Raw genomic sequence first — 70244 nt, forward strand, 5'->3', positions numbered from 1 at the left:
AACCCACTACACCACTTGCCCCTCTTCATGTATTTTAATATGCTCAGGGAGCTCACAAGTGGGCATGCCAGTAATAACGGTGGGACAATGCTACGCTCTTGCCTTCTAGCACCCACACCTGGATCTTAACAAGGGGCTGTCTTTTGGGTCTGTTCTGTTCTATAGGGTGCTAACTGCCTCTATTATTCTGCATACTTAAGGATCAAGTAATTTGGTTTGCTTTCATAGTTTGGGTTGGCATCCTACTTTCAATAAAGTGAGCTGACACCATTGATCTACACTTGCTTACTTGCTAGAGGCATAAATCACATCTAACACGGGGATATACTGTGTGTCAGACACCTGTAGGCTCTTTAGGATAATCTTATCAATCTTAAAATACCCACATGGTAGACCATTCATGTTTTACAATTGAAAACATAGATGAGGCTCAAGAAGTGAAGCTGCCCAAGAACAAAAACAAAAACTTCCAACATTGATTAAAAACACTGGTCATCAAGAAGCCATTTCAGAAACAAAGAATTTATAAAAATATTTTATTTTTGCCTTAACCAGTAGTTAACATAAAAGTATCCTGACCTTAAATTATTTCTTTATTCTACTTATTTAAGAGACAGAGACACCTCCCATCAGCTGGATAACCCACTGTGCCATGACACTCACCCACCCAACCTCAACTTTTAAAGCCAAATTTGTTCTGTCCTTGATTTAATCCTTACATCACAAATCCATGTATGGCCAGCAAGTGTCTGAAAGAAAAGCCTTCAAATTATACAAATAAGCTGGCTTATTTTCCCTCAGAAAAACCAACTCTAGAATGTTTCGCTACAACCCAGCCTGAGGTTGAGTGACTCCACTGAGGAGGCTCAGGAGAACCCTCCTTCCCGTCCCACCCGCCATGATGGAACACTTGTTGCTAAGGATCAAGCCAGAGGCATGGACTGGACACCTGAAGTTGACTTCCCAGTCTTCAGAACTCCAAGTCTGGCCTATGATAGAAGCATCTTATTTGTATGACAGAGACAAAATGAACCACTTACTCCAAATCCCCTCTGCAAGATAGCTCAAGACAGGCTAAGGAGCTGTGTCCCTCAAGGCTCAGGGCCCCATAACGCTGAGCACAGGTGCCCCAGGTCTCACTGCTTCTCATCTCCTGGGTTAGGCACAAGGACGCCAATACTCTCACAGCCATGAACACCTGTCTGGTTTCATTCTTCCTTTCACATCTAGGTAAGACCATTTTCTCCCTACATAAGTTTCCTATGTCCTCGTCCCAGTCTACTAAAAACTATCAACACATTCAAATTAAAATATGAAACATTAGCAGTAAAAATAATTACATGGGAACCCAAAACCATAGCATGAGGCAGTCAACAGCTTATACCTCACCCCTACCCTCTTCCTGGCTCAGAAAGCCAGGTGCCCTAGAAAGTCACACCAAGACTATGTGCTCATCCTGGTCTAACAGTCACATTTCAACAGCAACCTGAACCAATCCTGGGCTGTGCTCTCCAGAGAAAATGTAGTAGCATTTCTGTGCAAGACACCCCAGACCCAGGGGAGGCGGTGCTATGCTGGGCACGTGGTTCCCTCCAGCAGCAGAGAAGTCTGGAGATTAATACTGAAAGCTGCGCTTTGTCTGAATATCATCAAGAATTTGTTGCAGCTCCTCGTCTTCAAATCGCCCCTCCAGGCTACAATGAAAGAAAAAAAAAAAAAAAACAAAAAACAAAGAAATGAAAATGAAATGACTGGCAATTTCCCCACAGGCTTCACTGAAATGTGACTGCCCATACCTCCAACAGCTTTACCTTTTTTTTTTTTTTAATAGGCAGAGTTAGAGAAAGAGACAGAGAGAAAGATCTTCCTTTTCCATTGGTTCACCCCCCAAATGGCTGCTACGGCCGGCAGGCTGTGCCAATCTGAAGCCAGGAGCCAAGTGCTTCCTCCTGGTCTCCCATGCAGGTACAGGGCCCAAGCACTTGGGCCATCCTCCACTGCCTTCCAGGGCCACAGCAGAGAGCTGGACTGGAAGAGGAGCAACCGGGACAGAATCTGGCACCCCGACCGGGACTAGAACCTGGGGTGCCAGCACCGCAGGCAGAGGATTAACCTAGTGAGCCACGGCGCCAGCCAGCTTTACCTTTTAACTCTATTTCTTTTCTGCCTGTCCTTATGAAAATATTACAAAGTGGGGACAACACTGCCGCTTGCAACACCAACTGCATCCCGCATCAGTGTGAAAGTACACATCCCGGCACCTCCTTTTATGATTCAGCTCCCTGCACCTAGGAAAGTAGCAGATGACCCAAGGACTTGTGCCCCTGCCACCCACATGAGAGACCAGGATGCAGTTACTGGCTCCTGGCTTAGGCCTGATGCAGACCTGGCTGTTTGGGGAGTGAACTAGTAGATAGAAGAGCTCATTCTCTCTTTCTCTGTTGCTCTACCATTCAAATAAATGTTAAAAAAAAAAAAAATTAGAAAGTATTTCAAACACATAAAAGGCACAAAAGTCTTTTAACAGTCATCTCTATTTGATTTACATATCTTTAGTAAGCATAATAGGAACAACTGATGGCCCTGCATGTGCTCCCTCAGCCCAATCCCCTCCCCTTTCCCCAGAAGTCAACAATATCCTACATTTGGCATAAATTTTTCCTACACACATATTTATACTTATTCATTTTTTGTTTTTATAAAAGATTTATTTATTTATTTGAAAGGCAGAGTTACACACAGAGAGATTTTTCATCTGCTGGTTCACTCCCCAAATGGCCCCAATGGACAGGGCTGGGCCAAGCCAAAGCCAGGAGCCAGAGGCTTCCTCCAAGTCTCTCATGTGGGTGCGGGGGCCCAAGACTTTGCCATCCTCTGCCGCCTTCACAGGCATACCACCAGGGAGCTGGGTTGGAAGTGGAGCAACCAGGACTTGAACCAGCACCCATATGGGATGCCGGGCACTGCAGACAGCAGCTTAACCCACTGTGCCACAGTGCCGGCCCCACTTATTCTATTCTATATGTATTCATAAGCAACATGCAATATTGTCTAAGAAACGCAGCTGCACTGTACACATTCTGCAATTTTCTCTCAGAATTTAGTTCGGCGTATGTTGCTCTTATTCCATGCTGTGCTAGTTCATTAATTCTTTCACAGATGTACTTACTCATTTTCTTATTGTCAAATACCTGGGATCATCAACAATGGAGCAGTGAACACAGGTCTCCTTATAAACTGTGTATTGCCTTTAGGAATGAATGCTTGGGTCACTGGGGATGTTCATCTCTGACTTTATTAGACACAGCCAGACTGCTCTCTAGCATGACTGTACTAACATGCAGCACTAACATCAGTGTAGGAGAGCTGCAGCTGTTGCCCGTTCTTGGTATCACTTGGCACAGAGAAACGCCATCATCTTTCTTTTTTTTTTTGGTCATCATTTCTTATACATTGTTTTAAAGAGACTTCCTTCCTTCCTTTTTTTTTTTTTTTTTAAAGATTTTATTTATTTATTTGAGAGGTAGAGTTATAGACAGAGAGAGGGAGAGACAGAGAGAGAGAGAGGTCTTCCCTCTGCTGGTTCACTCCAAATGACCACAAAGGCCAGAGCTAGGCCGATCCGAAGCCAGGAACCAGGAGTTTCTTCCGGTCTTTCACATGGGTGCAGGGGCCCAAGGACTTGGGCCATCTTCTACTGCTTTCCCAGGCAACAGCAGAGAGCTGAACTGGAAGAGGGGCAGCCAGACTAGAACCGGTGTCCATATGGGATGCCGGCGCCGCAGGCGAAGGATTAACCTACTGAACCACAGCGTCAGCTCCAGAGACTTTTTTTCTAATATTTATTTTTATCGACTTGAAAGGCACAGCAAGAGAGACAGAAAGAGAAGGAGAGAGATTTTCCATCCACTGTTTCACTCCTGAAATGCCTGCAAAAGCCAAGGTTGGGCCATGCTGAAGTTGGGAGTCCAAAACTCCAACCAGGTCTTCCATGTGCGTGGCAAGGACCCAAGTACTTGAACCACCATCTGCTGCCTCCCAACATGCATTAGAAGGAAGCGACAATAGAAGTGGAGCAGCTGGGCCTTGAACCAGGCACTCCAAAACGGGATGCAGGTGCCGCAAATGGCACCCCATAACACATCATTAACAAGGCTTTTTCGGTGTTGGTAATACCTCTCCAAAGTTTAAATGCATACACCATTTAGACACAGCAATTCTGTTTGCAGGAATTTATCCAATACACATAGAACTTCTCACAAGCTGTACTAACCTTGGGATCAGGGCCTTTGACTCCTCGGCAGTCTCTGGACAAAGGTTGGCTAAACAGGCCAATTCAAACTTATGAAGCTTCTTCTGGAGCAGCAAGCTGGTCATAGGGAAGAAAATCCAAACAAAACAACCCAATCAAAGAATGATCAACAAGAAAATATGTGGGGAGCAAAGAGAAAACGTGAAGCATCTGCAATCTTCTCTTTACGGTTATGTGGGCTGCAGAATTCTATTTTCAAATTACTTCCTGTTTCTGCCTCTAAAGAACAGGAATCTGCAGCGAACTTAGGCAGAGATGAAAGAGAGAAGACACACCAGGTAGAGGAGCACCTGCCACAACCTGTGCAAAACCACTTCATACCTCAGACGATACCACTTTTTGCCCAGAAATTTATTTTCTTATTACTATTCTTTCTACTATACCTCTTTGACTCTTATATTACTAATTTTTAAAAAATTATTTATCGGGAGGGGCCAGCACTGTGACACAGTGGGTTAAGCCACCACTTGTGACACAGGCATCCCATATGGAGTACTGGGTTAAGTCCTAGATGCTCTGTTTCTGATCTAGCTTCCTGCTAACATGCCTGGGAAGGCAGTGGAAGATGGTACAAATACTCAGATCCCTGTAACTCAGGTAGGAGACCAGGGTTCCTGGCTCCTGGCTTTAAGCCTGGCCCAGACTTGTCTATTGTTGGCATTTGAGGGGTGAACCAGTGAATGGAAGATTTCTGTCTCTTCCTCTCTGCCCTTTTAATAAATCAATCTCAAAAAATTGTTTTTGAAGAAATTAATTTATTTGAGAGCCAGACAAACAGAGGCATTGAACTCCTGTCCAGTGGTTCACTCCTCACATGCAACAGCCAGAAGGAAGGTGGGAGCTGGGAACTCAATGGTGACATGGTAACAGAAATCAACTACTAGGGCCATGACCTGCTGCTCTCCAGAGGGCACACTAGCAGGAAGATGGAATTAAAAGTGGGACTAGGGGCTGGTGCTGTGGCATAGAGGGTGAGGCTGCTGTCTGCAGAGTGCCGGTACCCCATATGGATGCCAGTTGGAGTCCCAGCTGCTCCACTTTGGATCTAGCTCCCTGCTATGGCCTGAGAATGTGGTGGAAAACGGGCCAGTCCTTGGGCCCCTGCACCTGCATGGGAGACCTGGAGGAGGTTCCTGGCTCCTGATCAACCCAGCTCTGGCCATTACGGCCATTTGAGGAGTGAACCAGCAGATGGAAGACCTCTCTCTCTGCCTCTATGTAACTCTGCCTTTCAAATAAATGAATAAATCTTAAAAAAAAAAAAAAAAAAAAAAGTGGGACTGAATTCCAATATGGAACACAAGTGTCTCAACTAACGTCTTAACTGATAGGTCAGATGCCCACCCCTCTTAATTTTACATCAAGCACATAATGTTAGCTGTTCCCTATTTAATAGGTATTTTGACAGGGAGGTAATTCTCTTTAAAATTTATCTAAATATGAATACAGACTACCCTATTTTGTGCATACTGGTATATGAAACATAATCAAACATACAGAGGCCAGTGCTGTGGTATAGCAGGTAAAGCCACCACCCGCAGTGCCAGCATCCCATATGGGCACCGATTCTAGTTCCAGCTGCTCCACTTCTGATTCAGCTCTCTGCTATGGCCTGGGAAAGCAGTGGAAGATGGCCCAAGTCCTTGGGCCCCTGCACCCCCATGGGAGACCCAGGAAGAGACTCCTGGCTCCTGGCTTCAGGTTGGACCAACTCTGGCCATTGCAGCCATCTGGGGAGTGAACCAGTGGATGGAAGACCTCTCTCTCTCTCTCCTTCCCTCCCTCCCTCCCTCTCTCTGCCTCTGTCTCTCTGTAACTCTGCCTTTCAAATAAGTAAATAAATAAATCAGTAAATAAATAAATCAGTAAACATACAAGTCCTGTTTGGAACACTGTCAGCACAAATACTATCTTGAATGTTCATACCTCTACCTCTTTTCTCTTTTAAAAACTTATTTATTTGAAAGGCAGAGTTAGAGAGAGACAGATCTTCCATCTGCTGGTTCACTCCCCAAATGGTCATAACAGCTGGAGCTGGGCAGATCCAAACCCAGGAGCCAGGAACTTCTTACAGGTCTCCCACGTGGGTGCAAGGACCCAAGAACTAAGGCCATCCTCCACTGCATTCTCAAGAGCATTAGCAGAGAGCAGCATCAAAGTGGAGCACCTAGGACTCCAATTGGTGCCCATATGGGATGCAGATGTCCCAGGCAGCAGCTTTTACCCACTGTGCCACAGCAGTTGCCCCACCTCTGCCTCTTAAAATAGAGCTCAACTGTGGTAAATTTGGTTTCAGAAATGATCTTCAGCTTTCTAATAAGAAAAAAAGCAGGGGGGAGGAGGCATTTGGCCTAGCTGTTTTTCCTGTAGCCTCCTATAAGCCCAAGCACCACACTGTGTCTCCCAGAAAGTTCTGGATCTACATTTAATACCACACAAAGATCTCTATGATGTTTTAGGCACAAAATAAGAAATCTGATTAAAAATTTTTAAATTCTATCCAACTAGGATTTAGGTATAAAAGATGATGGCTCAAGATAATTTTGGTCTTATAAGCAATCAAAAATTTTTGACAATGATGTTACTTATATTAAACTCACACGGGGGTTGGAGTCGTGGCATAGCAGCATAAGCCACCACTTGCAATGCCCAGCATCCCATACAGATGCCAGTCTGAGTCCTGGATGCTCCATTTCCCATTCAGCTCTCTGCTTATGTGCCTGGGAAGGCAGTGGAAGATGGACCAAGTGTTTGGGCCCCAGTACCCATATGGGAGACCCAGATAAAGTTCCTAGCTCCTGGCTTCAATCTTGCCCATCCCTGGCTGTTGCAGGCATTTGGGGAGTAAACCAGCAGATGGAAGACCCCCCTCTCTCTCTCTCCCTCTCTCTGCCTCTCCCTCTCTGTAACTCCACCTTTCTAGTTACAAAATAAATCTTATTTGAAAGATAGAGTTACAGAAAGGGAGAGGCAAAGGCAGAGAGAAAGAGAGAGAGAATCTTCCATCCTCTGGTCCACTCCCCAAATGGCTGAAACATCCAGAACTGGGCCAATTGGAAGCCAGGAGCCAGCAGCTTCTTCTGGGTCTCCCACATGGGTGCATGAGCCCAAGCATTTGGGCCATCTTCCACTGCCTTCCCAGGCACATTAGCAGAGAGCTGGATGGGAAGTGAAGCAGCTGGAACTGGAACCGGCACCAGTATGCGATGTTAGCACTGCAGGTAGAGGCTTTACCTGCTACACCACAGCACCGGTCCCTAAATAAATCAATCTTAAAAAAAAAAAAACAAAAAACAAAAAAACAAAAAAAAAACCTTCACAGATGATGTTGGGAAAAGCAAGAGTGAACAATGTTACATGTGCAGATGTCCAATAGGTTGGACTAACAGACTTTCTTTTAGCACTCACCTACGGACACTGGCAATGGTCTCTCTGTTTTTGAAACGACTGAAACGGGCTGTGTAGGTCAAAGTCTTCATGAAGACCTCCGAGAGTTCCTGTTCATCCTCTGCACTCTCGTTCTGCTGCTTGCGATGCTCCAGAAGCATATGCACCTCGGAATTTAGAAGTGTCTCAGCTGTTTCAAACTCTGTCAGAGGCACAAATGTAAGCAGAGAAGAATCCTTCAGGGGCAAGCATTTGGCACAGCACTGAGGATGCCACTTGGGACACCCACATCCCTTATCTGAGTGCTTATGTTCAAACCCAGGCTCCGCTCCTAATTCCAGCTTCCTACTAATGCACACCCTGGGAGGCAGTAGATGATGGATCAAGAATTTGGGTCCCAGCCACCTACATAGAAGACCCAGAGTGAGTTTCAGGCTCCTGGCTTCAGCCAGGTCTAGCCCTGATTGTTGCAGGCTTCTGGGAAATGAACCAGCAGATGGAAGCTCTCTTCCTCTCTCTGCCTTTTGGTAGGGAAGTTAAGCCACCACTCGAGATGCCAGAAGCTCATCTCAGATTGCCTGGGAGCAAGTGCCACCTCTGTTTCCCATCCAGCTTCCTACTAATGCACCTACTGGAGAGGCAGGAGATGGCCCAGGTTCTTGGGTTTCTGCCACCCATGTGGGCGACATGGATGGACATCCTAGCTTCAGCCAGGTCCACCTCTGGCTACTGCAGGAATTTGGGGAGTGAACCAGTAGATGGAAGATCTCTGTGTCTTCCTCTGCCTTTCAAATGACTAAATCTTTTTTTTTTTAAACTTTTTGTTTTAAACATTTAATTTATTTATTTTGACAGGCAGAGTGAATAGTGACAGAGAGACAGAGAGACAGGTCTTCCTTTTTGCCATTGGTTCACCCTCCAATGGCCGCTGCGGCCGGCGCATCTTGCTGATCTGAAGCCAGGAGCCAGGTGCTTCTCCTGGTCTCCCATGCGGGTGCAGGGCCCAAGCACTTGGGCCATCCTCCACTGCCTTCCCGGGCCATAGCAGAGAGCTGGCCTGGAAGAGGGGCAACCAGGATAGAATCTGGCGCCCCAACCGGGACTAGAACCCGGTGTGCCGGTGCCGCAAGGCGGAGGATTAGCCTGTTAAGCCACGGCGCCGGCCTCTTTTTTTTTTTGACAGGCAGAGTGGACAGTGAGAAAGAGAGAGACAGAGAGAAAGGTCTTCCTTTGCCGTTGGTTCACCCTCCAATGGCTGCCGCGGCCAGTGTGCTGCGGCCGGCGCACCGCGCTGATCCGAAGGCAGGAGCCAGGTGCTTCTCTTGGTCTCCCATGGGGTGCAGGGCCCAAGCACTTGGGCCATCCTCCACTGCACTCCCTGGGCACAGCAGACAGCTGGCCTGGAAGAGGGGCAACCGGGACAGAATCCGGCACCCCGACCGGGACTAGAACCCGGTGTGCCGGCGCCGCTAGGGGGAGGATTAGCCTGTTGAGCCACAGCGCCGGCCCATCAAATGACTAAATCTTAAAGCCAGGTTGTGGTACAGCAGGTTAAGCCAAGCATAAGTTCAAGTCCTGGCTGCACTGCTTCCATTCCAGCTCCCTGCTAATTTGCCTTGGGAAAGCAAGGGAAGATGGCCCAAGTGGTTGGGACCCTGCCACTCACATGGAAACTAAGATGGAGTTCCAGGCTCCTGACTTCAGCCAAGCCCAGCCCAGCCCAGCCATTGTGGCCATCTAGAGAGTAATATAGCATAAAAGATCTCTTTCTTTCTGTGTGGCTCTGCCTTTCAAATACATAAATCTTTTTAAAAAATTAATTATTTTCTAAAAGAGAAAATATTCGTTCAAAGGTATGCTTCTAAATGTTTGTCTTTTTGTTTGTTTGTTTGTTTAAGATTTATTTATTTTGGGCCAGTGCTGTGATGTAGTGGGTAAAGCCACTACCTGCAGTGCCGGCATCCCATATGGGTGCTGGTTCAAGTCCCGGCTGCTCCACTTCCAATCCAGTTCTCAGCTATGGCCTGGGAAAGCAGTAGAAGATGGCCCAAGTCCTTCTCTCTCTATGTAACTCTGACTTTCAGATAAATAAACAAACAAACCTTAAAAAAAGAGAGAGAGAGATTTATTTGAAACACAGAGTTAGAGAGAGAGGCGGAGACAGAGAGAGCGGTCTTCCATCCACTAGTTCGCTCCCCAAACAGCCGCAACAGCCGGAGCTGAGCCAATTTGAAGCCAGAGCCAGGAGCTTCTTCTGGGTCTCCCACGTGGGTGCAGGAGCCCAAGGACTTGGGCCATTCTCCACTGCTTTCCCAGGTGCATTAATAGGGAAGTGGAGCAGCTGGGCCTTGAACCAGCACCTATATGGGATGCTGGAGCTGCAGGCAGGCACTTTATCCAGTTGCACCACAGTGCTACCCCCCTAAATGTTCACTTTACATTTGAGTATTTCTTTACCCCTGCAGAAATCTGGGGGCTTCTCACTTCACATCTTTACTTTCCTCCACACTCATGTACCACAAGGCAGAATGGAGTTCATGACATAGTATAACTTGGCTAGATAGTTTTTTTAATGTTTGTTTTATTTTTCATCTATTTCCAAGGCATAGCGAGGGAGAAAGAGAGGGAGAGAGAATTTCCACCTGCAGGTTTATTCATCCCCCAAAGGCTTGCAACAGCCAGGGTTGGGACAAACCAAAGACAGGAACACAGAACTCCATCCAGGTCTCCCACACAGGTAGCAGGGGCACAAGAAATTCAGCCATCATCCACTGCCTCCCAGGATGCATTAGCAGGAAGTTGGATGGAAAGAGGAGCAGATGGGACCTGAACTAGCACTCCGATATGGGAGGAAGGCATTCCAAGCACAGGCTTAACCTAGTGCACCATAATGCCAGCCAGCCCTCTATACCGTTTCTGACAGTATAGAACTTGGCCTGGACATGCTATTAAGTAACAACACGTTATTACCCTCATGAGGCTTCTTACTGATTTTTTGCTTAAAGATTTATTTAGTTATTTGAAAGGCAGAGTTACCAAAAAAAGAAAAAGAAAAAAAAAAAAAAAGGCAGAGTTACAAAGAGAGAAAGTGATCTTCTACCTGCTAGCTCACTCCCCAAATGGCCATAATGGCCAGGCTGAAGCCAAAGAGCTAGATCTAGATCTCCCACATGGATGGCCAGGGCCCAAGCACTTGGGATATCTTCTGCTCCCAGATGCATTACCAGGGAGCTAGATTGGAAGTGGAGCAGTCGGGACTCAAACATGCACTCACATGGGATGCTGGTGTTGTAAGCTACAGCGTGTCAGAACACCAGAGCCCGTTGTAGCATAGTTGGTTAAGCTTCTGCTTGCAGCGCCGGCATCACGTATAGGCACCAGTTCTCCCACATGGGTGGCAAGGACCCAATCAGGCCTTCAGCACTGCCTCCTAGGGTCTGTACCAGCAGGGATCTAGAGTCAGGAGTTAAATCAGGCACCAAACTCAGGTACTCTGATGTGGGACAAGAGTGTTGTAACCACAAGGCTAAAATGACAAGCCCAACCTACTGATACGTTTAAGTTTTAAATATATGTTTTTATTTGAAAGAGTTACAGAGCAGTATCTTTCATCTGCTGGTTCACTCCCCAGATGGCTACAATGGCCCATATGAAGCCAGGAGGCAAGAGCCTCTTCCAGATCTCCCACATGGGTGGCAGGGGCCCAAGCACTTGCGCCATCTTCTGCTGCTTTTTCCAGGCCACTAGCAGAGAGCTAGATCAGAAGTGGAGAAACTGGGACTCAAACCAGTGCTTATATGGGATGCTGGCACTGCAGGCAGCAGCTTTACCCACCATGCCACAACAATGGCCCCCAAGCTACTGATTTCAAAATGGACCACACCAGCCAGCGCCGTGGCTCAATAGGCTAAACCTCCGCCTGCGGCGCTGGCACACTGGGTTCTAGTCCCAGTCGGGGTGCCGGATTCTGTCCCAGTTGCTCCTCTTCCAGTCCAGCTCCCTGCTGTGCAGTGGAGGATGGCCCAAGTGCTTGGGCCCTGCACCTGCATGGGAGACCAGGAGAAGCACCTGGCTCCTGGCTTCGGATCGGCACAGTGCACCAGCCGCAGAAGCCATTTGGGGGGTGAACCAACGGAAAAGGAAGACCTTTCTCTCTCTCTCTCTCTCTCTCACTGTTCACAGTGGATCACACCAACAATTATTTTAATCTGCCCCATATGAGTTCATAATCTTTATATTTCCATAATGCTAATACACTCCCAATTTTAAGAATTGATGGTATGGGCAGGTGTTTGAGCTAAAATTCTGGCTAGAATACCTATGTCCCAAATCAGAGTGCCTGGGCTTGATACCCAGCTCTATGTCTTGCTATAGCTTCCTGCCAATGAGGATCCTTGGAGGCAGCAGTGTTGGCAGTAACTGAGTCTCTGCTACCCTACACAGGAGACCTAGGTTACATTCCCAGTTCCTAGCTTGGGGTGTCAACCGAGGGCCCTTGTAAGCATTTGGGGAAGTGAACAGAGGAAATATATCACCTTCTGTGCCTCTCAAAATAAAAGTAAAATTTAAAAACAATTGTTGGGGCCCGGTGCTGTGGCGCAGTGCATTAACGCCCTGGCCTGAAGTGCTGGCATCCCATATGGGCGCCGGTTCAAGACCTGGCTGCTCCTCTTCCAGTCCAGCTCTCTGCTGTGGCCCGGGAAGGCAGTGGAGGATGGCCCAAGTGCTTGGGCCCTGCACCCACATGGGAGACCAGGAAGAAGTACCTGGCTCCAGGCTTCAGATCGGCGCGCCAGCTGTGGCGGTCATTTGGGGGGTGAACCAACGGAAGGAAGACCTTTCTCTCTGTCTCTCTCTAACTCTGCCTGTCAAAAGAAAGAGAATGGGAATTAAGAGGCTAAGAAAGAGTTACTAGTAAGACTCAACACCATGTCCATCATAGCTGTTCAGAGTTCATGAAGGAGCTGGCTGGCACTGTGGTGTAGCAGGTAAAGCCACGGCCTACAATGCCAGCATCCCATATGGGGGCGGGTTTGAGTTCCAGCTGCTCCTGCTTCTGATCCAGCTCCCTGCTAATGGCCTGAGAAAAGCAGCAGAGGATGGCCAAAGTCCTTGGGTCCCTTAACCCACATGGGAGACCTGGAAGAAGCTCCTGGCTCCTGGCTTCAGACTGGCCCAGCTCCAACCATTGCAGCCATCTAGGAAGTAAACCAGTGGATGGATTATCTCACAGTCTAACTCTGCCTTTCAAATAAATAAATAAATCTTCACTAAAAAATAAATGGAAATCAAACAAGGTTAGAGAAGCCTCTGTTTCAGCACTAAGCCACATTTATTTGTGAATGCAATGGGATAGGGTGGGCACTTGCAGCAAAGCAGACTAAGCCACTGCTTGGAGCCAGCATCCTGAATCAGATTGCCAGCTTGATTCCCAGCTACTCCACTTCCAAGCCAGCTCCCTGCTAATGCACCTGGGTGATGGCTCAAATATTTGAATTTGTGCCACCCGCATGGGAGACATGGAGGGAGTTCTTGGTTCCTGGCTTCAGCCTAGCCCAGCTCTGGCTGTTGCAGCCATCTGGGGGAGGGACAGGGAACACAAGATGTCTCTGTCACTCTGCTTTTCAAATAAATTACTTTAAAAACAGAAGTATTGGGATTGGAATGTCAGGACAGCAGAGACTAGTCATTCATTCCCATTCCTCACTAAGGCAATGCCCAAGTACTACTTACACACTACCCTCACTTTCTAAGTCAAGGAAAGGGCATGTGCTTGCCCTAGCAGGGAAGATGCCTTCATCCCACATGAGAACACCTGGACCTGGGTTCAGATTCCAGCTGCAGATTTATAACTTCCTGCTAATGCAGACCCTGGGAGGCAGAACTGATGGTTCAAGTAGTTGGGTCCCTCCCACCCATGTGGGAGACCTTTATTGCAGTCCCAGCTCTTGGTGACCCAGCCCAGCTCTGCTACTGTGGGCATCTGGGGAACCAACCAGTGGATGGCAGCTGTCTCTCTGCCTTTGTACAACATACACCCCACCCCACCCCCCAAACAAAAGAAAAGAGAGAAAGCCAAACTGGCTGATTGGAATGGCTTAGACAAAGAGTGTGTGATACCACCAAGCCCCTGAGAAACATTTCCAGGATTCTACTTCAACAGACTGACCCCCTGCCATCCACATGGGAGACCAGATAAGGTTCCTGGTTCCTGGCTTCAACCTGACCCAGACCCAGCCCCAGCCATGATGGCCTTCTGGGGAGTGAACCAGTGGATGGAAGAGCGATTCTGATCTCTCTCTTCCTCTTGCTATCGTTCTCATTCTGTCAAGTAAACAAATAAATCTAAAAAAAGAAAACACTATGGAGAGGAAGGCTTCAATATTTCTCCCTAAGGCTAAACTCATTATTTTCTAGATGAAATCTTGTTACTCTAGTGCAGATATTTTAAAAATAATGGTCACAATTTATTAGCCCCTGTTCCTAAATAAGTTAAAATGATTCTTTGGTCATTAAGTCACCTGGAAATTCTCTTGAGGTTCCTGCACTACAGTCATTAATGGTTTATGAGTGGCTTGAGTGGTTTTTTTTGTTTTTGTTTTTTTAAATTTATTTGACAGATAAGAGTGAGACAGTGAGAGAGAGAGACAGAAAGGTCTTCCTTCCGTTGGTTCACCCCCTAAATGGCCGCCAAGGGCGGAGCTACGCCGACCCGAAGCTAGGAGCCAGGTACTTCCTCCTGGTCTCCGACGGGGTCCAGGCGCCCAAGCAGTTGGACCATCCTCCACTGCCCTCCGGGGCCACAGCAGAGAGCTGGACTGGAAGAAGAGCAACCGGGACTAGAACCCGGCACCCATATGGGATGCTGGCGCCGCACGCAGAGGATTAACCAAGTGAGCCACGGTGCAGCCCCGTGAGTGGTCTTCTTACACCGTACATTTTTGTCCCTAGTACAAAACGAGGGTACCGTCGTTCAGATGCTACTTTGGGAAACCCAAGTCCCGTGCAGCATCCAGCACTGGGTTTGGTTCTGGCTCCACTGCTGATTCCAGCTTCCTGCTGGTATGCACCCTGGGAGGCAGCAGATGGCAGTCTGTTCCCGGGTGAAAGACACTAGTGCACCTAACACAGGTAGCCGGAGGCCCGGCAGGGGCAGAATGCAAGTGGGCGCCGAGCATTCCAGGGATGGGAGCGAGGAAGCCGCGACGCCAGGGTCCGCCGGTGCCCGACCAGGATCCTCCCAGGGCCAGGGTCCCCCTTCCCCCAGCTCCACGCCGCGCCGGGATGGACCCCGGCCGCCTGCTGAGGCCAGGAATTCAGCGAGAAGCGACCGTTTGATCAGAGATAGCCCCGCATCACCTCACCTCACCTTTGGGAAAGATGAGCTGTGAAGCGTCCTCCTCGACGTCGCCAGCCCGCGGATCAACGCCACCGGCCGCCATTGCTGTCTCGCGCGCCGCCACAGACAGCGCCGGAAGCGGAAGCGCCGAGCCGCGAGCCGCGGACACGATGGGGCGGGGCTTGGGGCGGGGCTAGGAGATGGGGCGGGGCGGGGCCCGGAAAGAAGCGGCCCTGGCTCCGCTCTGGTTCTCCGCGGGGTTACTGGGTCCTTCTGGACCGAGGAAAGGATTAGGTGGAAAGCACTGGCACGCTAAGGGACTACTCATGCAGGGATTGGCGGGTCATGGAAAGCTGGGCAGATGACCCCGAAAGCCTACGTTAGGATTTCTTCCAATGACGTTAGCAGCGAAACATTTGACTGCCTTGTAGTGATTATCTACTCCTTTTGAGTGTGTGGACAGTGATGTCCAGAGGCCTTTAACACACCTCTGGAGATATTCGGATGATTCCTGGAAAATTATGCCAATGAGAGGCCATGCTTTTGTGTTTTGTTTTTTGACAGGCAGAGTGGTTAGTGAGAGAGAGACAGAGAGAAAGGTCTTCCTTTTTGCCGCTGGTTCAGTCTCCAATGGCCACTGCGGCCAGCGCATCTCGCTGATCTGAAGCCAGGAGCCAGGTGCTTCTCCTGGTCTCCCATGAGGGTGCAGGGCCCAAGCACTTGGGCCATCCTCCACTGCACTCCCGGGCCATAGCAGAGAGCTGGCCTGGAAGAGGGGCAACCGGGATAGAATCCGGCGCCCCAACCGGGACTAGAACCCGGTGTGCCAGCGCCGCAAGGCGGAGGATTAGCCTGTTAAGCCACGGTGCTGGCCCGTACTCAGCATTTTCATTCAGGAAGTCATTGTAAATACTCTCATGCAAGATGGGACAGGCATAGATGTGTTCCCGCAAAGGACTTCTCCAGAGTGATTGCTGCAGGATGTGTGCCAAGGGTGGAGGTAAACAAGACCACCGCTGGTCGAGTTAGGTGGGAGAAACTGCACCAGAGCTGCCCCTAAGGAGTCAGACGGGAAGAAAGCATCAGGTACAGAGAGGGATTACCACGAAAGCTAGGGAAAGGTCTTCCATGTGCCAGTTCACTTTCCAAATGGCTACACTGGCCAGGGTTGGACTGGGCCAGCCAGGAGGCTGGAACTCCATCTAGGTCTCCCTCATGGGTGACAGGGGCCCAGGCACTTGGGCCATTTTCTATTGTTTCCCTGGGTGTATTCAGCAGGGAGCTGAATCGGACAGAGCAGCCAGGACTCTAACTGGTAATCATACCGGCTGCTGGCATCACAGGCCATGGCTTAACCCACTGTGCCACAATGTCAGCCCCAGGATTACTGTTGTTGAAAGGTAAATGCCTATTTCACCATCCTTATTTGTCTTTTTCAGTATATCATGCTTAGGAAATGAAGGAAAATAATTATACAGACCTGATACAATAATGAAGCAGGGTCTCCTGTATTCTTCACTAATATCACTGTACTATTTTTTCAATCAAAAGAAAAATTTCGACCTTTTATAACTTTTTAGAGTGCTTCTCAAAGAACTCCTGGTGGGTGAACCACTCATGTTTTGTACTTGACACTGAAATTAAATGTTGATATGCTTTCCAGTCCTCCAAATGCTCAAGTTTAACACAGACTCTCTCAAGTTCAAGTGTTCTCCCAGAAACTCACAAACTTTGGCACCTATTGGTAGAAATCTGCTGATAAATGCTACAAAAGAGAGGCCATCACTGTGGTATAGCAGGTAAAGCTGCTGCCTGCAGTGTCAGCATCCCATATGGGCACCGGTTTGAGTCTCAACTGCTCCGCTTCTGATCCAGCCCTCTGCTATGGCCTGGGAAGCCAGGATTAGGGTTAGGGTTGGGGTTAGGGTTAGGGTTAGGGTTAGAGTTAGGGAGGAAGATGGTCCAAGTGCTTGGGCCCCTGCACTCATATGGGAGACCTGGGGGAAGCTCCTGGCTCCCGGCTTCAGATCAGCACAGCACTGACCATTGTGGCCATTTGAGGAATGAACCAGCGGATGGAAGACCTCTCTCTCTCTGTTTGCCTGCCTCTGCCCCTCTGTAACTCTGCCTTTCAAACAAATAAATAAATCCTGGAAGTCATGCCCTGCTTACTTCACACCGACCTCCTTAAGGAAGTCTGGGCCTCATCGCCTTCACATGCCCAGAGCAGCTTATGGTTCTGGAAGGTTCCACACTTGCCCTGTTATGGCCAGCTGCACCCAGCCAACCCTGGATGATGATCCAGATAGCCACAGGCCACAGCCTTCCTGCCAACCTGCTGTTTGTGTGTATGTGTGTGGGGGAGGGTGCTGGGCAAAGCCCAGCAGATGACTGTGGGCTTTCACGGCCCCTGCCCAAGAGCAGGAAATTAAGCTCAGTATAGTCATACTTGTCTATCTCCTAAGTGGCAGGTCTGAGATGTGAAGCCTACTGCACTGCCAGCCTGGGAAGATTCCAGTCATCAGTGCCCTGGGTTATTTGGCTCAAAGTCATCATGGGATCAAATAATGACCACACTGGGAATGGAGGTGGTGGTGTGTGTGGGTGTGTGTGTGGGTTGGGGGGGGGGGTGTCTGATTGTCAGCAGGGACTTGAAGGACTGCCAGGGTGAGCCCTAGACCCTGTCTCACTCCATTTCCCTAAGAGTTCTGAAATTGGAGGGACCCTTTTTTGTTGTTGTTGTCTTGTTTTGTTTTAATTTGCTATGGCATACAGAGCAAGTAAGCAGCAGGAAGAGAACCTAGATTCTACATCTGAGCCTCATCTCACAATGAGGAACACTGAGAAGGAATAGGATGCGCTTTAGTCCTTAAGATGCTATGATTCTTTGTACAGCACCAGTTCCAACAGCCCACTGACTAGTAGTATTTTTTTTAAAGATTTATTTATTTGAAACAGTTACAGAGAGAGAAGGAGAGGCAGAGAGAGAGAGAGAGAGAGAGAGAGAGAGAGAGAGAAAGAGAGGTCTTCCATCCACTGGTTTACTCCCCAATTGGCCACAATGGCTGGAGCTGTGCCAATCTGAAGCCAGGAGCCAGGAGCTTCCTCCAGATCTCCCACACAGCTGCAGGGGCCCAAGGACCTGGGCCATCCTCCACTGCTTTCCCAGGCCATAGCAGAGAGCTGGATCGGAAGTGGAGCAGTGGGGACTTGAGCCGGCGCCCAAATGGGATGCTGGCAATGCAGGCAGCGGCATTACCCGCTATGCCACAGCGCTGGCCCCAATAGTAGTATTTTTTAAAAGATTTATTTAGTTACTTGAAAGGCAGAGTTAGAAAGAAGAAAAGAGAGAGAGGTCTTCCATTTGCTGGTTCATTCCTCAAGTGGCAGCAACAGTTGGAGCTGAGCTGATCTGAAGCCAGGAGCCAGGAGCCTCTTCTGGGTCTCCCACATGGGTGCCAGGGCCCAAGCACTTGGGCCATCTTCCATTACCTTCCCAGTTAGATTAGCAGGAAGCTGGATCAAAAGTGAAGCAGCAGATACTCAAACCAGTGCCCATGTAGGATGCTGGCTGGCATATGGCTTTATCTACTATACCACAGTATAGTAGTATTTCAAAACGAGATAGTCAAGCCAAGGGCACAGGCCTTCAGTTGATATGGAAGCAGCTTAAGAGAACCTCCCTAATCCACTCAGGCTAGAATTACCACCACTGAGTTTTTTTTTTTTTTTAATTGATCTATTTATTTTAAAGACAAGAGCTACAGAGAGAGGTAGAGACAAAGAGAGGTCTTCCATCCGATGGTTCACTCCCCAGATGGCTGCAATGGCTAGAGCTGCGCCAATCTGAAGCCAGGAGCCAGGAGCTTTTTCTGGATCTCCCACGTGGGTGCAGGGGCCCAAGGACTTGGGCCATCTTCTACTGCTATCCCAGGCCATAGCAGAGAGCTGGATGGGAAGAGGAGCAGCCAGGACTAGAACCATCGCCCATATGGGATGCTGGCACTTCAGGCCAGGGCTTTAACCCGCTGCACCACAGGGCCAGCCCCACCACTGACTTCTGAGCAGATAGTTTTACATTTCAAAAGACAACAGGGACAGTTACAATGTCAAAAATAACAAGAAATCCTATCAGCTCATTAAACATTTCAAATACAATTGTAAAAATTTATTTTCATCTTATTTGAAAAGCAGAGACAGAGATGTGCTGTCCATTGGTTCACTCCCCAAATACCCACAACAGCCAGGACTCAGTGAGGCTTCAGAAGCCAGAAACTCCCATCTGGGTCTCCCATGTGGGTGTCAGGGACCCAAGCATCTGAGCCATCAGCTGAGCCTCCGAGATGTGCACCAGCAGGAAATTGCATTGGAAGCAGAACAGCTGGGACTCAAACCAGGCACTCTAATATGGGATGTGGTTATCCCAAGCAGCGACTTAAGCTACCAAACCCCAAGCCTGCACCCCAATTCACTTTTTTTTTATTTTTATTTTTTTGAAAGAGTTACACAGAGAGAAGAGAGAGAGAGAGGAGAGAGAGACACAGAGAAAGACAGAGAGGTCTTTCATCCGCTGGTTCACTTCTCAGTTGGCTGCAACGGCCGGAGCTGCACCAATACAAAGCCAGGAGTCAGGCGTTTCATCCATGTCTCCCACGTGGGTGCAGGGGCCCAAGGACTTGGGCCATCTTCTACTGCTTTTCCAGGCCAGAGCAGAGAGCTGGATTGGAAGTGGAGCAGCTGGGACTTGAACCAGTGCCCATATGGGATACTGGCATTGCAGATGGCAGCTTTAACCGCTATACCACAGTGCTGCCCCCCTGTTTCACTTCTATGTTTTATAGAATATCCTTTAAATATTTGGAGTGAACTATTTTTTTTTTGTAGAAAATTCATGGGGTGCTTTTTACGGCTGGACTTTCATAAGGCTGATAGAATACCAGGTCCATGGCCCATGGCCCCCTCCAGACAGAGTGTAGAGCTGTGATAAACCGAGTAGCATCTCACCAGCTGCACATAAGTGATGCTTATTTATCCATGGCCTGTTAGTACAATGAAGACACAGGATTGTCTCCCTTTGCCCTGTTCTTTGAGGAGCAGGCTGAGGTGAAGAGGGAGCATGCTAGGCAGTTCCTGAGACATCTGAAGAAACGTGAGGGCAAAATCTGCTTTCCAGTTATTAAGAGGCCTGATATAGATAACTGGGGAACCGGCACACAAGCCTTCATGTCTGCTCTGCACATGGAGAACATACGAAGCAAAATCTTGCAAGACCTACAGACTTCAGCTTCCAAGACTGGTGAAAATGATCTCTTTCACTCTGTGGGAGAGTTCCTGGAAAAACAGAAAACGAACATAGATTATCTGGAATACCACCTTGCCTTTCTGGAGAAATTAGAAGGCTGCTGAAGCATCAGCTCAGGGTATTGGGTCCTAAGCCGTGATAGCTTCCACTTGCCCGAAGACGGCTTTCTTTCCCAATCCTCACTGTTGTGAGTGCAAATACATCTGCTTTGTATTATTAAAAAAATTTATACACAGAGAACGATTTTTAAATGTTGTCTAACAAATTGAAAATAATTTTTCCCCCACACTGCACTGGTCATTCTTTTCTAAATGATGGAAACTAGATTTTAAACTGTCTCGGGGCCACCGTTGTGCTGTAATGGGTTAAGCTGCTGCCTGTAACATAGGCATCCTTTTTAAAAATTTTATGTTTTTAATTTTTTTAAAGAATTATTTATTAGAGAGAGAAAGAGAGAGTCTTCCATCCGTTGAATCACTCCCCAATTGGCTGCAATGGCCGGAGCTGCACCAATCCGAAGTCAGGAACCAGGAGCCAGGAGCTTCTTCTGAGTATCCCATGTGGGTGCAGGGGCCCAAGGACTTAGGCCATCTTCTACTGCTTTCCCAGGCCATAGCCGAGAGCTGGAGTAGAAGTGGAGCAGCTGGGTCTCGAACTGGCACCCATATGGGATGCCGGCACTGCAGGCAGTGGCTTTACCCACAACACCACAGCGCCCCCCCCCCCCTTTTAAGATTTTATTTATTTCAAAGGCAGAGTTACAGAGGCAGAGAGAGGTCTTCCTTCTGCTGTTTCACTCCCTAGATGGCTGCAATGGCTGGAGCTACACCAGTAGGAAGCCAGGAGCCAGGAGCAGCCGGGACTCGAACTGGCGCCCACATGGGATGCTGGGATGCTGGCACTGCAGCATCCCATGCACACAACCTTTCTGGGTCATCCAGAAACAATAAGCCTTCCAGGCTACCCCCTTTTATTTATTTATTTATTTATTTTGACAGACAGAGTGGATAGTGAGAGAGACAGAGAGAAAGGTCTTCCTTTTTGCCGTTGGTTCACCCTCCAATGGCCGCTGAGGCCGCGCATCTCGCTGATCTGAAGCCAGGAGTCAGGTGCTTCTCCTGGTCTCCCATGCAGGTGCAAGGCCCAAGCACTTGGGCCATCCTCCACTGCACTCCCGGGCCATAGCAGAGAGCTGGCCTGGAAGAGGGGCAACCGGGATAGAATCCGGCGCCACGATCGGGACTAGAACCCGGTGTGCCAGCGCCGCAAGGCGGAGGATTAGCCTGTTAAGCCACGGCGCCAGCCTCCAGGCTACCCTTGACCTCACTAGCCTGCCCCCCAGTCTTTGCTTGAGTTAATCACCATCATCAAAAGATACAAGAGGGAGTTGGTGGTTCTGCTCCAGAGATTTGAGTTTGGGCAAGGTCAAGTTTCATTTGAAAACCCAATGAAAAAACCTTTCTTCAAAACCCCAAACTTTCAAGGATCCATAAATGACAGCTCAACCAATTTAGCTCTAAAACCAGTGGTGGGGCCAGTGCTGTGCTGTAGTAGGCTAAGCCTCCATCCTATACAGATGCTAGTTTGAGTCCCAGCTGCTCCTCTTCCGATCCAACTCTCTGCTTATGACCTGGGAAATCAGTGAAGATGGCCCAAGTGGTTGGGCCCCTGCACCCATATGGGAGACCTGGAAGAAGCTCCTGGCTTAGTTTCAGCCCATCTCCGGCCGTTGTAGCAATTTGGGAAGCGAACCTTTCTGCCTGTCTCTCCCTCTTCCTGTCTGTAACTCTACTTGTCAAATAACATCTTAAAAAAAAATCAAAAAACAAAAAAAGTGGTAATTTCCACCAACTGCCCTTCCCTCTGTACACACACACACACACATACTCCACAAGTGCTGATCATGGAGATTGACAAGAACTACACGAAACATGTAGGCTGAATGAATACTATGTGAGGCTGCCTTAAAAAAAAAAAAAAAAATCAAGGTTTCCTATAACTCAGTCACATGGCTACAAAGAAACAGGCAGGACAAATAATGTTTACCCATTATGATTTATTCTCTACAATACTTCGTTAAAGAGTTCAATGATTTGCACTCAGAAGTTAAATAGCCAAGAGGCAACCAAGTGTAATACAAAGAATTGGTCTGAAGTCTTTGCACTGAAGGCCATACAGTCTCTTGCTTCAGGGAAGTAAGAAAACAAACAACAAAAAGAACACATAGCTCCCTAGACTCCAGAAGTCTCGATAGAAAATAACACCAACACTTAGTGAAGTTGTAGATGTTAACACATCATGGAAAACAGATCTTGTGCAAAGTACTGAAATTAACACCCAGGACTTCTTCTGTATAGATGATTTTTATTATAAACAACAAAATATATGTAATGTCTCAACTACGAACCTTCCACATGGAAAGGGTCTCTAACATGAGTTGTTTTAATATTATGAAGCGAAAAAGTTTTAAGAACCGCACAGTGGAAACAATCCAACACCGACAAACTCTAGGGATCAAAGACATTCTCTTGTAGTTAATGTAAAACAAGGACAATTCATAATTACAGGGAGAGAATGTCCTAGCTGTGGGTATGATGAGACAAGCCAACTTTCCAGACCAAAAGGCACTCACAGCTAGGGATGAGACCGACTCCGAAGCAAGCCAGCAGAGGTGCGCCGGCTCCTCGACAACAGTGGTTACCTACTGTTTGGCCTGAGCGGCCCAGGGATGAAGGAAAACAGCAGGAAACACTTTGTTCTCCCTAACCCTGCCACCCTCATTGCTGCTTTGGTCACGTGTGTGGCAGGCAGTTCAGTCCCAGTTCGGAGCTATCACCTTCCTATGCAAAGCTGCCACATGGGTGATCCAGACGTGGTCTTTTCCTGAGAGCCATCTGCCACACGTTCTCATGAGATGAGCATGACCGTGCACTTCCAGACCGCTTCCTGACTGGGCCCTGTTCAGGGAGGACCCTGACCGTACCCGTTCCTTACGGGGCCAGATAGTTTGGCTGGGCCACCTCCTGAGTGCCTTGCCGAGGCAGGAGGCCTTCCAGTGTTTCCACTGCTGGACTTGTGTGGGAGCATGAGGGAATGTGCAGGGAGTAAGGCTTCTTCACGCCAAAGCCACTGAGCCCACCGCAGTGTGATGCTGGGCTTCACCAGCCCGATTCTTGTGCACTGATTTTTTTTTTCCCCATTTCTTGGGTTTTAAAATTTTCTGTTCATTTTCTTAAATGGCAGGTATCCTATCCTACCCTTAATAAAATTAAAAAAAAAAAATACTATACACTGGGGAAGACAAATAGGGCAACAATTCTACAAGAAAAGATAGGCTTGAGGAGCATGGCACTGTAAATGCTTGCATGACCAGTCTCACTGAGCGTGCTCAGGGGGGGAAGTTTAGCACCATTTTTTTTGCTTTTTTTAATCTTTAGAAATTAAACACAACTTTTAACACAGAACGCTTGAACAGTAATGAGTGTAGCCCTATGTATCAATACTGTTGTACAAATTGGAGGTGGGTGGCTTGGTCCAGAGCTGACCACCCTGACATCAACCATGGCACCTAAGAGTAACTGTTGTCACATCTGTTCATAACAAGACATTTGTTCTCAGCAGCAGGAAATCAGGAAATGACCCCTTCACCTTCGTTTACAGTGCAAGGGAAATGTGGCAGGCTGCAGGAGCCCAGCACAGCAATGGCCTGGGCACCCTCATGTCACCCACATTCCAGGGCCTCGAGCAGACCTCTCCACCCTCACCCACTGCTTCCCAGGAAGCCAGCAGCAACACCTAGGACAGCACACGCGTCCTTCCTCAGACTGTGCCTTGCTCGCTCCCCCAGTCCTGGCAGAAGAAAATGCAAAAGATCTCTTGACTTGAATTCATCTGCCCATTTCAGAAAGCCACACTGTTGCCACATAAACTTCACAAAATAAATGAAATCATAACTTGTGCTCACTGGGTTGACACCCAACCTACTCTAAGAGTTCTCTAAGCATGGTGCTGAAAACTAGTGTGTCACCATCCTTAGGATCCTTTCTTCCAACTGGCCACCTGTTCCTGTGATCATCACATTAGCAGTGCCTCTGTGCCAGTATTTTCCAAGCATTGCCCAAGGTCCCTAGTTCTATGAACTCTGCCACCAGTGAGTGAAGGGTAGGCAAAAGGGAGGAGAAACTTGCTGACAGCTATTTGGAAATCAGCAACAATGAGAAAAAGAAACATGTCACAGGAAGTTTGACCCAGAGTGAAATGAGCTATCTGGAAATCTGCCCTGGTGGGGTAAAGATCCCCGGCACGTCAGGCCAGACAAAGATTCACCTTCAACTACACGGCTCTGTTCTCAAGCCCCGTAAAGGACAAGATCCACAGTCATCCCACTTCTACAGGCAAACTGGAAGAGGAACTCCCTGCTTCAAGGTCCCTCAGGATATGTCTGAAAAGGAGACTGCCAATTCGCCTACAACAATGTGTCTTCCTAAACCCAGCCACTTATCTGCACATCTACGCTTTTGAGAACCCAGATCCAGCTATAGGCACTGCTACCAGTGAAGGAGTGAGGTAGCCGGGTGGTGAGGGAGAGGCCTCTCCTTTCACACCCGCACGCAGTGATGACACCAGGACCTCCTGTGGGCATCTCCGTTCCATTCCTCAACAACGCTCTGTTCAACACCGGGAGACTCAATGCAGGAAGAGTGCCAGAAAGTCCAACTGAGAGTGGGATGAGAATTAAAACCTTCACGGCTTATTGAGCAATGAGATCTGCAACGCCATCCAAAGGGCTTCCGATCTTCATGTGGGTCTCTGTCCAGGAGCCTCCGAGGACTCATGGTGCCCACGTTCAACCCTAACATGGCGTCCACTTATGAAGCATGGAGGTTGTGAACAACTCTTGGTACGCAATAAACTGGAAGTTTAAAAAAAGGAATTTAAAACAACCTAAAAATGTTTCTTGTTGGTCTCCGTTGCCCAGACTGCCAAGGGGAATACACCTACTTGATCTGGGGAGGCTGCAGGGGCGTGTATGGGGTAAGCCTTCTTGGATCATCAACTCCAGCTTCCAGCACATGGCCAACACATGTGGCAAATCACAAGCCAAGGGTCTTCCGCACCCCCACAGTAATTCTCACTAGTCACGGAGGAGCCCCAATCCAACGGAACCCCATATTGAGGAAAGGCTGAGATAAGGCTTGGGCCCCTCAAGTTCTGTTTCATTCAGTGTAACCCCACCCCCTCTGTCAGCGGGAGGCAGACTTGGCAACGGAAGCTAGCATCATAAAATGGTGCAGTAATAGAAGTAACTGGACCAGGAAGAGGAGGCATCTGCTCCAATGATGTCATAGCCATTGGTGGCCACAGGGGGGTGGGACTGGTCATGCAGCCGTGTGTCAGGAGTAATGATTGTAGAGGGGCGGGGCATGAAGAGTGCCATTCTGGAAACAGTGCTGTCGAGACGCAATATACTCCGCGTAACTGATTGTCACCTTCTCACTTCGGTACCTGTACGAGGCAAACAGGAAAGGGTATTATTAGGACCCAAACATTTCTTTTTGCAGTCACTCAGCAGAGAAAACCAAAAGCTTATTCCACATTTGAAAGAATAAAATGGAAGACCAAGAGCAATCTTACTTACAGAAAATGAAAGACGGCACAAGAAAACAATGTTGTTATTACACATGAACAAGATGAAAAAGCACAATCACGAGTCACCCTGAGAATGTGTTTCAGCACAGCCCACCTTCAACCTCTACATATGCTCATCATAAGCAGCCTGGAAGCAATCTGCTATTGGGGTCTGGATGAAGAATGTCAAGGTCAAATTAAATGGGTGGCAGATTGGAAGATGGCTGCACCAAAACCCAGTGTAAACTGTGTATCTACTTTCAGGTTAAAAGGAGATAAATTTGACAGAAATGCAACCTCAATTTGCAAAAGAGCAACAAACAAGTTATTATAACTAAAAGGGGCACAGATACCTAATTCTGGGTCAAATTCTGATGAAATCAGGTTAAAGGATCCTTGGGGCTATATAGGACAGGTCTCAATCCCCAGATGAATATGCCATATCACAGGGTCATCAGAACAGATTCCATAGCACTTTGGCTTTGCTCTGGAAAGAGCCATGAGTCAGGATGCGAAGCATGGGGTGTTACAAACCTATGGAGCCTACTACAGACCACAGGAGCTGGGTGTGACAATCCTTACCCAGAGCCATCTCTTTCCCACTGTAATCACTCCTCCACTGCAAGGTGATTATTCCTGAATTTTGACAGGGAAATGGCTGTTCAAATAAATTGTAATAATAATAATAATGATAATGCTTTGTATTTGAAGCATTTTTTGTTGCTGTTTTTAAAATTTTTGGAATCCAAAGCATTTCAAAAACACTGGGTTATCTTCCAAACAGATCTGTGAGGCTAGTATATGATAATTCAGCATTTTATAGAGGAGGGGCCCAACAGAGGCCCGCAGGAGCTAAACCTCTCTGAGTTTCCAATTTTAATAGGGATGGGAAGAGAACTGACATCTACTGATCATCTACAATGTTGCCTGGCCCTGGGCTAGAGAGTCTCCACATCACCTTACCACATCCTAAAGCAACCCTAAGGTATTATCATTCACATCTTACCGACAGCAAACAGGCCCAGGTCACACAGTGAGCAAGTGGTTGAGCTGGGATTCAGACCCCAAGTTCATGTGCCTTCTGTGATACTAGGCAGCCTCCCCATGAAGTACTGTCCACAAACAGGGGCGTTATTATTTTTGGTAAAAAGTATTTTCTCTCTCTCGCCTATATCCCTTGCTACCTGACTGCACAGGTGGTCAGGGCATACGCCTCAACTGACCCTGAACTTGTACACAGGGAGCCTTCTTTCCTAACTCCAGTCTTCCCCCTCAGCCTCCCAGAGAGGTCTGGCAAAGATACCCATGACCTGCTCAGCAGGCCTCACCCCTGCCCCAACTCTGCCACCAGACTGGCTGTGGATGCTGGTCCATCTGTCTTTGCTGCCCCTGCCTCCTCAGAGCTTAAGCCTCATCTGTACTTCTGTGCTATAGGGCCATTAGCAGAGAATTTTTATTTCCTTTCCTTTCCCTCCAGAATATTCTCCATCCAACCCCAGCTAAATTAAAATGGCAAAGACATCAAGGTAGCAACTTACCTGGTGAGTTTGATCGTTTTTCTGAATTCACTGGTGATGGGAGCCTTAAAGCCACCTTTCCTGAGCAAGGAGTCTATTGTCTGGATCTGATCCCAGTCTGAGAAGAGAAGCCACACTGAGGTCAACACACAATCACACAAGAATAGCACATGCTCTCATGTGGCCAGTGCAGGAAGAGGAATGGGATTCAAAAAGCAGCAGAGTCTGCTAGGGGCAGAGGAAGCCCTAGGCACTGACCCCACATACCTGGAGCCCCATCTGCCTCACTGACAGTCCAGTGGAGACTCTGAGACATGAGGTGGCAGCCGGACACATGCCGTAACGGCTGTCCCCAGGCTCCCTGCTCCTGCATCCTTCCTGTCAGATGTTATCCCCGTATAATTCTCTAGGAACAAACATAGTCCCAACTTAGACTGGCCTGGTGGTCTAATGCCGGTACCCAGGGCTGCTCTGTAGGAAGAAAGGAATTCAAATTTTGCAGCTTATAACCCTTTGTATGGTTTTCCTTCAGTCTGGTAATTTCTAGGAGTCCTGTTTTCTATGACAGAGAACTGACAGCAGGAAGGAAGCTTCTCCTTTAGGAAGGACAGGAGAGTTGTTCACACATATGAGAGGGAACTTGCTACCAAGTTGAACTAAAAGTTAATGTGCGGCCGGCGCTGTGGCTTAACAGGCTAATCCTCCGCCTTGCGGCGCCGGCACACCGGGTTCTAGTCCCGGTTGGGGCGCCGGATTCTATCCCGGTTGCCCCTCTTCCAGGCCAGCTCTCTGCTATGGCCCGAGAAGGCAGTGGAGGATGGCCCCAAGTGCTTGGGCCCTGCACCCGCATGGGAGACCAGGAGAAACACCTGGCTCCTGGCTTCGGATCAGCGTGATGCGCCGGCCGCAGCGGCCATTGGAGGGTGAACCAACGGCAAAAAGGAAGACCTTTTTCTCTGTCTCTCTCTCTCTCTCACTACCCACTCTGCCTGTCAAAAAAAAAAAAAAAAGTTAATGCGCGTTTCCACACAGTTTTTGAAGCACTCCCCTTCTGCCTGTGTTGTTCTTACCCGTAATTTTAACAATGTAAAACCAAATGTATCAAACAAACAACAAAAACCCAAGTTACTGTACTAGATACAGAAATTTTCATTTTTCCAACCAATATTAAATGGCAAAAGTATTTTCATTATTTACTCAAGTTGCAATTTGCATTTCACCATTCAAAAGCTTACAGTATGCCTTCCTTCCTATGAGTGTGTTAGCTTTAGGACCCCAAAGGGCCACCTAAGTGGATTCCTTTTCATGCCACATCCACACTTTTGAAAAGGTCTAAATACAACCACAAGAGAACAAGGCAATGGCTTTCCACATAATGAGTCTATCGATATACTTAACTGGGTATTTTTCTCTATTCCAGGTTCACACCCAACAAACATTGTGTTTCACATATTATTTTCAAAAACAGACTAATTCCAAGAAAGAAAGAAAACTAGGTTACATATCACAGAATGCACAAGCAACATTTAAAGGTGTTTCTCTAGATAGTCTTTGAAAGAGAAAATCTGCCCAATCCATTTGCTACCCTTAAATTCCCCATTAAGAACTCAGTCACCATAGAGTTCTTTGAAATCAGTAGGTTTTGCCCTCTGCCAAGTATTACAATATTTAGTCATTTCATCATCAGAATGGCAACGTCCATGTATAATGAACTTTATACTACCTCAGGCTGATTGCTGGTATTTTGCTACAATTAGCATGGAGTACAAGGGGCCAAGAAATAAAACTATTCAGTGAAAGGAAGTACTTGAAAAAAGCAGGCAAGTAAGGGATGTTTCACCCTTTTTCTTTTCCCAGCTCGTAGACCTTTTTGGAAGCTTACCCCTGGTTCTACAGGAATCTGGTAGGCTTCAGTTAAGAAGACACACATTCCTGGTCGTAGTTGGGATGAAAGATGAAACACGTCATTCTCCTGCCCTTATTACTGGGCACCACTGTGACTCGCACTGTTGGTTAAAATCTCATGTGCCTGACTCACCTTGTTCCTTAGCAACCTCAGGCAAGTATGTGGCTGTACGTTTGACGCCTTTTTCATTGATGAATTCAATTCGAATCCCATGGACCCCTACCTACAGAAAAATACAACCAAGTACACGGTATTTACCGACTCTGATGGAACTTCAGTCACCCACATACACTTGTGAATCGACACTGTCCCCTAACCAGAGTCTGGACCCAGGTCTGCAAACAGCAGAGCCTCCTGCTTTTCGTGACTCTCTCAGGCAGGAGCCAAACAAAGTTCAGCTTTAGGGAAAGCTCAATCTCTCTGAGAATGTTAAGGTTGTAGAAATAAGTTCTCCAAAGGGTTCATGTGGGGCCAGCATTGTGGCATAGAGAGTTAAACCGCCACTTTGCGAGTATCCTATATACGGGCGCCAGTTCGAGTCCTGGCTGTTTCACTTCTGATCCAGCTCCCTGCTAATAATATGCCTGGGAAAGCAATGGAGGATGGCCCAAGTACTTGGGCCTCTGCCACCCATGTGGAGACCCAGATGAAGCTCCTGATTTTGGCCATTTGGGCAGTGAACCAGGGGAAAGAAGATCTCTCTTTCTCCATCTCTCCCTCTCTCTGTAACTCTACTTTTCCAATAAATAAATAAACCTTAAATAAAAAGAGAGCTCACCCAATAAAACCCATCTCATTCAATGAACATGCCACAAGATTTTTATCTGGGTTCATGACTCTTCTTATTGGAGTCCTTATGAAAACCTTCACTGATACTCTCACCAAGAGGGACCTCAAATATTTTCCTTCATCCCATTTCTTATCAGATGGGGGAGAAGGATTACAGAACATGATATATCAGGAAAAAACAGAAGAAAGCCTTTACATTTCTGTCTCTTCCTCCTCCTGCCACAGCAGCCCTTTCTGTCACCCGTGTTGCCCACAATGGATTCCAAACTCAGCTTTCACATTCTCATACTCTCTCTCTCAATGAAGGAGATACATTACCATGTACTAACCCGAACCCAAATGCAACGAGAGATGCAGAGTTCCAAATGCGGCTGTTCTCACCTCCCAGTCCAGGTAATCACTGGCATCCTCAAAGTTAGTAAGGAGGGAGACAGAGCAGAAAAGTTTAGGCAGCTCCTCTCGGGTCAGGGGGGGAAATCGGCTGTCCTTAAGTGCACTGGAGGGGGACAGAAAACATAAGTGAGGCTGCTCTGGAGCTGGGAGCCAAGACCATGTGCCACAGAGCCCACAGAGTACTGAATCCTGGGACATGTGAAGAACAGCTATCATCCACCAACATTAACACGTTAACAACAACCCCGTGTTATTAACTGTCTTCGCTTGGACTGGCAGGTGACTCATTCTAGATCACAGTCCTTGCATTTCCTGATTACCAAGAAGAGAACACTCAAAACATACCACTTAGATGACACATGGGCTTGTCTGAGTCTAGTAAATTAGCCACAGTTCTTAATGTCTGGCATTATTACCTGGTTAACGTGTATTCCCTGAGTCCTGAGTGAAGATTCATGGCTGAGAAGGTTCCAATGCAGCCACGAAGCCGCTTGTCCCGCCCTGTCTTCCATGTCACAAAGAGTGGACTAAAAAAAGCAGAACAAAAAACATTCTCCAGCCCTAAATTATTCACGGATAGGAACACAACCTTTTGGCTTTGGTCACTTCCTTCACTGCTCAAAAGGACACTTTTCTGAATTTCTGTCTATCTGAAGGCCCTACTCAGTCTTCCTGGCTAGAAAGACAGAGGAGACTTCTACAAGAAGACACGGAGAAAGGCTCTCGGTGCGGGCTTTCCCGGGTTCTGTGCTGACGGCTTTAATTCTCTTTCACACTGCATTTATGTACTATTTGCCTCTTCCTCTGCCTAGGGCTCAACTTGGTCTTCTAATTCGCCATGTCTTCTTTATCTTGCTTATATGGATAGCCATGGTTCCTAGCTCCATCTTTCATGGAGACATACCTACCTGCGTACCCACACTATTCCCATAATTATATCTGCTCCTGGCAACTACAAATATTTCCTGATTATAAGTTTTCAGAAAAGAAAAACAAGTGTCTTCTCAAGAAAGCTTCTCCTTAGCAGCTGCCACTTCCATTTCTAGGCCAAAGTCATGCTTCATTAAGCTACATCAGACGGACAGTGAGAGCCATTCTAGAAAGAAGTGCCAGGGCCATTCCCTCTTCCTGAGATCCCACCACATCCCTGAAGTTATCTACTTCTTTGTTCATTGTTACAAAGACTCCCAGGAGATCTCCCACCGACCCACATTTTCCTTCCAAAAAGAGAACTCCAGCACCAGCCAGTTATTGTCCTAAAACCTACTCAAAAACCTCTTCATGATGGAAATACAAAGTCCTAAACACAGTAGCCCAGACCCTAAAGGCCAAAGCCACCAACACCTAGTTCTCCAAATGTAGATTCCTCTCCCACATGGAACATCTCGGTCTTACACAGGCTGAATCGCTAGCTGGAGGGTTCAGAGTTTTCTGACAGGGTATCACATGGCAATATTTCTTTAAAAGGGCAGCACATTTTTCTCCATGTCTTCTTCCATGACACAAACAGGAGTAACTTCCCCTCTTCTACTAACTGGTTTCAGTGTGTGATATGCCAACTCAACAAATCCTTTTCTTATCCGCCCTTGTCTGCACACCCTTCACATGGCACCGACAGCTGAGGAATGAGCTCTAGATCGACAAATGCTCCAAAGGCATCCCCTAAAAATAAAGATCATGAAGCAGCAATGCTCTTCAAGTGAGTTCAGAGCTGCTTCCAATTCAGAGGAAGAAGAAAATGAGCTTCTTCACTTTATGCTTTACATGCATTAAGGCATGGATACCTCTGGAGGGCTTGGGACAAAAAGCAGAGTCTTGATTTAAAAGTAGTGGCACATAGGTCAGCATTATGCATAGTGGATGAGACCACTGCCTGTGATGCTGGCATCCAGAACTGAGGCACCAGCTGGAGTCCTAGCTGCTTTGCTTCCAATCCTGCACCCTGCTAATGTGCCTAGGAGAACAGTAAAGGACAGTCCAAGTGCCTGGACCCTTGCTACTTATGTGGGAGACCCGAATGTAGTTCTAGGCTCCTGGTTTCAGCCTGGCCCAGCTCCGGCCATTGTAGGCATTTGCGGAGTGAACCAGCAGATGGAAGATCTTTGTCACTCTGCCTTTCAAACAAATAAATTGTAAAATAAAAATAAAAGGAGCTGGCACTCTGAAGTACTACGTAAAGCCATTGCCTGCGACATCGGCATCCCATATGGGCACTGGTTTGAGTCCCAGCTGCTCCTCCCCACTAATGTTCCTGGGAAAGCAATGGAATATGGCCCAAGTTCTTGGGCCCCTACCACCCATGTGGGAGACTGGAAGAGGCTCCTGGCTCTGATCAGCCCAGCTCTGGCCATTGCAGCCATTTGGGGAGTGAAACAGTGAATGGTAGATCTCTCTGCCTCTCTCTCCCCCCTTTTCTCTCTACATCTCTTTCAAATAAATAACTCTTAAAAAATAAGTGTTCCCCATGAATGACAGCTCCTAGTTTCTAGCCCAGCCCTCAGATACCTCCAATTCACTTGTACTGTTCCCAGATGCTGTGATGTCACCAAATCTAGACATTCGATGACCTACCTACCCACTGCTGTGTAAACCAACAGAAGAGAACATCAACAGCAAATCTATATCCCACTCATCCAAACATAACCTTGACCCCTCCCATTACTTATCCACTCAATGTTCTTAACACCATCTGGACATTTCTCATCATTCTCTTCCCATCATCCTTTGCTCAAAGGACATTAAACCTTTGTAAGTTGCCGGCCCTCCCAAAGAATGGCTCCCTAAAGATGCTACCACACCCTCGACACTGTCCCCAGCACCTGCTTACTCACTAGGGGTCATTGGTGAATCTAGGGAGTCGAGGCTGTGGGAAGCCATAGAGGTGACAGTAGAGTACATCAAAGCAGTAGCAGCACATCTCTGCAGTCACCACCAGATTCTTCGTGGTGTTGGCAGTTCCATTGGGCCGGGGGAGAGGGCTCAGGGCTCCCGATGCGGGATTCATTCGTGTGATGGGAGAATTTCCAGGCCCCAGAGTTAAGTCCGACACATTCTCCCGTCCACTGCTGCTGTCCACATGCTGGTGGTTTTGAAGAGGTCCTGAACTAGAGCCGGGGACAGTTGTGGACTGGGTCCCGTGACTGTGCGTTCCACTTCCAGAGAGTTTGGGCTTCTTGACCCCACAACAGCCAGCTGCCAACTTGGGCTCGAGTGGAGGGACACAACGTCTTTTTCCCATCCTGATGCGATGCTCGAGGTCTGGAATGCTGTAGAACCCTAAGCAAAAAGGGCACAGGTAAGCGTTCATTTGAGTTGTTAGTGAAAGGCAAACAAAAGCATCAAAAGAGTCTGTGTGGACAAGGTAGGAGTCATCAATGCTCTTTCCCAGTCCACCTTCCAGGTCCCATAGTCCAAAGGAACCCAGCCTAGGAGGGCCACAAGAGACACTAAGTTCCAGACCAGAGATCCTCCCCCACGTTCCTCTGGGAAACCACTTGGGGTAGGTGACAGCCAGTGTGAAGCCAAGTAGGGACATTTCAAACTGACTAGAAGACTGCCCTCGACCTGTCACACATCGTCTGGTGCTTTCTCTACCTTTTGTCGAGGCTCCAAATTGAGCCATCCTATTTTTAAAGAACTCCAGAGGAACTTTCAGGCTTTTCCTTGTCAGCCACATCCTTTCAGCATTCTCTCCCGTACTACCTTATGTCTAGCTATACAATCTATAGGCCTGGGCTGGAGAGCAGACGAAAGGCAGCTAGTGCCCACTCCGAAAGGGGCACATCTCCTAACTCAAGGCTCCCCCCGTCTTCACAGCTTCCCCTCCCTAGCCCTTCACTCATTTCCTTTGGTTCCCCTCTAAACTCAATTCTGATCTCTACACATTTCTCTATCCTTTCAAGACCCCATTCACAGAAACTGCAACCTAGCAGAAACACTGATTCAGACAAATGACTCTAGCTTCACAGTCCTTTTGTGAGGTAGCCATTTCTGCCCTGTCATAGCCAGGCAGGCAGACACAAAGCCACCCAGCTTAGCAAAATGTAGCCCCAGCACCCGAGCTGTTGATGTAAAGGGCAGAAAGGGATATTTTTAAACTGTTTTTCTTTCTTTTTTCAAGTGATTTATTTATTTTTTAAAATTTATTTGAAACATAAGAGTCAGAGAGGTGGCAACATATAGAGAAGTCTTCCATCCGCTGGTTCACTCCCCAGAGGGCCACAACGCCAGAGATGGGCCAGGCCAAAGCCAGGAGCTTCTTCTAGGTCTCCCACACAGGTTCAAGGACCCAAAGACCTGGACCATCTTCTGCTGCCTTTCCAGGTGCATTAGCAGGGAGCCAGATGGGAGGTGGAACAGCCGGGACTCAAACCAGCTACACCACAACTCTAACCCATTATGCCACAACACCGGCCCGGTTTTTTAAAAATCCAAAGGTAAAAATGTAAATCTATACAATTACCAAAGTCCTGTGTGTATTTTCTGAAGAATTAGCTTTCAACAGAATCAGGAAAACAGATCCTAGTTATTTCAAAGTAGATAATATCAGTTTATAAATCCTGCTGACTTGAGAAAATTACAGATTTTTTTCCTTCAAGTAATTATATATTTATGTTGCTATTTAGGCCAAACATTTATTTTAAATTTTAAATAAATTCCCCCATGATTTAGATATGGAACATATAATTATCTTTTTAGGCACTGCTCCACAATATAGTATATGGTTGTAAATCTTGTAACTTTTATTTAAAAAAAAAATAAGATTTATGTATTTATTTCAAAGGAAGACTGACAGAGAGGGAAATACATAGAGATAGATATCTCATCTGCTGGTTCATTCCCCAAATGGCTGCAACAGCCAGGGCTGGGCCAGGCCAAAGCCAAGAGCCTGGAACTCCATCTGGGTCTCCCACATGGGTGAGACAGGCTCAAGCACTTGGAACATCTTCCATTGCCTTCCCAGGAACATTGGCAGTGAGCTAGACCACAAGAGGAACAGCCAGGACTTGTGCTAGCACTCCGATATGGGATGTTGGCATTGCAAGCAGCAGTTAAACCTGCTATGCCACAATTCTACAACATGTTATACCAGATTGATATTTATACACCTCATTTGTAATGCCATTATTTCTATATCAACAACTTGTTACTTTATGTTGAGGGAGATATAAACATTTTTAAAAATCAGGATGGGTGTTTGTTGTTTTTAAAGATTTATTCATTTATTTGAGAGAGTTAGAGAGGGAGAGGCAGACAGAGATCTTCCATCCTCTGGTACACTACCATAGATGGCTGCAATGGTCTGGGCTGGGCCAAGCTGAAGCTAGGAGCTTCATCTGGGTCTATCTTTCACTGCTTTCTCAGACCACTAGTAGGGAGCTGGACTGGAGGCAGAGCAACCGGGACATGAAACAGCTGGCATCACATGTGGCAGCTTTACTCATTCACATCATCATGATGGCCCAGGATGGCTATTTGGCACAGCTGTTAAACTGTTCCTTGTCCCAAATTTGAGTGCCTGGTTCCACTCTGGCCTTTTTGCTTCTGATCCAGCTTCCTGCTAATGTGCAACCTTCGAGGCAACAGGAGTTGGTTCATATACTTGGGTCCCTGCTACCCAAGTTCTCACAATGACTGAGAGATACCCAGACCAAGTTCCATGCTTCTGGCTTTGGCCTGGCCCATCCCTGGCTATTGAGGGCATTTGGGGAATGAACCAGTGGATAGAAGAGCTCTCTGACTCTGCCTTTTCAAATAAAATGTAACTAAAACTTTTCAAAAAAATAAAAGCATTATAGCTTGTACACTTCAATGTTTGGCTTCAAATGGACTTCTTTTTGAGAAAGTTTAATATATTTGATAAAATGAAATCTCCAATGATGAGACTGCTCCTGAGCATGGAGGTTGCTGACTTTAGACTGTTAAAAGAGGGAGCCAAGGGGCCGGCGCTGTGGTGTAGCAGGTAAAGCCGCTGCCTGCAGTGCCGGCATCCCATGTGGATACTGGCTTGAGTCCCGGCTGCTCCTCTTCCGATCCAGCTCTCTGCTGTGGCCTGGGAAAGCAGTGGAAGATGGTCCAAGTCCTTGGGCCCTTGTACTAGCGTGGGAGACCCAGAAGCTCCAGGCTCCTGGCTTCAGATAGGTACAGTTATAGCTGTTGCAGCAATTTGGGGAGTGAACCAGCAGATTGAAGATCTCTCTTTCTCTCTCTGCCTTTCAAATACATCTCTTTTTTTTTGGGGGGGGGGTTTATTTTATTTGAAAGTCAGAGTTACACTGACAGAGGGACAGGGAGGGAGGGGGGAGGAGAGAGGGAGAAAGGGAGAGAGGGAGAGAGGAGTAGAGTAGGAGAGGAAGAGAGGGAGAGGGGAGGAGAGGGAAGAGGGGGAAAGGGAGAGAGAGACAGGTCTTCTATTTTTCTATTTACGGTTCACTCCCCAATTGGCTGCAATAGCCAGAGCTGTGCCAATCCATAACCAGGAGCCAGGAGCTTCTTCCAGGTCTCCCATGCAGGTGCAGGGGCCCAAGGACTTGGGCCATCTTCTACTGCTTTCCAAGGCCATAGCAGAGAGCTGGATTGGAAGTAGAGCAGCTGGGACTTGAACAGGCGCTCACATGGGATGCCAGCGCTGCAGACGACGGCTTTACCTGTTAGGCCACAATGCCGGCCCTCAAATAAATCTTAAAAGAGGAGCCAAATGTCTTGGTTAAAAATGCTGCTTCGGGGTCAGTATTATGGCGCAGTAGGTTAAAGCCCTAGCCTGCAGCACTGGCATCCCATATGGGTGCCGGCTCGGGTCCCACCTGCTCCATTTCCATCCCTGGGAAGGCAGTACAGGATGGCCTAGTGCTTGGGTCCCTGTATCCCCGTGGGAGACCCGGAAGAAACTCCTGGCTCCTGGGTTTAGATCAGCCCAGCTCTGGCTATTGCAGCCACTTGGGGAGTAAATCAGTGGATGGACGATCTCTCTGTCTCTACCTCTCTCTCTCTCTTTCAAAATAAATAATATAACATTAACAAAAAAATGCTGCCTCTACCAGCTCAAGTCCCAGCTGCTCCATTTCAGATACAGCTCTGAATGTGCCTGGGAAAGCAGTGGAGATTGGCCCAAGTGCTTAGGCACCTGCACCCACATGGGACACCTGAAAGAAGCAGCTCCTGGCTTCAGATCAGCCCAGCTCTGGCCATTATGACCATTTGGAGAGTGTATCAGCGATGGAAGATCTCTTCTCTCTGTCTTCCCCTCTCTCTCTGTTTATTTATTTGACTTTCAAATAAATAAATCTTAAAAAAAAAAAAATGCTGCCTCTAGCTCCAGGTGGCCTGGGTTCAAATTTTAGTTCCTACAGCTTAACCTCTCTCTGACTCAAGCTTCCCCAAAACAAGAGTAACAACAGTACTCGCCTCCTGGGAGAACTGGGAGGATTAAATGAGTTTACTACATGTAAAGAGCTAGCACAGTGTCTGGCATATGGTTAAACATCACTACATTTAGCTGCTCTTACTATCTGGGGTCTTGTTCCACTGCTCACACCAACTCCCAGAGGGACAAGACTTGGCTGCGCACTGCAGGCTGAGGGCAGTGTTTGCCCAGAAGAGGTACTTTTCAAACAGGATTTCACTGAATTCTCTATAAACCTCTCAGCAAGGCAGACAGTGCTACCATCCTTTTTAAGAGGAGAAACCTTAAGAGTAATCAGCAAGAGATCTTGCCCAGAGCCACATGGCCATCAAGTGGCAGAGAGAGAATCTGGACCACAATCCATCTACCAGACTCCACAAGGCCTGGGTCCTCTCACCAAAACACAAAGGACCTGCTAGTCAGGTCCACTGGATTCAGTCCCTTTCCTAAGGGAATAATAAACAGGCAAATTTCATTCTAGGACATTCTAAAATAACTTAATAGTTTATAGAATTTTTACCACCAAAAATTGGACCAAGAAAAAGAAATATCAAAAACAAAGCCCAAAGTCAACATGTCAGCCATCCCCTGAAAATTCTAAGACTCCCACATTTCCCACCACCACATTACTTGAGTCCAGGACAGGCATTGGAGGCCTGAGTTCTCACCTCATTCTAACTTGTGCATTACAGTGGGCAACGGGCTCGGCACACATTAGACGAAGCACTAGGACTCTCTCCAGAGAGCTGGAGTCTTAAAAATCTCTGTCTTGGCCGGCGCCGTGGCTTAACAGGCTAATCCTCCACCTTGCAGCGCCGGCACACCGGGTTCTAGTCCCGGTCGGGGCACCGATCCTGTCCCGGTTGCCCCTCTTCCAGGCCAGCTCTCTTCTGTGGCCAGGGAGTGCAGTGGAGGATGGCCCAAGTGCTTGGGCCCTGCACCCCATGGGAGACCAGGAGAAGCACCTGGCTCCTGCCATCGGAACAGCGCGGTGCGCCGGCCGTAGCGCGCCTACCTTGGCGGCCATTGGAGGGTGAACCAACGGCAAAAGGAAGACCTTTCTCTCTGTCTCCCTCTACTGTCCACTCTGCCTGTCAAAAATTTAAAAAAAAAAAAAAAAAAATCTCTGTCTTTAGAGCCCAGAATTCAAAGAATTAGAGAGAAGGGCCACAATTTTTTCTATTTTCATCACACTATACCACACCTGAAGGAAAAAGTAAACGTCCTAAGAATGTGACAACTCAGGGGTTCTTAGCTGAGAAAATCAGCAACCTGACATACCAAAAAATGGAAAAATCTTCCATGCTCATGGATTGGAAGAATCAATATCATCAAAATATCCATTCTCCCAAAAGCAATTTATAGATTCAATGCGATACCAATCAAAATACCAACGACATTCTTCTCAGACCTGGAAAAAATGATGCTGAAATTCATATGGAGACACAGGAGACCTCGAATAGCTAAAGCAATCTTGTACAACAAAAACAAAGCTGGAGGAGGCATCACAATACCAGATTTCAGGGCATACTACAGGGCAGTTGTAATCAAAACAGCATGGTACTGGTACAGAAACAGATGGATAGACCAATGGAACAGAACAGAAACACCAGAAATCAATCCAAACATCTACAGCCAACTTATATTTGATCAAGGATCCAAAACCAATTCCTGGAGTAAGGACAGTCTATTTAATAAATGATGCTGGGAAAACTGGATTTCCACGTGCAGAAGCATGAAGCAAGACCCCTACCTTACACCTTACACAAAAATCCACTCAACATGGATCAAAAACTTAAATCTACGACCAGACACCATCAAATTATTAGAGAACATTGGAGAAACCTTGCAAGATATAGGCACAGGCAAAGACTTCTTGGAAAAGACCCTGGAGGCACAGGCAGTCAAAGCAACCTGACAGATGACACCCCAATAACAGAGCAACAGAAGGGATCCTTTCGCCCTTAAGGCGAAAAGACAGCCTGCACACCACACAGGCACCCATCTGCAGCAGAACATTTTTTCAGTGGACAGCTAATGCTCACACACAACAAGTCCCCCAAAACTATGATTCAATGTGAATGTCACCTGGTGGCTTTTTAGGCCCAAGCATTTCTCTGGAGCCCACTAAGCAAACAATCCAACTGGTAGTCTCCAATGGCAAAAGTAAGAGACCTTCCATATCAAAAACAAATTAGAAGTCATTCACTTAAAAAATGTATTCCAGGGGGCCAGCATTGTGGCACAGCAAGCAAAGCCACTGCCTGCAATACGAGCATCCCATATGAGCACCAGTTCGAGTCTGACTGCTTCACTTCCAATCCGGCTCCCTGTTAATGCACCTGGAAAAGCAGCAGAAGATGGACCAAGTCCTTTGGTCCTTACACCCACATGGGAGATCCACAAGTTTGCAGCCACTCGGGGAGTGAACCAGCAGATGGAAGATCTCGATCTCTGTTTCTTCCTCTCTCTGTGTAACTCTGGCTTTCAAATAAATATATAAACCTTTAAAAAATTATTCCAGAGCCAGTGCTGTGGAACCGCAGGTTAGACTGCCACTTGCTATGCTGCCAACCTGAATCAGAGCACCAGTTCAAGTCCTAGCTGCTCTGCTTCTAATCCAGCTCCTTGCTAGTGCACCTAGGAAGGTAGTAGAGGATGGCTGGAGTAATTAGGCTTCAGTCACCTATGTGGGAGACCTGGATGGAGTTCCTGGCTCCTGGTTTCTGTCTGGCTCAGCACTGGCCGTTGCAGCCATTTGCAAGTGAACCAGCAGGTGAAAGATACCTCTTTCTGTCATTCTGGCTTTCAAACAAATAAAACTTTTTTTAAAGATTATTCTATCAACTTACATTTATGGAAAATTTCAAAGACAAAGAGAGAAGAATAATATAATGAACTGGCACCTAGCTTTAACAATTTCAACACACACTCTTATTTCATCTGTGCTCACTACACAGCTCCTTCTCTCCCCTCCCCACCTCCTCCTACTAAATTGCTTTACTTATCTACCAGCAAAAAGCAAATATTAACAGAACTAGAGGAAAAGAATGTGAGTAAACCAGGATGCTGGCAGCAAATAACATCAACCACTAGTAAATCCATCAACTTTCTCTTTAGGTATGTGACTCTTCGACCCTACTCTAACAGAGCAGGCATCTCATTACCTCAGAGCAGCTCCAGACTCCGTTCCCAGGACTGCCCCACATGACCAAAAGTCGCTGGTGCCACCACAACTTGGCTGGCGGCTTCTCAGAGTATGGCATAACCCTTCAGAATAACAGCATTTCATAAAACAAACTGAGCATCTGTCTCACCAGCTGAAAGCTCTGTACCACACCAGTTGTCCACACTCTTCCCCCACATCTCCTAAGAACGCCAACCATGGCTGCTGACCACAGTTCAGGTGACCTGAAGTTGGTTCCTCTGCAGTAAGTGAGATCAGAGAGATAAACCCCACACCATGGAGAACCCTGCAGGCCTTTGGCTTGCAAGGCTAAGCTCCAGGACCCCTGAGGAATGAGAAGTACTCTCCCCTTCCTACTGTTCATCCACTTTAGAACAGTCAATGAGAACGAAACCAGCTACAGCTGCGTTTCTACCAGAGGGAGACACTATCCGTGCGCTGGGGGAACACCACAACAGCCTAAGGCCTCCCAGCCTTGCAGGCGACAAATAAAGGAGGCCCTCAGGTATGCAGCTCAGTCCTCCCTCTCCCTGTCCTTATGGGACCTGCCCCTCCTTGCCAGCAATACACAGCAGTCACAAAGGTCCAGAACAAAGGCCACTCCACGACTGTTCCTCTGCTCTGCCACGCAGCTTACAAGGGCACTCACAAGTTCCAGCTACACGATGGCCTACATTCAGTACACGCATCCCACACAAAACCCTGCCGTCACCAAACTCACCTACAGAGCTCCTCAGAACTCTATTTGAGTTTGCCTTTTTTTTTTTTTTTTTTTTTGCACCTGTTGGGGCCTGGTTTTCAACTCCTCACACCCAAGCACTGGGAGGTAAGTGGAGGCCCCAGTGGCTCTAGGCATGGAATCTCACCCACAGCCATGGCCAAAGCCAGAATGATTTTCTTCCAACATCATCCTCCGCAAACACCGAGATGCAGCCACTACAACCAAACCTACTTTGGGTAAAACAGCAATATGTACCTGGGGTAGCACAGAATTTGCCTTTTTTCAAATAAGCACAACCTATTCCAGCTCTTTGGTGCAGCTGTGAGGTGCTGACTATGAAGTGTTCTAGACTCTGAAGGTGAATGAATTACAAGTACCTATGCTGATCAAGTCTCTCTGGCCCAAATCAAAGGATGGCTTAATAATTATTCATTGCAGGGTAGTGGTGTAGTGGGCTAAGGCTGCCACCTGTGATACCAGCATCCCACATGGGCCCTGGTTTGGGTCCTGGCTGCTCCATTTCCGATCCAACTCCCTGCTAATGTGCCTGGGAAAGCAGTGGTGGAAGGCCCAAGTGCTTGGGCCCCTTCACCCACATGGGAGACCTAAATGAAGTTCCTGGCTCCTGGCTTAGTCCTGGCCCTGCGCTGGTTGTTGCAGTCATTTGGGGAGTGAAACAGCGGATGGAAGATCTATTTTTCTCTCTTGTTTCCTCTAACTCTTTCAAATAAATAAAAATAAATCTTAAAATAAACAAATAAATAAACACACTGTTAAGTGGTCAGCCCTGGACCCGGCCTCAAGTGCCACTTCACATCCAGTGGCTCAAGGCTTTCCTTAACAGCTCACTCTGAAGCCCTCTTGGGAAGAATTTTTTGTTCTTTCTGAATGGCAGCACTTCAAGAGCTACCACTGGAGTGACAATGGAGGATTTCAGGGATTAAAGGCAGTGAGACAGAGATGGAGACAGAGAGAGAATGCGCAAGAGACCCAGAGAGAAAGAGTAGATCTTCCATTTGTTGGTTCACTCCCTGAAGTCAGCAATAGCTGGGCTGGGCCAGGCCAAGGCCAGGAGCTGGGACTCCACCTGGTTCTCCCATGTTGGTGGCAGAGAATCAACCTAAGTTGCCTTTCTGGGGACATTAGTAGGAAGGTGAATTAGAAGTTGGGGAGAAGCTGGGACTTGAACCAGCACTTGGATGTGGGATGCCAGTGTTCCCAACTGTGGCTTTAACACACTGCATCACAATGTCTGCCTTAATACGAACCACTTTCAATGCTTATGAACATGGCACCACGGCCAGCACTGAGACAAGAACGTGAAGGCGCCCTGACTGATGTGCCTCGCTCAGCCTCGCTCAGCATACAGGCCTCCCTCCCTCACTGCAGGGTCCCTTTCCAGGCTACTCAGCCCATTGCAAAGAAGCTGACATTTCCCCCAGAGCAACTTCCAGCTTCAGAGGATAGAGTCTAGGCTTTGGGGTTACAGTGTCACTGCCGCTTGCAGCTCAGATCCCAGCTCTGACTCGCCACACACCAGCTACACAGACAGAAGCTAATTCCCACGTCTCTGTGGACTTGCGCTCTTGCTAACACAGAGGGTTACTTGTGAGCACTCAATGAGTAATGAGTGAGACATGAAAAGGACCCGGCAGCTCTCTGGCATATAACCACTATTTATTAAGTGTCTGCTACTAGTAATGCCACTGCTACACTCGACTAATACAAGTGGGTTATAAAAATAACAGCGTCGAGTTTCAACAATTTCTTGAGAAATAAATGCTCTCATTAATACAGCTCTATTAACAACTACATCGTAGTCTAAAAGAGCAAATTATCAACGTGGGATTAGTATGCCAATGACCTTGCTGTTTTTCCTCTTTGGAGAGCAATGGCTTCTAATAAATTAGCCACTGCTCCTTTTCATTCTGAAATGCCAGAAAACAAAGAAAACTGGGCTGAGATTTGCAGGAGTTCTAGTGCACTGGGTCCTCACACTTACAGACATACCAAGAGGAGACTAGCCTGCTACATGTGCTACTACTGTACAAGTCTCAACACATATTGAATACTAACTAATACTACTACTCTGTCAAAGTAGAGTTCAAACAGTAACTGGATTAAAGTATCTCTAGAAAAGTCAGGGGATGGAAAAACAAATCTAGAGAAATCTTCTGAAATCTCCAAACAGCTTAGTGGAACCTGCAACCATCAGGAGGTAGGAAAGAGCCAAAGGAAAAAGGGGTCTCTGCATCTACTGTTATCACTAAGGTCCAGATATCAGCTCCAACCCAGCCCTCCTCAGACTGGTACAGGCTCTTGTCTCCTTTGTGACACACGGTTGAAATCCAATTTAATAATTACATATGGGCACTGAAATGGCACCTGAGCTATAATTCTGGCCTACTTAGGGAACTATTCCAGGAAATTGTCATATGAAAAACTCACAACCATTCGGGTAACCATTCCAAATAATCAGTGCTCTATTTCTGAAACCCTGGCACAAACATGCACAAAAACACATATTCCCCAAAGACTTAATGTGTGGACATCTCTGCCACATACAGATCTACTCTCACAATTACTTTTCAGATTTATATATTCAAAAAATTCACAGAACTATATACTCTCATGTCAACTTAAAGAAAAACACAAACACAAGAATCAAAACTTTTTTCTTCCCTCTTCCCTTTTCTGTGGGATTCCAGCCAAGTGCCAGATCTCTCTGGGCTTTGGTTCTCTCATCTGTACAATGAACACATTTGCCAGCGGCCTCACTCGCTTGATGGGCTGGGGAGTTACATGAGAGATAAGACACACTCTTACTATCGTTCTATGGGGGGCACAGCAGTGATTTTTTCCCCCCAGAACTTCATTTGATCTCGACACACAGAATCTTCCTTATTTTCAAATCTGTGATGGAGTTTAAGAAAATCTCACCATAGTGGATCGAGGGCAAAATCCCAAGGTCTGGGAAGGCTGAAACCACGGGGATGAGAGCCACCAGGCCGTGATCAGGAGCCGCACCGAGTCAATTAGCTGAGGAGTTAAGACAGCCTCTTTGGTTGTCTTCAAGGAGTGAGTAACCTGGGAAGGCTGGGCAGCCTGACTTCACACCAGAGAAAGAAGCTGCACCACAACACTAGCTAGGTCAGGGAAACAAACCTGTCCCTACACACTTACATTATTTGAAAAGTAAGCAAGCGGAAGGACCTCGTCAACACCAGGACTCCCTCATGGCAGTAGAAAACAAAAGAACAAGCACAGGGGCTGGTGTGGTAGGGCAGCAATGCTGGCATCCCATGTGGGCGCTGGTTTGAGACCTGGCTGCTCCACTTCCAACCCACTCCCTGCTTTGGCCATCTGGGGAGAGAACCAGCAGATGGAAGATCTCTGTCTCTCCCTGTAACTTTTCCTTTCTCAAATAAATAAAATAATTAAAAAAGAACAAAGCACCCCTGCATCCTAAAATCCAAACACAGGCCTAAACACCAAAAGCAGCAACAAAACTCTGTTCTCCACGCATCCGAGGTAGTACTCACTGAAAGCACAGAGTATGTACTGCCACAGGAACAGCTACCACACAGGAGGGGAGGAGCTATTTTGTCTCTGGAATGAACTTTCTTCCTTCCGATTCCATTCCTTCTTCCTGTACCTGAGATGGAAATACAGGTGCAAATGAACAAACACAATCTATGGTGCCAAGGCAGGGGTGCAATTTCAGAAAAATCGCAACAGAGAAATCCTGGTGGCTAAGAAGTTCTCCCCACTTAAAAAAACACAAAAAAACAAAAACACATGTGGCAGCCACAGCAGTCCCGCGCCCTGGGGTTATCACCAAGGCAGGACACTGAGCGTCAGGGGTGTTGTGGAACCTGAACGTGAGACACTCGGCACAGCCCCCCCCCCCCCCCACACACCAATCTGGGCCGATACTCGCTCTGAGGCCGGGATATACCATTTCCAGGCTCTCCCGCTGGTTTCAGAAAACAGACAGACTCCCCAACACTCTGTCGAGAGAGTACTGAGGAATTACTGGACAGCAGGCCATGGTGCTTAAGCCGGGACAACGCTGTAAGCGATGGTGAGAGCCATTCATCCTGACTCTCCGTCTTCACCAACTCTCCCAGGCCCCGGGAACTACAGGATTAGGCTATTCCCAAAGATGTAAACAGGACTCTCCAGGCCCCACCCACTCTATCCTAGGAGAGGGCAGTGAAAGAGGATAGGCCCACAGGGATAAGGGCGAGGGAGCGGGGCACAGACAGGAGTTCAGATCAGGACAGGGAACGGAGGAGAGCAGGGGAGGGAGGGCACAATCCATAGCCCGGGGAGGAGACGAGGATAGAGCCCCACGAGTGTCAGGTGCAGGGATTAGAGGGGACGGGGGCTCCGGGTGCGGCTGGGAAGACGAGAGGAAGAGAAAGCGCGCGTGTGGAGAGTTAGGCAAGAGAAGGGCACCCCGGAGCCGAGGGGGGGAAAGGCGAGGCCGGAACGGGGAGGGGCACAGCAGGCGGGGGCCAAGGGTGAGAAGTGGGGAGAACAAGGGAGCGCGGGGGGCGTCGGCCGGACCCCAGGGCGACGGGTAGAGCAGCTGCGGCCGAGCCGCGGGGGTGGAATCCCGCCGCCGGCGGGGGAGGGGGCGGCGGGACCGGGGGTGGGGGGCCGCCAGGCGGCGCCGGAGACCACCAAACTTTACACACACCCGACGCCGCTTCCTGGAGGGAGTGCAGGCGAGGGGCGGGAGCCCGCCTCGCCGCCCGCCCCCCCGCCGGCCGTGCCTCCCCGACCCCCCGCGCCCTCCGCCGGGACACGCGGCCGAGGCCCCGCCCGCCGCCTTTCGCGGCCGCCGAGGGCCCCTCCCCCACGCCGCCCCGGGACGTCGCCTCGGGACATCGCCCCGGACGCCGCCGAGCCACTCGAGACCCCTCGGCGGCCCGGCGGGCGCGGCGGCGGCCCGAGGGAGGCCCGGCTCGGCGGCGGCCGAGGAGGAGGGCGCGGCGCAGCCCGACTTTCCCACCTTTTCTCCTGGCCCAGACGCGGCCGGGGCGGACGGGACCTCTCGCGCTCTGCCTCCTCCTCCTCTTGCTTCATGGAGCCATGCGCCTGGGTGGGGGCTCCCGAGAGAAGTGGGCCCGCGAGCGGGCCGGACGCGCGGCGCGGACGGGGCGGGGCGTAGGGGGCCAGCGGGCGGGCGGAGGAGGAAGCGGCGGGGCGGCGGCGGTGGCCGGGAAGAACTAGAGGTATTCCCCGGGAGGCTGGAGGACTAAGTCGAGCCGGGACCCGAGTCCTCCGGTATCCCAGCAGTCACCGGAGGCAGTGAGGTAATGGAGGAAGAATGTAGGGAGTCCTCCAGTGGACCACCGCCCTCTAGCGAACGGCGGAGAACCATAGAGATCAGGAAGCAGCCGAAGCACCGCCCAACTACTGTCACGTGATCTGATTCCGCTCACTTTATAGGCTGGCTCTGAGTCTAAGGGATTGAATTAAGGAGGCTGTTTTCCACTCGGAGGGCCGAATCCCAAGCAGTTGTGATAAAGAGAGACACACGAGGAAGACGGCGAAGGCCAGCATCCCTTGTAGGGTGCACAGCGGGCTGGGCCGCGCGCCCGGCTGTCAGGTTGCCGGCGCGGTGCACGCCGGGCCGCTGGCTCTACGAGCAGGGAAGAGCACGCCGGGATTTGTAGTCCGGCCGCGCGGCGGTGGCATTGTCCAGGACGCGGCCGGGTGCGGGCTTCGGTCGCGAGCGGGATGCTCCCGCCGCGCTTCCCGGGATGCTCCCGCCGCGCTTCCCGGGCTCTCCGGCTACGAGTGATCGAGCGCTGAGCTGCTAAGGCTTGTGTGTGTGTGTGTGTGTGTGTCCCCCAAGCGCCCAGGCTCGCGTTGCCTCGCCTGACCCGGCCGTCGCCTTCGAAAGCAGTATGTACGGTGCGGCTCAGATCAGCGTTAAATCCAGCGGACGAGGGCTAGGCCAGGCCTGCGGGGAGCGTGCCCGGCGCGGTGCCAGCCGCTCGCACCCGGCCTAGCCTGCCTCCCGATGCACCGCGAAGGGCACGGCCACCCAGCGTTAGGTAGTGACCCTGGCGCCGCCAGCTCGCGACAGGAGGCCACCCCTATTATTTGGCCCTGGGAACCCTAGCTAGAGATGACTGACGTGGATGCTCACCGTAATGGATGATTCAGTAGGTCAAGTAAGCACATTCTTTGGCCCTAACAGGGTGAGGGCCTGGGGGGGGGGGGGGGGAGAATTGCACCCTTTTTTTTTTTTTTTTTAGAATTAAGAGTAAATGGTTTAAATTCCAAATACTTATGGACGACATTTGGTCTTAAGGTAGCAATGTTATTTTTAATGATAGAAAGGGTTGCCCTACGAGTTGTATCTCTGCCTTGTCTCAAACAGCTCCAAACATAACATGGTCCCGGCCCTGTAGCCAAAGCTAGGCTTATTTCTAAGCAATGGCCTCCAGCCCACAGATGAACCGTTTTGTGTTGACGCACAAAGGAATCCTTAATATGTTTGTCCTCAAAGACCCAAGAAAAGTATCTAGTAAAAAATGCAAATCATATCAGCAGTGACTCTTTCCAGCAAAACCCTTCTGCTCTGGCATGCATAATGCATGCTAGCATCATCAGATCTGCTCCTGCGGGCTCTCAGCATGATTACCTGTAGGCATCAGAACCCCAGGCAAGGAAGTCTGGCACCTCTCTGGACCTGGAGCTCTCAAAGGGAACCGTGCAAAGGATGGCAGAGGAAGGAAGAGCCAGCTGTGCTCCGTGGAACAGGTTACTTTACAAAGGAAAAAAATGAATAAAAGGCAGCTTCTCCAGCAGGCTTCATCATTCCTGTCACAGACTTGACGTGCTTATCTGCTGTGGAAGCCACATTTGCCAGTTCCTAACCTTGGCTGTGTGCCTGAAAAACTACAGATGAGATGATCACATGGCCCAGAGCCAGAAATGCGAGAGCAGAAAGCCAGGGGCACTGTTTATTTGTTGCTTGTTTTGTTTCTGAAGAAGGCCAAATCCTGACTTAAAAATAATCAAAATAAATTTCACACAGTGCATATCTTTCCCGCTGAAGGTCTTAACACACGGCATCTGGGGAAAGGCCTTACTCTACTGCTCCCAGGGTGGTGCTCTAATCATTAAACAGCCCGTAGATAAGGGAATTACTGCTCGCTGGTTATGAAGCTGCCAAGAGGTAAATGATGGTGCAAAGCTGGACTTGAAACACTCCCAAATTAAAACAAAAAGCAAACCGTGCTTTAAGTGTGGTCTATATGCTGCTGCTGTTGTTAACTGATGCTAACAAGCAAAGGGTTGGCCAGCGCCGTGGCTCAACAGGCTAATCCTCTGCCTTGCGGCGCTGGCACACTGGGTTCTAGTTCCAGTCGGGGCACCGGATTCTGTCCCGGTTGCCCCTCTTCCAGGCCAGCTCTCTGCTATGGCCCGGGAAGGCAGTGGAGGATGGCCCAAGTCCTTGGGCCCTGCACCCGCATGGGAGACCAGGAGAAGCACCTGGCTCCTGCCATCGGATCAGCGCGGTGTGCCGGCAGCAGTGCACCGGCTGCGGCGGCCATTGGAGGGTGAACCAACGGCAAAAAGGAAGACCTTTCTCTCTGTCTCTCTCTCTCACTGTCCACTCTGCCTGTCAAAAAAAAAAAAAAAAAAAAAAAAGCAAAGGGTCAGGACTTAGCAAAAGTCACTTGGAGGTAACAACTCAGCATACGGTGGTCTGCACAGGTACCAAAGTAAACGGAATGCAATTCCTAGCAGAAGAAAGCACAGTATATGCCATCAATATGGAAGAGGTTGTATCTTACATATTTTGTTTCCTGCACATAAACTGTGGAAACCTGTACGTGATAGACATGCAACTGTGATGTGTAGACCAAATGCTTAAAGAAGGAAGCCGACAGACAGTGGGCAGGTAGCAAACTTGGGAAAAGAGAATTGCAAAAAAGCCCTCAGCATGATCTTGGAATGTCACCTGTGATGTCTGCTGGGACGGCTGTACTACCTGTTATCAGAATGCCTCTACACAAACCCTCTGCCTTCCTCATGCATAGCTTCCCATTGTGTCTTACCTTGAGCCAAGAATATTCGGTACTGGGGGCAGGAGTCTGGCCTAGTGCTTAAGATGCTGGTTGAGACATATCCGTGCCTGGGGTTGAGTCCAGGATTCCAGTCCTGACTTCATGCCTGATTCCACCTGCCTGCTAATGTGGACCCTGGGAGGCAGCAGGCATTGATTCCAGTAACTGGGTCCCTGTCACCCGTGGGTGACCGTGGGTGGAGTTCCTGGCTCCTGCCTTTGGGCTGGCCCAGTCATAGGAGTGAACCAGCAGGTGGAAGCTGTCTCTTTCTGAATCTCTTTGCTCAAAAAAACTAAATAAGCATATGGTAATGATTTAGAGAGTCCAGGGGAATCAGTCTGTAGTCTAGATTCCAGCCCTGACCCTGCAAACAAGTTCAGAAGCCGGTGACTAGGGCTTATCTGTAAAATGGGAGACTATACTGCTATACTGGTGCTGAGTTCATAGGATTGTTAGGAGATTTAAATAAGTGTATATGTATATAACTGTTGTAGGATTAGCATGTCGACATGATAAATTCATGAGTATTGTTGTCTTTTTTTTTTTTTTTAAGATTTATTTATTTATTTGAAAGAGTTACACAGAGAAGGAGAGGCAGAGAGGTCTTCTATCCACTGGTTCACTCCCCAACTGGTCACAATAGCCAGAGCTCTGCCAATGCAAAGCCAGGAGCCAGGAGCTTCTTGCAGGCCTCCCACGGGGGTGGAGGGGCCCAAGGACTTGGGCCATCTTCTGCTTTCCCAGCCATAGCAGAGAGCTGGATCCAAAGTGGAGCAGCTGGGACTCAAACTAGTGCCCATACAGGATGCCGGCACTGCAGGTGGCTGCTTTACCCGCTCCGCCACAGCACTGGCCCCTGTTGTTGTCTTTTAAATTTATTTGAAAAGCAGAGTGACACAGGGATGAGGAGAGGGATATCTTCATTCTGCTGGTTCACCCTCCCAACAGCTTCAAGGTCAACTCCGGGCCAGGCCAAAGCCAGGAACCTGAAACTCCAAACAAGTCTCCCACATGGTTGGTAGGGGCACAAGTATTTGGGCCACTTTCCACTGCCTTCCCAGGCATATTAGCAGGGAGCTAGATCGAAAGTAGAGCAGCCTGAACTCAAATCAGTACCCTGTTGTGGGATGCCAGCGTTGACAGAGGTGGCTTAACTTGCTGTACCATGGTGCTGGCACACTTCATGAATGTTAGGGTGTTGAGATGAGCTTGAAGTTAGCCTGCATACCAGCCATATGTATTCTTTTGGATGTGTACATGGGTTGGATGTTTTAGAAATATGAAATAAGTAAACTGTTAAGACCCTCAGTATGAGGCCAGCGCTGTGGCACAGCAGTTGAAGCCACTACCTACAATGCCAGCATCTCATATCAGAGCACTGGTTCAAGACCTGGCTGCTCCATTTCCAATCCAGCTCCCTGCTAATGTGCTTGAGAAAGCAGCGAAAGATAGCTAAAATACTTAGGGCCTTGCTACCCATGTCACAGAACTGGATGGACACCCTGGCTTTTGGCTTCAGCCCAGTCCAGACCAAGCTGTTGTGGCCATTTGAGGATTCAACCAGTGGATGGAAGATCTCTTTCTCTGTGTCTCTCCTATATAACTCTGATTTTCCAGTAAATAAATAGATCTTTTAAAAAAAAAAAAAAAAGACCCATAGTGTTTTGTGTGTGCTTCAGTTAAGTCATGTTACTTTGAGATGTGTTGTTAAACTTTTGTCACATGGAGACAGCTTAACACCCCCCAAAATTTAAACTCTCAGTATTACAAATGAAATAAATAGAACAAAGTTGAAGAGCTCAAGTCATGCATGCATTCTATAAATAACTTTTTTAAAGATGTATTTATTTATTTGAAACACAGAGTTACAGAGAGGTAGAAAGAGAGAGAGAGAAAGGTCTTCCATCCACTGGTTCACTCCCCAATTGGCCGCAATGGCCAGAGCAGGGCCAGTCTGAAGCCAGGAGCCAGGAGCTTCTTCCGGGTCTCCCATGCAGATGCAGGGGCCCAAGGACTTGGGCCATCTTCTGCTATCCCAAGCCATAGCAGGGAGCTAGCTAGGAAATGGAGCAGCGGGACTCGAACCATACCTATATGGGATGCCATCACCACATGCAGAGGCTTTACCGATTACACCACGGTGCTGGCCCCCTAAATAACTTCTTATTGGCTACAGTGTAACAAGCATTTTACATATTTCAAAAACACTCATTTTTTAAATTGTTTAAGATTTATTTGACAGGTAGTGTTACTGACAGAGACAGAGAGAAAGGTGTTCCATCTGCTGGTTCACTCCCCAAATGGCCCCAACAACCAGAGCCCAAGCAGTTGGGCCATCCTCTACTGCTTTGCCAGGCCTTAAGCAGAGAGCTGAATCAGGAGAGGAGCAGCCAGAACATGAACCGGCTCCCATATGGGATGCCAGCACCAGCCCCTATTCATTTATTTTGAAATAATTAGAGAGGAGAGACAAACCATCCATCCTATGGTTCACTACCAGATGGCCACAATGACCAGTGCTGGGCCAGCCAAAGCCAGGAGCCAGGAGCTCCAGCTGGCTCTCTCACATGGGTGGCAGGGACCCAAGTACTTGGGTCGTCATTTGCTTTTCCCAGTCCATTAACAGGGAGCTGGACCAGAAGTGGAACAACCAGAACTCGAACCTGGTGCCCATGTGGGATGCTGGTGTTGCAGGCAGTGGCTTTACCCACTATGCCACAGTGTATTAAGATGTAACATACAGGAGTAGAATTTACAAATCTTAAGTGTATAGTTTTTGTTTTTGTTTTCACAGGCAGAGTGGATAGTGAGAGACAGAGAGAAAGGTCTTCCTTTTTGCCTTTGGTTCACCCACCAATGGCTGTAGTGGCCGGCGCATCGCACTGATCTAAAGCCAGGAGCCAGGTGCTTCTCCTGGTCTCCCATGCGGGTGCAGGGCCCAAGGACTTGGGCCATCCTCTACTGCCTTCCCAGGCCATAGCAGAGAGCTGGCCTGGAAGGGGGGCAACCGGGACAGGATCGGTGCCCCGACCGGGACTAGAACCCGGTGTGCCGGCGCCGCAAGGCGGAGGATTAGCCTAGTGAGCCACAGTGACGACCACACCATCCAATTTAAAGTGTAGAATATTGAGGACTGGCATTGTAGTGCAGTACGTTAAGCCATTGCCTGTGACACTGACTGACATCCCATATGGCTGCTCCACTTTCTTTTTTTTAATTTTTTATTAATTTTTTTATTTTTTTGACAGGCAGAGTGGACAGTGAGAGAGAGAGAAAGGTCTTCCTTTTGCTGTTGGTTCACCCTCCAATGGCCGCCGCGGCTGGCGCGCTGCGGCCCACGCACCGCGCTGATCCGAAGGCAGGATCCAGGTGCTTCTCCTGGTCTCCCATGGGGTGCAGGGCCCAAGGACTTGGGCCATATCCGCTGCACTCCTGTGCCACAGCAGAGAGCTGGCCTGGAAGAGGGGCAACCGGGACAGAATCCGGCGCCCCGACCGGGACTAGAACGCGGTGTGCTGGCACCACAAGGCGGAGGATTAGCCTATTGAGCCACGGCATCGGCCTCACTTTCTGTTTTTTTTTTAAGACTTATTTATTTATTTGAAAGAGTTACACAGAGATAACAGAGGAAGAGAGAGAGGTCTTCCATCCGATGGTTCACTCTCCAATTGGCCCAACGGCTGGAGCTGTGCCAATCCGAAGCCAGGAGCTAGGATCTTCTTCCAGGTCTCCCATGCAGGTGCAGGGGTCCAAGGACTTGGGCCATCTTCTACTGCTTTCCTAGGCCATAGCAGAGAGCTGGATCGGAAGTGGAGCAGCTGAGTCTCTAACTGGTGCCCATATGGGATACCGGGGCTTCAGGTCAGGGCATTAACCTGCTGTGCCACTGTGTCGGCTTCTGCTCCTCTTTCAATTCAGCTCCCTGCTAATGCACCTGGGAAAACTGTGGAGGATGACCCAAATGCTTGGGCCCCTGCCACGCTTGCGGGAGACCCAGATGAAGCTCCTGGCTCCTGGCTTCAGCCTGGCCCAGCCCTGACTATTGTGGCCATTTGAGGAGTGAACTGTGAATGGAAGATTTCTGCCTCTGTTTGTATATGTGTGTATGTGTGTGTGTGAATGTGATTCTGCCTTTCAAGTAAATAAAATAAATCTTAAAAAAAAAAAAAAAAAGATGTGGAATATTTCCAGCAGTTCCGGGGGCTCCCTCGGGTCTCCTCGCAGTTATTCATCCCTCACAAAAGATCTCCACGATCCGTTCTCTCACTGCGGAATAGTTTTGCCTGCTCTTGAAAGTCACAACACTCGGCCAGCGCCGCAGCTCACTAGGCTAATTCTCTGCCTGCGGTGCCGGCACCCCGGGTTGTAGTCCCGGTCGGGGTGCCGGATTCTGTCCCGGTTGCTATTCTTCCAGTCCAGCTCTCTGCTGTGGCCCGGGAAGGCAGGGGAGGATGGCCCAAGTGCTTGGGCCCTGCACCCGCATGAGAGACCAGGAGGAAGCGCCTGGCTCCTGGCTTCAGATCGGTGCAGCATGCCGGCCGTAGCGGCTATTTGAGGGGTGAGCCAATGGAAGGAAAATCTTTCTCTCTGTATCTCTAACTGTCTAACTCTGCCTGTCAAAAAAAAAAAAAAGTCACGACACTCAAGTGGACGCCTACGTTATGTCCTCTATTGCGTCCAGTTCCTTTTGTTCTGACTACATGCGAGAAATCCATCCCTTTGGGTCAGTGCACCTGCTGTTCATTCTTTTCCTTTGCTGCACAGAACACTAAACAATTCAAGGCACATCGAATGATTACTATTCAATACATATATTTAGCATTAATTTTTTAAAAAGTTTATTTTCATCTACTTGAAGGCAGAGAAACAGAGAGGTATCATCTATCCATTGGTTAGTTTCCCAAATGGCCACAACAGCCAGGGCTGGGCCAGGCCAAAGCCAGGAAGCCAGAACTCCATCTGGGTTTCCCATGTGGGCAACAGGAGCCCAAGCACTTGAGCTGTTTCCCAGGATGCATTATCAGGAAGTTGGATTGGAAGCAGAGTAGTGGGAATGGAACCAAACTCTCTGGTAGGGGATGTAGGTGCCCCAAGTGACAGCTTAACCCTCTGCATCGCAACATGCACTCCCAAAACAGTTTTACAATATGTGTATTCCCATTTCATCTGAAAAGCAGAGAGAGAGAGAGAGAGAGAGAGAGAGAAAGGCTGAGCTAGGTCAAAGCCAGAAGCCCAGAACTCAATCTGGGTCTCCCACACGGGTGGCAGGGACCCAAGTACTTGGGCCATCATCTGCTGCCTCCTAGGGAGACCTTAGCAGGAAGCTGGAATCAGAAGTGGAGCCGGGGCTCGAACCCAGGCACTCTGCTACAGGGCCCAGCCTCCCAGGTGGCATCTTAGCTGCTGTGCCAAACATTTGCCTGTCCTCAATGCATGCTGGATGAATGAATATGCCACAATGTGTCAAGTTAGCATTATTTAAAAAGCAATCATGGGGCCTGCACTGCAGCACAACAGGTCAAGCTGCTGCCTGAAGTGCCAGCATCCCATATGGGAGCCAATTCAAGTCCTCACTGCTCCACTTACAATCCAGCTCTTTGCTCTAACCTGGGAAAGCAGTAGAAGATAGCCCAAGTCCTTGGGTCCCTGCACCTGCATGGGAGACCCAGAACAAACTCCTGGCTCCTGGCTTTGGATTGGCACAGCTCTGGCCATTGCGTCTATTTGGGGAAAAAAAATCAGCAGATGGAAAACCTCTCTCTCTCTCTCTCTCTCTGCCTCTGCCTTTCAAATAAATAAATAAAGCTTTAAAAAAAAAAAAAAAGGAATCATGTTACCTTCTCTGAGCCTAGAGATGTAAGGGCTTTTTATAAGATCTCATTTTTATTTTTTTTATTTTTTATTTTTTTTTGTTTGCAAGCTCAGGGAGGGGTTGGGATGAAGGTAAGGCAGAGATGGTTCCTTAACACCAATGAAATGTGGCTCACCTTCACGTAGCAGTGGTTAAAGACGGCCCTTGAGTCAGAATCCAGTGAGGAAGGCGGTGATTCAGAGAGCGCACGCACCTGCCCCCGTGTGGCTGCAGGGCTGTCCTCTGCTGTAATCTTGTCTGCAGAGTACTTAATCCTCCTGACTTGCCAGGGAGCACCACCACAGTCTGTCATGGTGGCGGCTTCTTGCTGAATGGACCCAGTGAGCAAGAGGCCGAAAGTACCTCTGACATGTTAGAAACCCAGAGTTCTAGAAGGTGGGAACCGGACCCATCCCAGTAACAAGCACGAGCTCAGGTAGGACCCAGCGAATGGAAAACACACCGCACGTTTCACAAAAAAGGGGTTTAATTCTAGGAACCCATTGCACAGATACTGGAGTCTCATGAATGAAACGGATGAGCACTGTGGGCAGCAGCTCCCCTGCCTCGGGCTGGGAATATAGGAGGGGAGAGGTGGCGCTCCCTGGACCCGGAGCTGGAAGGGTGGCGGCCTGGGGCTGCTGACACCTCCAACAGAGACCGTGGGCCAGTGCCCAGCATGTCCCAGCAGTGGGGAGCTGGAAAATTTCACACTGACTTGAGGGGTGCCCCCATGGCTACAAGCAGGAGGCCCCCTTCCTTTCCTCCCAGCCTGCAGTCTCCCCCGGCACCGCCATCCGCAGAGCCAGACGGGAGCACGGGTGACAAGGGCATCTGGGAAACGCACTTGCAGGCTCCCAGGCCAGCGGGGCTGGGCTCGGCCTGAGCAAGCCCGGCTCACAGAGGGCACAGCTGTGGCTTCACGGCTTAGCTGAAGGGAGAAGGTTGCCTCTGCTTCTCCTGCGACTGCTGGGAGCGCCTCCTTCTGCTCTTGGTCAAAACCTTAACAGTGGCCGGCGCCGCGGCTCACTAGGCTAATCCTCCGCCTTGCGGCGCCGGCACACCGGGTTCTAGTCCCGGTCGGGGCACCGATCCTGTCCCGGTTGCCCCTCTTCCAGGCCAGCTCTCTGCTGTGGCCAGGGAGTGCAGTGGAGGATGGCCCAAGTCCTTGGGCCCTGCAACCCATGGGAGACCAGGAGAAGCACCTGGCTCCTGGCTTCGGATCAGCGCGGTGCGCCTACCTTGGCGACCATTGGAGGGTGAACCAACGGCAAAGGAAGACCTTTCTCTCTCTCTCTCTCACTGTCCACTCTGCCTGTCAAAAAAAAAAAACACACACACAAAACAAACAAACAAACAAAAATACCTTAACAGTTCTGGGCCTTGTCCCAGTGATGGTGAAAGCTGTCACCGTCCCTGGACTGCCTGGCAGCTGAGGGCTTGCTGAGCTCCTGGCTTCCAGCTCTTAAAGCTGCAGGGCCTGGATCCACACTAGCGGCAGGAAAGAGCCGAGGTCTGCTCCAGTTTTCCATCTGAGCCCCCTGTGGGGTCAGTGGGACACCTGCCAAGAGCTCCTGTCTCCCAATTTTTTTTTAATTATTATTATTATTTATTTATCTGAAAGAGTTACAGGGAGAGGGGGAGACAGAAAAAAAAAAGTCTTCCATTCGCTGGTTCACTCCTCAAATGGCTGCAATGGCCAGGGCTGGGCCAGGCTGAAGCCAGGAGTCAGGTACTCCATCCAGGTCTCCCACATGGGTGGCAGGAGCCCCAAAAACTTGGGCCATCTTCTGCTGCTTTCCCAGAGGCAGATTGGAAGTGGAGCAGCTGGGACTCGAACAGGTGCTCATATGGGATGCCAGCGTCACAGGCTGTGGCCTAACCTGCTGCACCACAACAGCAGCCCAAGGCTGTCCTAGGACAGTGAGTTTAAGTTTCTCAGAGATGGATGTACAGGTGCACACATGAGTGCTTTGCTCCTTGCTTACTGTTTTGTTAGTAGAACTTTTTTTTTTTTTTGACAGGCAGAGTGGACAGTGAGAGAGAGAGAGAGACAGAGAGAAAGGTCTTCCTTTACCGTTGGTTCACCCTCCAATGGCCGCCGCGGCCAGCGTGCTGTGGCCAGTGCACCACGCTGATCCAAAGGCAGGAGCCAGGTGCTTCTCCTGGTCTCCCATGGGGTGCAGGGCCCAAGCATTTGGGCCATCCTCCACTGCACTCCCGGGCCACAGCAGAGAGCTGGACCGGAAGAGGAGCTACCAGGCGGAGGATTAGCCTATTGAGCCACGGCGCCAGCTTGTTAGGAGACTTTAATGTGCAGATGTGATGGGGCACTGACAACTTGGGACAGACCATGGGCCCCTGACCACGAGGAAAAGGCGGGACCTGGGCACCCAGGAGGGCTGCTGGCAGAGGAAGGCAGTGGGCAGCCCTGGGGCTTCTCAGGGACATCAGAAAGTGTGAGCAGACACAAGGGATCCCTATGCACTTGGCATGTAGCCAATTCATCAGCCTCCAGCAAGGTTGCTGAGGGCCTGTATTTACTGTGACAAAGAAAGAGACAGTGGGAAGGGGGAGCTCCCTAAGGAACTGCCTCCCCTAGATGCAGCTCACTGAGACTTCAATAGCAAGGCTTAGGCGAGAGTCCTGGATATAGAAAATGGGGAGGGAGGGGCCAGGGTTGTGGTGCAGTGGGTTAAGCCACCGCCTGTGATACCGGCATCCCCTGTGAGCACCAGTTCCAGTCCGGGCTGCTCCGTTTCTGATCCAGCTCCCTGCTGATGCACCTAGAAAAGCAGCAGCAGATGACCCAAGTGCTTAGGCCCCTGCCATCCACATGGGAGACCTGGATGGAGTTCCAAGCTCCTAGCTTTGGCCTGGCTGTTGAGGGCATCTGGAGAGGGAACCAGCAGATGGCAGATTCTCTCTCTCTCTCTCTTTCTCTCTCTCTCTGCCTTTCAAACAAATAAATGTTTTAAAGAAGAGAGAAACCAAATGGGGAGCAAGAGTGTCCATGCTGTACAAGCAGAGCATACTTCACGTAGATTGTATGTCCAAAAATCCAGCTCATTCTGTTCCCTTGCAGCTTTGCTTGGGCCAGGCGGTTCAGGAGCACCCTCTGAGTCCGAGATGGTGAGATGAACTTTCCAGGAGCATCCTCTGTCTCTGCCCCTATTCCTGTGTCCCTCTTTTGCCTAAATCCTGCGCTCTGGATTAGAAAAGGGACCCTTTGAATGGAAATCACTGAACAGACACAGAGCAATGAAAACATCGAATACTGACATGGAAGCAAAGCTAAGTTACTCTGCTTGCCTGACAATCTCAGTCCTCACCAGGGTCCCCACCAGATCTCAGGAAGGCTCCTCCCAAGCCCCACGGAGCTCCAGTGCTGGGCACTGTTTGACTGACAGCAAGATTCAATGCGTCAATGCATATCATGAGTATCTTTTGATTTCTCAGGGCGAAAGATCTTTGGGGAGAAACTGCATTCTTGAAGTCTTGGAACCTGGGAAGCCAGCACACGTGACCTCCCAGCCTGGCCCCCCATCTTTCTTCCAACCCATGCTTGCTGTCAGACAGAGGGGCTGGGGAGAAAGGGCCTAGGAGGGCTGGGAGGGGGATGGGCAAGAGTCTGTGCAGAGAGCAAGGCAGGAGAGCGCAGACCTGCTCACAGGAGGACCCAGCCCTGGGCCCCCTGCCCCAGTTCTGGCTGGGAAGGAATGCAGCTGTTCTGGCCTTTGGGTATTTTTGTCTCAGTGCCTTGATGGGACAACAATAGCTCTGTTTCTGCCAGCCGCCAGATTTAGCCTCCAAACCTCTGCTACATCGTTTTCTCTTGCCTGCTCAGGGAGAGGACTTTAAACTGAGTTTTTGTCTGCTCTTTTTTTTTTTTTAAGATAGTTATTTGAAAGGGGGAATGACAGAGAGACAGACGGACAGACAGATCTCCCATCCGCTGGTTCATTCCCCCAAATGGCCTCAGTAGCCAGGTCTAGGCCAGACTGAAGCCAGGAGCCTGGAACTCCATCCAGGTCTCCCACATGGGTTCAGAGGCCGAAGCACTTGAGCGTCTTCTGCTGCCTTCCCAGGTGCATTAGCAGAGAGCTGAATCAGAAGCAAAGCAGCCAGCACTCAAGCCGGGGCTCTGATACAGGGATGTTCTTGTCACAGGAAGTGGCTTAATCTTCTGTGCCACAACTCCAGCTCCTGTTCATTTTTTAAAATTTGTATTTACTTGAGATATATATATATATATATATATATATATATATATAGAGAGAGAGAGAGAGAGAGAGAGAGAGTGCGCACTTCCATCCACTGCTTCTCTCCCCAAATGCCCACAACGGGTTGGGTGGGGGTGGGGGACTCGATCCAGGTCTCCCGCATGGTGTCAGGAGCTCAGTCGCTGGGCCCTCACTGTTGCCTCCCAGGATCCACATCAGCAGGCAGCTGGAGTCAGAAGCCAGAGCTGGATGAGCTGGATAATGGACCTCGGCACTCCTGCATGGGACATGAGCTTGAACCCTGCTTTTGGATCTCCTGTACCATGGAGTCCCTGCTGCCCATGGGGAAGCGCTGCTCCCAGGAGAAGCACCAGGAGCATTAGGGCCTCGCCGTGGGTTTCGTGCCCATTGCCCTCCGCCCTTGCCCAGCGCCCCCAGGGAGGAGGGAGGGGTGGGGAGCAGAGGCCGCTCTGAGGGTCGTTGGGCCTGTACTCCCCTCCTTGGGTGTCCAGCCCCTCCTGGAGGGCTCCAATTTGTTTCCTTGTCAGTTTCTGCCTCTGGAATGAGAGAAGAAGTGGATGGAAGACACCTCTCTTTCTCTCCCTCTCTCTCTCTCTCTGTAGCTCTGACTTTCAAATAAATAAATCTTTAAAAATATTTATTTATTTATTTGAGAGGCAGGATTACAGAGAGAGAGAGAGAGACAGAGAGAGAAGTCTTCCATCTGCTGGTTCACTCCCCAAATGGCCGCAACAGCCAGAGCTGGGATGATCCGAAGCCAGGAGCCAGGAGCATCTTCCAGGTCTCCCACGGTGGGTGCAGGGGTCCAAGCACTTGGGCCATCCTCCACTGCTTTCCCAGGCCACAGCAGAGAGCTGGAGTGGAAGAGGAGCAGCCGGGACTCGAACCGGTGCCCATGTGGGATGCCAACACGGCAGGCAATGGCTTTACCACAGTGCTGGCCCCCTAAATAACTGCTTATTGGCTACAATGTAACAAGCATTTTGCATTTTTCAAAAAAAATGTATTCATTTTTAAATATTTATTTACAGCCGGCGCCGTGGCTCAACAGGCTAATCCTCCGCCTTGCGGCGCCGGCACACCGGGTTCTAGTCCCGGTCGGGGCACCGATCCTGTCCCGGTTGCCCCTCTTCCAGGCCAGCTCTCTGCTGTGGCCAGGGAGTGCAGTGGAGGATAGCCCAAGTGTTTGGGCTCTGCACCCCATGGGAGACCAGGATAAGCACCTGGCTCCTGCCATCGGAACAGCGCGGTGCGCCGGCCGCAGCGCGCTACCGCGGCGGCCATTGGAGGGTGAACCAACGGCAAAGAGGAAGACCTTTCTCTCTGTCTCTCTCTCTCTCTCACTGTCCACTCTGCCTGTCAAAAATAAAAAAAAATAAAAAAAAAAAAAAAATAAAAAAAATAAATATTTATTTACAGACAGAGTTACAGATAGAGAGAAGTCTTCCAATTGCGGTTCACTCCCCTATTGGCTGCAATGGCCGGAGCTGGGCCAATCCGAAGCCAGGAGCCAGGAGTTTCTTCCAGGTCTCCCACACAGGTGCAGGGGCCCAAAGACTTGGGTCATCTTCTACTGCTTTCCCAGGCCATAGCAGAGAGCTGGATCGGAAGTGGAGCAGCTAAGACTGGCGCCCATATGGGATGCCGGCACTGCAGGTGGCAGCTTTACTTGCTACACCACAGCGCCGGCCCCGCCAAAAGGAGCAGGTGCGCCATTTTCAAACCCCCGCTTTGCATGGGTGTTAGTGAAGACTCTAGTGTCACTCGTGGACCTAGAATCAGATCTTTTTCCTCTAGAGCGAAAGACTTACACAGTGCAGTAACACACAAGTAAGGTTTGCTGTGTCCCTTCCCCAGAGGCCAGGCGGGGGGCGCTCCTCACATCCCCCAGCTGGTGAAGGTCCCGTTTGCGGCTTCAAGGATGCTGGGCCCTTTGTTGGCTTCACGTTTCTAGAAGCAGAGGCCCGGGAAGTGGCGGCTCTAGGAACCTGCTGCTGCTCCTGTCTGTCTGAGGGCCCAGCCCCTGTGCCCTCCCTGCTGCAAGTCGCCTGATCTGCTACGCGCTTGCCTGAAGAAGGCCGAGACACTGAGGAAGGTGGCAGTGCTGGCTAAGGCACAAGAAACCCACCCAGCATCTGAGCTCAAAGTCGCCTCCGGCAATACCTTAGCTATGTGAAACCTCATCCTGGCCCCAGAGGCAATCAGAACATGTCACACCCTGTGGTTATCCTTGGTGTTGGACCTGGATTAGGGGCTGGGAGAGGGGCATATGGGAACATTCTGGAACACTGGTAAAGTTTTGCTTCTTTTTTATTTTCCCCATGAACTTAATTTATTGATTTATTTGCGAGGCAAAGGGTCAAGGAAAGATAGACACAAAGAGTGCTCCCATCTGTCTATTCAGTCCCCAGATGCTGCAGTGGCTCCGGGCCAGGGGCTGAAGCCAGGAGCAGGAATTCAATCCAGTTTTCCCACATGAGTGGCAGGGACCCAAATACTTGAGCAATCATTGCTGCCTCCTAGGGTCTGCATTAGCAGGAAGCTGGAGTTAGATGGCTTAGCAAGGACAGGAACACAGGCATATTTATTTATTTGAAAGTTGAAGTTACAGAGAAGGAGAGACAGAGATAGGTCTTCCATCCACTGGCTCACTTCCCAAATGGCCACAATCGTGGGCAGCCCCAGGCAGTCGCCCCTTTTGTTTACACTTAAACATATGGATGGAGATATCCTGGCACAGACAGTTAGGCTAAGGAGATTCCAGGAAGAGGCAGGAAGAACCTGAAACCAGCATTTATTACCTAGGTGGTGTTTTTTTTTTTTTTTTTTTTTTTTTTTTTTTGGACAGGCAGAGTGGATAGTGAGAGAGAGAGACAGAGAGAAAGGTCTTCCTTTTTGCCGTTGGTTCACCCTCCAATGGACGCTGCGGCCGGCGCATCTCGCTGATCCGAAGCCAGGAGCCAGGTGCTTCTCCTGGTCTCCCATGCGGGTGCAGGGCCCAAGCATTTGGGCCATCCTCCACTGCCTTCCCGGACCATAGCAGAGAGCTGGCCTGGAAGAGGGGCAACCGGGATAGAATCCAGCACCCCAACCGGGACTAGAACCTAGTGTGCCGGCACCGCAAGGTGGAGGATTAGCCTGTTAAGCCACAGCGCCAGCCCCGACTCAGGCATTTTGATGTGAATGTGTGTATCCTGACTGGTGTCTTAACTGCTGGGCTGAATACCCCCTTTTCCCCCACCCCCGCTCTATCTGTCTTGATTGAAATGTGAGGATATAGCTGAGCCACTTGTTGAAAATCCTATGCATGTATGTGTAGAGTCTGTGCACTTCTCTGTGTATACTTACTACTTAGAAAATATCTATGTTATTCAAATAATATTCTAATTAAAAGTTGAAAGACGATTACCTCTTAGAAGTGGAAAGATTAGGAGAGCAGATGTGTGAGGTGCCAGACTTCAGCACCCAGTTCACACTCACTAGAGTTGGTGCTGGATGGATATGCAAATGAGCCTGGGCAGGAGCAGATCTTCCATGTATTGGGAAAGAGCAGAATGGGGCTGGAGGAAGTACATGGATTTGGGGTTTGCGTCTGGATCCCCTGCACCTGCTGAGCAAGTCAGTAGACCTCTCCGAGCCTCCACTGTCTCCTGTAAGAAATAAAGATCTCGGGGCTGGCACTGTGGCGCAGCAGGTTAAAGCCCCAACCTGCAGTGCTGGCATCCCATATGGGCGCTAGTTTGAGTCCTGGCTGCTCCACTTCTGATCCAGCTCTCTGCTATGGCCTGGGAAAGCAGTAGAAGATGGCCCAAGTCCTTGGGCCCTTCACTAGTGTAGAAGATCTGGAGGAAGCTCCTGGCTCCTGGCTTTGGATCAGCTCAGCTCTGGCTGTTATGGTCATTTGGGGAGTGAACCAGCAGATGGGGACCCCCCCCCCCGGCTCTACCTCTCTCTGTAACTCTGTCTTTCAAATAAATAAAATAAAATAAAAAATAATGATTTCACAGGTGAGCTGTCATGTGAAACCCTGTACGTGATGCCCCTCTCCGCATGATAGAGATGACATGGGAGCTCCCACCCTTGTGGTCTGAAGCCTTGTGCACTTGCCGGGACCACGGTGCCCCCTGTGACAGCCAAAGTGACAGGGCGAGCAGGCAGCTTTACAGGTGGATTTGCCACAGCTGTTGAAACCCAAAGCATTTTCTGGCCAAAGCTTTCAAGGCTGTTCTGCAAAGTGAACTTTCCAAGAAACGCTGTCCACCCTTTGCCTTCAAGGAAATCACTCGCAGCGTCCGGCTGCCTTGTCCCACATTAAGCTGATTGCTGCTGACCATGGTGCCAAGACAACAGCGCCAGCTACAGTCCTCCTGGAAGCAATGGTGCTCATAGCAACTTTTTGGCTTATGGAGGATGCTCCCAGCTACTAACTGCCCACAGGGGCCCATCCAGGCCTCCTCTTCCTGCTTCGCTGGCCATCTCAGGAAACTGCAGCGCGTGGTGTCCGTGCAGATGAAGATGTCTCTCAGCCGCACTGTTAGTTCTAGGAGGGACAGTGGTATAACTAGGTTCCCATGGGAACGCACATTGTATAGCCAAGCATGGGAATGACAGCTGTCACTCACTGGGGACATTCTCGTGCAGGCACAAGGGCCACGCATCTCCCCTGTGATTTCCGAAATTTACTCAGCGGCTAGCGGTGAGCAGGAACGCCCTCTCTGACGGTCCCCGTCCCTCCCACATCCCCTTGGCCCCATAGGGCTAAGAAGCCACATGCCAGAGTTGTGACAGGTAGATATGGTCCACACACTTTGCTCAGAGCACACATCTGACCCACAATGAGCAGAAGTGTCGAAGGCTTTGGGCCAGACCGGTGCGCAGTGCAGGAAGTGACACTGGAGTGTCACGGAGACCAGATGCCTGCCTTCTGTGCTTGCAGACAGCTCCAGAAAGGAGGGGGCCAGGGACACGGGGCTCCCAGCACTCTGGCTTCCTAAGCAAAATCGGCCCAGGGAGGCGCTCAGAAGTGGCCTTCTGCTGCCGGCAGGTGGGAACAGCGCCCTCTAGAGGCATCGGTCCAACCCTGCTTTAATTCTAGGGAAAACTAAGTAGGTGTCCTTGCAGGTGAGTGCAAGCAACCGCTGACTGGATGAAGACACATAAGACACAGTCTAGTGGGGACTTACCCCTGCTTTAAAAAAAAAGATGGGGGCCGGTGTTGTAGCGTAGCGGGTAAAGCCGCTGCCTGCAGTGCCGGCATCCCATATGGGCGCAGGTTCGAGTCCCAGCTGCTCCACTTCCGATCCCGCTTTCTGCTATGGCCTGGGATAGCAGTGGAGGGTGGCCCAAGTCCTTGGGCCCCTGCACCCATGTGGGAGACCCGGAAGAAGCTCCTGGCTCCTGGCTTCGGATCGGTGCAGCTCCGGCCATTGCAGCCAACTGGGGTGTGAACCAGCGGATGGAAGATCTCTCTCTCTCTCTCTCTCTCTCTCTCTCTCTCTCTGCCTCTCTTTCTCTCTGTGTGTAACTCTTTCAAATGAATAAATAAATCTTTTAAAAAAGAAGATGGATTTATTTATTTGAAATGCCCAGTTACACACACACATACACACACACGCACATACACACAGAAAGGTCTTCCATCTGCTGGTTCACTCCTCAATTGGCCGGAGCTGCACCAATCTGAAGCCAGGATTTTCTTCCCGGTCTCCCATGCGGGTGCGGGAGCCCAAGGATCTGGGCCATCTTCCACTGCTTTCCCAGGCCATAGCCGAGAGCTGGATTGGAAATGGAGCAGCTGGGACTCTGAACCAGCGCCCATATGGGATGCTGGCACCACAGGCGACGGCTTTACCCATTATGCCACAGCACCAGCCCCAGGACGTGGTCTTTGTGATCTAAAACCTTAAGCATGGAGTCTCTGGCCTCACCGATCTGATCCATCACAAGTTTACACCTCTGCATATTTCCCTGAAAAAGAAGACAGCGGCGTCAGCGGGCAGCTGGCGCCAGGAGCTCACCGGGGCAGAGCCACTGCGGGGCTTCCACCCGAGACCAGCGACCTAGCGAGCCCCTGGCACGCAGGCCTGAATAAGTCAGGGGCTTTCACTAGAGGTACTCGTGGGCTGGGGAGAGGCCTGGGGAAGGCGGGAGACGGTGCACGGTCAGAGGGAAGGGCCCGCTCACACCTGTATCAGCTCATTTATTCGGTGCAGGTCATTATCGGTTGCTGATTTTTTTATTGGGACCCTGCCATCCAATATGGGAGATCTGGATTGAGTTCTGGGCTCCTGGCTTCAGCCCGGCTCAGCACTGGCTATTTGAGGGGAATTTGGAGAATGAACCAATTGATGGAAGATCTCTCTCTGTCTCTCTGCCTTTCAAATAAAATGGAAGTGGATAATTAATTAAAAAAAAAAAGAAAGAAAATATATGGCATAGCAGGTTAAGCCGCCTCCTGCAACCCCCGGCATCCCATATGGGTGTTGGTTTCTGTCCCAGCTGCTCCACTTCCAATCCAGCTCCCTGCTAATGCACCTGGGAAATAGGAAATGCCTCTGCTTCTGATTCAGCTTCATAAGAATGTATCTGGGAGGCCGGCGCCGTGGCTTAACAGGCTAATCCTCTGCCTTGCGGCGCCGGCATACCGGGTTCTAGTCCCGGTTGGGGCGCCGGATTCTATCCCGGTTGCCCCTCTTCCAGGCCAGCTCTCTGCTATGGCCAGGGAAGGCAGTGGAGGATGGCCCAAATGCTTGGGCCCTGCACCCCCAAGGGAGACCAGAAGAAGCACCTGGCTCCTGGCTTTGGATCAGCGAGATGCGCCGGCCGCAGCGTCCATTGGAGGGTGAACCAACGGCAAAAAGGAAGACCTTTCTCTCTGTCTCTCTCTCTCTCACTATCCACTCTGCCTGTCCAAAAAAAAAAAAAAAAAAAAGAATGTATCTGGAAGGCAGCAGATGGTGGCCCCAGTGCTTGGTCCCCTGCCATAAACGTGGGAGACCTGGATAAAACTCCTGGATCCTGGATCCTGGCTGGGTGCTGCCCATTGCAGCCATCTGGGAAATGAACCAGTAGATGCAATCAATCTCTCTCTCTCTCTCTCTCTCTCCTCTCTCTCTCTCCCTCCCTGTAATTCTTTCAAAATAAACAAATCTTTTTTTAAAAGCGAAGAAAATACGCAGAGAAAAAAAAAGACTGAGAAAGATAGAAAAGAGCTTAAGAGACATCAGGCTATGGTGAAGATACCATGCTTCTAACAGGAATCTGAGAAGGAGAGGGAGGACAGAGTAGGAACCCCGTCTAGCTGGGAAAGAGCTAAGAATCTGCTTTTGTGAGTACTCGTCCCATTTAATCTAGTCCAGATATTCTTTGCCTTCCCTGTTCTATTTCCCATCATCTTTTGTTCCCAACTGGTACTTAAAAATTGTTGAACTGGGGTCAGCGCTGTGGTGTAGTGGGCTAAGCCCCCCATCGGCATCCCATATGTGCATAGGTTTGAGTCCTGGCTGCTCCTCTCTGATCCAGCTCTCTGCTAATGGCCTGGGAAAGCAGTAGAAGATGGCCCAAGTCCTTGGGCCCCTGCACCCACATGGGAGACCTGGAAGGAGCTCCTGGCTCCTGGCTTCGGATCTGCCCAGCTCCAGCCATTGCAGTCATTTGAGGAGTGAACCAGTAGATGGAAGACCTCTCTCTCTCTCTCTCTCTCTCCCTCTGTAACACTACCTCTCAAACAAAAAATAAAATCTTAAACAATTGTTTAACTTTGTTTATCTGAGAGACACAGATAGGCAGAGCTCACATCTGATAGTTCATTCTCCAAATGCCCTCAACATGTGGGAATATGGGGCCAGCATTGTGGTGTAGTGGGTAAAACCACTACCTGCAATGCCGGCATCCCATATGGGTGCTGGTTCGAGTCCCGGCTGTTCCACTTCTGATCTAGCTCCCTGCTAATGTGCCTGGGAAGGCAGAAGAAGATGGCCCAAGTGCTTGGGGCCCTGCCACTGTCTCCATATGGGAGATGCAGAAGAAGCTCCTAGCTACCAGCTTCAAACTCAGCCCAGCCAACTATTGCAGTCATTTTATGGAGTGAACCCGTGAATGAAAATTCTCTCTTCAACCTCTCTCTCTGAACATATAGTAAATGTAAATAAATTTTAAAAACTTGCTCTGGGGCAGGCATTGTAGAACAGTGGGTTAAGCTGCTGTTTGGGATGGCCACACCCCATACTGGAGCTCCTAGGACAGAATCTCACCATCGCTTCTGATTCAGCTCCCTACCAATGGATCCGGAAGGCCCAGTGCTTGGATTCCTGCCACCCATGTGGGAGAGATGAGCCGGGGTCTCCAGCCGACACAGGGACCTCACGATGACTCAATTTCTACTCCCAGTCGGGAAGTCTTCATGCTGCTGTTGCACAGAACTTCACTTCCACCTAAGGTTTACCCCTCTGCCATGAATTAGTATTTTCTTTAGCAATAAGTGCTTATTTAGATTCACCGGTCCTCTTGCTGATTTCTTTGCTTGCTTTGCAACCTTCATTACACTGCTCCTTCCTGGAGAAAATCCTTTACCAATGTTCAAGTGAGAAGTGTGAATAACAAACCCTTTCAGTCTCTGTTTGAACACCGTGGAGCTCATCCCGTTGTTGGGTGATTGTTTAGCTGGAGGACGATGAGCTGCAGCTCAGAGCTTTCCCGGGTGAGGATTCATCCCATTGCCTTTCGGCGTCAGTAGCTGCTGCTGAGAAGTCCGCTGTCAGCCGAATCCTCGCTCCACATTCACTGTGCTGTTTCCTCCCCTGTCTGTGTGCTTGACGTTCCGCAGTGATGTGCCCGGTGTGGAGCTGCGTCTGTTTCCTCTCCTGTCTGTGTGACTGACGTTCTGCAGTGATGTGCCCAGGGTGGAGCTGCGTCTGTTTCCTGTTTGGAACCTGATGTGCCTCTCCAGTCTTTCCTCACCGTCCCTCACTCCATATCTGAGCCACCTCGTCCTGCCTGCCCATCTCTCCACATCACTGTCACATGTGCCGTCTCGTCATTGCCTGGTGCGGCAACTTTCTCAGCTCCAGTCCAGCTCCCTCCCTCTCTGGCCACATCTCATCATGTCTCTCACTGATCCGTGGAGTTGTCAGTGTTAGTTACTTTTTTTTTTTATTTCTTGAAATCTATTTGGGGCCGGCACTGTGGCGTAGGGGGTAAAGCCACTGCCTGCAGTGCCAGCATTCCATATGGGTGCTGGTTCTTGTCCCGGCTGCTCCACTCTGACCCAGATCTCTGCTATGGCCTGGGAAAGCAGTAGAAGATGGTCCAAGTCCTTGGGCCCCTGCACCTGTGTGGGAGACCCAGAAGAAGCTCCTGGCTTTGGATTGTCACAGCTCTGCTCCCAACAGGGGAGTGAATCAGTAGATGAAAGACCTCTCTCCCTCTCCCTCCCTCCCTCCCTCCCTCCCTCTCTCTCTCTCTCTGCCTCTCCTTCTCTCTTTGTGTAACTCTGACTTTCAAATAAATAAATAAATATTTTTAAATAAAGAAATCTATTTGCTTATTGTTCAGATTTACTTCTTTTATTCCTGATCTTCTTTTGTATTTTTCGTATTTTAAAATTGCAAGCACATTTATTTTACTGCTTTTTGTTCAATTTAAAGTTGTCCGGGGCCGGCGTCGTGGCTCACTTGGCTAATCCTCACCTGCGGCGCCGGCATCCCATATGGGTGCTGGTTCTAGTCCCAGCTGCTCCTCTTCCAGTCCAGCTCTCTGCTGTGGCCCCGGGAAGGCAGTGGAGGATGGCCCAGGTGATTGGGCGCCTGCACCCGCATGGGAGACCAGGAGGAAGAACCTGGCTCCTGGCTTCAGATCGGCGCAACGCTGGCTGTAGTGGCCATTTGGGGGGTGAACCAACGGAAGGAAGGCCTTTCTTTCTTTCTCTCTCTCTCTCTCTCTCACTGTCTAATTCTACCTGTCAAATAAGTAAAAAAAAAAAAGTGGGGGGGAGGGGGGCTGTCCATCTTTGTGCCTGGAATGGAGCTCTTCTCACTGCTGGCTCTGACACTGCTTTAACTGGAAGGGGCAGAAAAGACCTCTGGAAAACATAAACGCCTTGGCTCAACAATGCTGCAGAGTGGCAGCTGGCTTCGAACACAATTCGATTCAGAACCAACACCCTGGACCTAA

At 49.4% G+C, this 70244-nt stretch overlaps 2 protein-coding genes and 1 non-coding gene across 4 annotated transcripts; all 3 read right to left on the reverse strand.

The window, feature by feature from the left end:
- Window positions 1-506: 506 nt before the first annotated feature.
- Window positions 507-15164, reverse strand: POLR2D (RNA polymerase II subunit D). Its single transcript, XM_062181823.1, has 4 exons — window positions 15069-15164; window positions 7721-7901; window positions 4274-4369; window positions 507-1694 (listed from the first exon to the last, which is right to left on the reverse strand). The coding sequence occupies exons 1-4, from the start codon at window positions 15139-15141 to the stop codon at window positions 1616-1618; spliced, it is 429 nt and encodes a 142-aa protein (XP_062037807.1). The 5' UTR covers window positions 15142-15164; the 3' UTR covers window positions 507-1615.
- Window positions 15165-23556: 8392 nt separating this feature from the next.
- AMMECR1L (AMMECR1 like) lies at window positions 23557-47183 on the reverse strand. 2 transcript variants are annotated; one of them, XM_062181871.1, is made up of 8 exons: window positions 46904-47182; window positions 45426-45538; window positions 33405-33849; window positions 30990-31100; window positions 30562-30676; window positions 29524-29614; window positions 27507-27603; window positions 23557-25845 (listed from the first exon to the last, which is right to left on the reverse strand). In XM_062181871.1, the coding sequence occupies exons 3-8, from the start codon at window positions 33809-33811 to the stop codon at window positions 25734-25736; spliced, it is 933 nt and encodes a 310-aa protein (XP_062037855.1). In that variant the 5' UTR covers window positions 33812-33849; window positions 45426-45538; window positions 46904-47182; the 3' UTR covers window positions 23557-25733. The 2 variants fall into 2 exon arrangements, with proteins under 2 accessions (XP_062037855.1, XP_062037917.1); XM_062181933.1 differs by lacking the exon at window positions 45426-45538 and having other exon boundaries at window positions 46904-47183.
- LOC133768744 (small nucleolar RNA ACA64) lies at window positions 41942-42067 on the reverse strand. The gene has a single exon (XR_009867067.1). It is a non-coding gene; the product is annotated as a small nucleolar RNA ACA64 (small nucleolar RNA).
- Window positions 47184-70244: the final 23061 nt, after the last annotated feature.

The sequence above is a fragment of the Lepus europaeus genome, chromosome 1 (assembly GCF_033115175.1).
Source record: "Lepus europaeus isolate LE1 chromosome 1, mLepTim1.pri, whole genome shotgun sequence".
Classification (NCBI taxonomy): Eukaryota; Metazoa; Chordata; class Mammalia; order Lagomorpha; family Leporidae; genus Lepus; species Lepus europaeus.

What these genes read in the sequence shown, in the direction of transcription:
- POLR2D (XM_062181823.1), bottom strand. Translation starts at nt 15,141, where the DNA reads ATGGCGGCCGGTGGCGTTGATCCGCGGGCTGGCGACGTCGAGGAGGAC. An exon ending in ACAGCTCATCTTTCCCAAAG is followed by an intron (nt 7,902 to 15,068) that starts GTGAGGTGAGGT and finishes TGCCTCTGACAG; the next exon opens with AGTTTGAAACAGCTGAGACA. An exon ending in TCAAAGGCCCTGATCCCAAG is followed by an intron (nt 1,695 to 4,273) that starts GTTAGTACAGCT and finishes CTTTCATTGTAG; the next exon opens with CCTGGAGGGGCGATTTGAAG.
- AMMECR1L (XM_062181933.1), bottom strand. Translation starts at nt 33,811, where the DNA reads ATGGGAAAAAGACGTTGTGTCCCTCCACTCGAGCCCAAGTTGGCAGCT. An exon ending in GTGATTACCTGGACTGGGAG is followed by an intron (nt 29,615 to 30,561) that starts GTGAGAACAGCC and finishes ATTTTTCTGTAG; the next exon opens with GTAGGGGTCCATGGGATTCG. An exon ending in TGAGGTTGCTAAGGAACAAG is followed by an intron (nt 27,604 to 29,523) that starts GTGAGTCAGGCA and finishes TTCTCTTCTCAG; the next exon opens with ACTGGGATCAGATCCAGACA.